At 40.4% G+C, this 72,089-nt stretch overlaps 2 protein-coding genes across 2 annotated transcripts; one reads left to right on the top strand and one right to left on the bottom strand.

The window, feature by feature from the left end:
- The first annotated feature begins 1,942 nt into the window (after nucleotides 1-1,942).
- On the top strand, nucleotides 1,943-5,567 carry slitrk2 (SLIT and NTRK-like family, member 2). Its single transcript, XM_055034653.1, has one exon. It carries the CDS (start codon nucleotides 2,680-2,682, stop codon nucleotides 5,356-5,358), a length of 2,679 nt encoding a protein of 892 aa, XP_054890628.1. The 5' UTR covers nucleotides 1,943-2,679; the 3' UTR covers nucleotides 5,359-5,567.
- A 41,705-nt stretch (nucleotides 5,568-47,272) lies between these two features.
- On the bottom strand, nucleotides 47,273-48,666 carry LOC129362960 (E3 ubiquitin/ISG15 ligase TRIM25-like). Its single transcript, XM_055034800.1, has one exon. It carries the CDS (start codon nucleotides 48,636-48,638, stop codon nucleotides 47,499-47,501), a length of 1,140 nt encoding a protein of 379 aa, XP_054890775.1. The 5' UTR covers nucleotides 48,639-48,666; the 3' UTR covers nucleotides 47,273-47,498.
- Between the last annotated feature and the right edge of the window lie 23,423 nt (nucleotides 48,667-72,089).

Raw genomic sequence — 72,089 nt, 5'->3', positions numbered from 1 at the left:
AGACTAGCCAGCAGCAATCAGCGAACACCTGCTGGGTCTGCACCTCTATGGAGCTCATGACTTCTCAGTGCAAAGCTTGTAAAAATGTTGCTAAATGATTGATAGAAAGTTAATAGTTGTGACGACTTCCTGAAGGCAGAGTTTCAGAAAGAGCAGGATTCTTTAAAGAGACAGAGAGACAATTTCAAATTGACACTCAAATTTCTTATAAGACATGTTTGACATGTGATTTGCGTAGCCGAATGGTTGCCAAGAGAGTTTAAATGATTTCTTAAATGATGCATGAAAGAATCAGGGCAACACTGCCCGTATGTTTTGATGAGGTAATAACATGATGTAAATATCAAAAAGGTTGATTTTAGAAAATCCTGCCCCTTTAAACAAAGCAAGACTGCTGTGGCTTGGTTCCACCTGGTGAAAAGCAGTCGTCCAGCAGGTGATTGGATTATTGCAGCCAGCTGTGAAGACTGCAGCAGGTTGGCCACGCCCACACAGACCAGGAGCCAGAGCAGGTCTGGAGTCTTACCTCCATGAACAGAGGTCTGGGAGATGGTTTAGAACCGGACCAGCTGTAGAAACAGTTCACTTTGCAGGTTATCCACATGAACTCACATGATCTCAATCACTGCAACTATCAAAGCGGACTGCTGCACAAAGGCACATTTTTAAGGTGGCGTCGCACAGTAAACTGCTCCGGGAAACAAGGACTTGTTCTGTGTGCAGCACCAAATTCATAATGTTTAGAGTCAGTGCAACCACTCTGCATGCAGCACCGGCGAATCAGGGCTAGACGCCCAATTCGTGTCTAACCTGATTAATTGTGTTAATTAATTGTGTTAATCTGTGATGTGCAGTCCTAATAACCCTAGCCCTCAGATGTGTGGCTGTCACATGATTTTGCTTTTTTTGTCAAATTTTTGACAGTAGAAAAATTAAAAAATCCTAAGGTTGTGTAGCTTATTTGAGACACCAATAACACACAGCAACAGAACATACTATCAAACATTTCATTCATCCAGCAAAGAGGGAAAATCCTGAATGGTTGATAAGATGAACAAAACCTGACAGAGGTTTAGAGGCTTGAAAAAAAGAGTCATAATAGTTTATTGTAGATATTATAATATTCCGTTCCGTCTGACTGATCCTCATGAAACGCTTGCTGGGTACGTGTGCAGAAACAAAGGAACATGTATCACAAACAATCTGCCTTTCTTCTCGTTTAATTAGAGCCGCGCTGGATCTGCTCGCCTCTGGCGGAGGCCTTGAGCAGGACAGAAGCAGGACAGAAGTGCTCTTTTCCCAGCTCGATGTATGACTCTCATTCTTCTGATGATAATGGCATGTCAATATGCTGACACGACGAGGGGCTGCGAATATGAGAGGGAGAGATAACGACTGGAAACAAAAAAAACTGGAGAAACAGGCAGGGAGGCAAAATATGAGACGTCGAGCCTTTTCTGCCGCCTAGTGGCGACATATGGAAAATAATAACAGTAATAGAAGCTGTGTGTATCTGAGATAGAAGATGAGTTCAACTCTTCATCACTTTAACCTACTGCTGAAACTTTAAAAGTTTCATTTTCAACCTGAGAACAATCTTTTTTTCTCTTCGTTCAAAATAAAAAATAAAAAAATAAATAAAATAGTATTTTCGGAAACTTATGAAGCCCGGCAGAACAGAACAGGGTCCCGACCGTCCGCGCGCCGTTTGTCAGGGTGAGATTTCTCCCCAGAGAGTCTACGTACACGTGTGTTGGCGCGTGCGTGTTCCTGTTGACAGTGTCGGTGACGTAAGGGGCCCCTGAGCTCCCCTTACTCTCTCTCTCTCTCTTTCTCTTTCTCTCTGTTTCTCTCGCGCGCTCGCTCCTCTTCACGCGCGCGCACACACTCGGACTCTCGCGCCGCGGCAGCAGCGGCAGCAGCAGCAGACGCTCGGTGCTCCTCTCACTGAACGGAGCGGAGCGGAGGAGGAGGAAGGACTGGCGGAGGGGGGCACGCGCTGTAGTTTCTCTGCTTCCTCGCGGTGTTTCCGGTGTTTTTTCCTCTCCTCTCTCTGTGACTTTTTCTTCACTTGGCCCCGGAGCTCTGGGAGAAGCAGAAGGAGAAACAGCCCCGTAGCTCGCGCGCTTTTGCGCATTCCATTGGAATCTCTCTTTTTTTTTAAGTGATTTTTTTTCTTCTTCTAAATTTGTTTATGTCTGGACTGAAATGAGACACCGGGCTTGTGTTGGTGGAGCGGCAGAGTGGGAGGCTCTCCAGAATGAGACGGAGGAAGGAGAGCTGCAGTGAGCTGCTGAAAATGTGCCAGCTCCACCAGCTATGAAGGATTGTCTTCATTTTCGCCTTTTCCTTCTTTTCACCCCCCATGACTGATTCCCCCTTTTATTTCTGTTTGCCCCCCTCTCTCCTACATGCACTGTTTTATTTGGAGTTCTACCTGAAGGTTTGCGCCATACCAGTGCGTCATGGTCCCCGTTTTGACACCAAATATCGCCGGTGCGCCTTTTTTCCCGTGTGCGTGAACGTGTGTGCGTGTGTCCGTGTGTGTGTGTATGAGAGCTCCTGCCTCCTTTTTGCTCCCCTCTCCCGCCTTGTGGGAATCCGCTCCCTCCCCCCGTTTTTGCGCCCGATGCTCAGGCTGCGAAGTTCAACACTGGATCCATATTTTTGGCTGTAAACATGCTGAGCGGCGTCCTGTTCCTGAGCGTCCTCACCGTCACCAGCCTGACACCGTCCGAAACGCAAAGCCGCAAAACTTCAGCCCTCAAAGACATCTGCAAGACGCGCTGCGACTGCGAGGAGCGGGAGAACGTTCTGAACATCAACTGTGAGAATAAGGGATTTACCACGGTCAGCCAGTTGCAGGCGCCCCCGAATAAAGTCTCGCAGCTTTTTCTGAACACAAACTTCCTGTCGAGGCTCAGTGCCAATGAGTTTGTCAGTTATGGCAATGTCACCTCTCTACATCTGGGAAATAATGGCTTACAGGAGATTCAAACAGGGGCTTTCAACGGTCTCCGATTCCTCAAGCGCCTCCACCTGAACAACAACAACCTGGAGGTGATTAAAGAGGACACGTTTGCAGGACTGGAGAGTTTGGAATATTTACAGGCAGACTACAATTATATCAGCACTATAGAGCCTGGTGCATTCAGCAAGCTGAACAAGCTCAAAGTGTTGATCCTCAACGACAACTTGCTGTTGGCTCTGCCTCCCAACATCTTCCGTTTTGTGCTGCTCACCCATCTGGATTTGCGTGGCAATCGGCTGAAAATGCTGCCTTTTGCTGGGGTGCTGGAGCACATCGGTGGCATCATGGAGATCCAGCTGGAGGAGAACCCGTGGAACTGCACCTGCGACCTGATCCCCCTCAAGTCCTGGCTGGATACCATCTCCGTCTTCGTGGGGGACATTGTGTGCGAGACGCCGTTCAGGCTGCATGGGAAGGACATCACTCAGCTCATAAAGCAGGACTTGTGTCCGCGCAGGAATGCTGGGGAACGGGCTCAGTCTGCCTCGGACTCTCATTTCCAAGGGGCCCCACACCCGACCTACCATGCAGGTGTTGTCACCCCCACTCGCTCCCCGAAAGCCTCCCGGCCCCCAAAGATGCGGTACAGGCCCACTCCTCGCCTCTCCAAAGACAAACATGTCTTTGGACCCATAATGGTGTACCAGACTCGCTCTCCTGTCCCCATGCTCTGTCCCAGTGTGTGTGTTTGCACGTCGCAAAACCCTGACAGCGGCCTGAACATCAACTGTCAAGAACGAAAGCTGCAGAATATCAGTGAACTGAACCCCAAACCCACATACCCCAGGAAGCTCCACCTCACAGGGAATTACCTGCAAATGATCTATAGAACGGATCTGACGGAGTACAGCTCCCTGGAGCTGCTCCATCTAGGGAATAACAGGATTGCAGTGATTCAGGAAGGTGCGTTTGAGAACCTCACAAACCTTAGGCGCCTCTACCTTAATGGGAATTACATTGAGTCACTCTCTCAGTCCCTGTTTGCTGGTCTGCAGTCTCTGCAGTACCTGTATCTGGAATACAACATCATAAAAGAGATTCTACCACAGACATTCAACTCTCTGCACAACCTCCAGCTGCTTTTCCTCAACAACAATCTGCTGAGATCGCTCCCTGATAATGTTTTTGGGGGCACCATGCTGACCCGACTCAACCTGAGGAACAATCATTTCTCCTATCTCCCGGTTCAAGGAGTTCTGGACCAGCTGTCGGCGTTCATCCAGATCGATCTGCAGGAGAACCCCTGGGACTGCACCTGTAACATTGTAGCGTTGAAGAACTGGATGGAGCTGTCCAGTACCAGTGTGGTGGTCAACGAAATCACCTGTGATTCGCCCTCGAAACACGCCGGTCGGCTACTTCGCTCGCTCCGCAACGAGGCTATCTGCCCCGAGCCCAGTGAACCCCCTCCGCCACAACTGCCCTCTCCTACAAAAGCTCCGACACTAATTAGTCCTAGCACCGAAGCCACCACCTCTCCATCTCCCTCCCCTTCCCCTTCGTTCAGCTCGGTGAGCCCAACAGATTCCCACCTCCAGACACCAGAGCTGCACCCCGAGGTGCCCCTCTCAGTCCTGATCCTAGGCCTCCTCGTGGTCTTCATCTTGTCCGTCTGCTTCGGTGCAGGCCTTTTTGTTTTTGTCCTGAAGCGACGCAAAGGGGTGGAGCACGTCCCCACGGGCGCTAACAATCTAGACCTTAACTCTTTCCAAGTGCAGTACGGCTCCTACACCCCGGAGCCGACACATGACAAGAGCTCCGAGAGCCATGTTTACAACTACATCCCCCCGGCTGTGGGCTCCATGTGCCAAAACCCCATTTACATGCAGAAGGACGGAGAGCACGTGGCTTACTATCGAAACCTGAAGGAGCTCAGCTTCGGGCCGCTGGATGTAAAAAAAGATGACATCTTAACCCGCAGCCCAGGGACCTACACCATCAGCACGGGGGATTTTATGGATAAATCACCAACATGTGGTCTGGGCAGCCCGGAGCCTCCAGAGATGCTCTACCAGAACATCGGGGAGAGGCCCAACAAGGAGCTCCCGACAGCAGCAGGCGCCCCTCCCTTCACCTACAACTTTTGCACGTTGCCTAAAAGACCCTGCATCGTGCCACCCTATGAGGCGGCGGCAGCCCGACGCCACCTGACCAACCCGGACAGGTTGAACAAAGCCGTGCTGTATGGCACTCCAAGGAAATACTTTGGGCCGGAGCATGCCTCCAAAAACAATGAGCACCCTTCGCTGCTGCTCCCTGGGAAGCTAAAAACGGAACCGGACTACCTGGAGGTTCTGGAGAAACAGACCGCCATGAGCCAACTGTAAGATAGCGACGGCGTTCTCCTCCAGCACCTATAATTATTACACGGTTACTGTCATTAATAGCCCTCTCTATATATCTACCTTATCTATTGGTGTTCAATCCCAACGTGAAGGACGAGAGGTGAACTGGCGCTCTTCGTCGTCTTTTCTCTTTTGCTTTTCTTCGCCTTTTTTTTTCCTTTTCAAAATGTATAAAAGGAATATAAGAAGTATATTATTATGCAGTTCTATTTTTCCTTCTGAAAAGGTATAAATTATTTCATTTTATTTCTTAAAAAAGAGAGAAATATTCCAAAAGACTTGGATAACGGCAGGTATGGAAAGGACAGAACTGTGTACAATTACAGCCTTTTGCTTTTGGTGATTTGCTAGAGAGAGAAAGAGATAGAGGACAGAGCCAAGTCCTTAACGTTTGCAGTATTGACGCTACAGATTGACATTCCTGTACATATGTAGCCTACGCAGACGAATGGTGAGCGTTCAGACTACAAGGAAAAAGCTTTCTCAAAAACCCAACAAGCGGCAAATATTACTAATATCCAGAAAGTGCCTTTGCACTCATCGATTTTATCAACAATGCTCTCTGCAAAATGAAAATGTTTCTCTTTTGTTTTTTTTTTTTTTTTTTTTTGAAAGTGGTGTATTTTAATGAATCAAACCTTTATGTATAATAGCAGATTTATTTGTCCGCTCAAAACAAAAATGAAAGAAATGAGGGAAAAAAGACTTCCAAAGGACCTGAGGGGTCTGAGAGGAGCTCTGATTGGTTCTTGCTGAGAGGGGAAGGTGGAGGGAGGGGGTTATTTTTGCTTTGGTTATGAAGTGTCTTTGGAAATGTACCGCGGCAGAGAACATTGTATGCTGTAGAGGAGCAATACAGTGCGGCAAGATTGCGCCATTAAATTTTCACTGAAGCACTTTGTCAAGACCCTGAGCTTCCAGGTCTTGTTTTTTTTTCCTGAATGTGCTCGGTTGATTGTGGATGTCGCGCTCTGTGTGTGTGTGTGTGTGTGTGTGTGTGTGTGTGTGTTATTGTTCCTGCTCCTTTCATCTCTAATGAAAGATGATGTCTTCTAATTGATGCTTTTTCCTCCTTTCATTAAAGGACCAGGAATGGGATGCTATTATAACCTCACATCTTTTATGGTATTCATAAGGATTATGAGGAATATGAGAATATTTCAAACAGAGAGGTAGCTAATAATCTTGTCAATGCAAAAAAAAAAAAAAAATGAAAACAACCTGATGTTGTTTATAGCAGTTATAATAATGTTAGTGTGAAAGAAACATGCTGGTTATTCAGTAGGTTTGAGTGTTGAGCAGGATGCTGTGCTTTATTTATCCCAAAGGGAAACTGATTGTTGTCATATCTAATATCTTCAGAGTCGTCGTGGGCGGGAAGGATCTTTGGTTTCACAGTAGACATTGTTGTTCTTTGACAATCTGATGACATGCTAACAGCTCAGAGATGATATTCCACAGTAACATCTGGATGACACCATCAGTTGTCGGCTAGCTGTGCTAATCCACCTCATTTGCTTTTGCTGTTTTCAGATCTTCCCGAGGTTGAATCGAAAGTTGTTAATGCCTGACAAACAGTGCCAACTGCAGGAACAGTGTGAAGAAAGCCTTTTTTCCCCCTTTTCTTGAATCACAACTGCTTCAAAACTGATATTTGCAAAAAGTTACTTCCAGCTGTTCTTCTCCAATTGAACAGTTGGTGAAAAAGGTTTTCCAGGCTCTTTCTGTGCGATACCTGTCACATTTCTGGCTATGTTAGGATGAGTTCACACCGGTTTAGACAAACTCCAGTCTGTTTGCTTGGAAAGTCCGGTTCTTTTGTGGAGGTGTGAATGAGTAATCTGATCCACCTACAAACCTTGGTCTTGGTTTGGATGAAGTGAATTCTGGTGCAGTTCTGATCCATATGAGGATGCAAGCAGACCAGAGACTGCACCAGAAACTGGGAGGGGACTATAGAGCAGGGCATTCTGGGTAAAATAAAAGAGCGACACTAGCGCTAGCGAGAGAAATGGCTCATGGTTGTTAATCAGAAATGAAAGTCGAATCCAACCATGAAAATCTGATGCCACTTCAGCTTTGTTTACATTTCATGAAGAAGGAATTTGTGCTTTGTCTTTTTCAGAGGTGGTTTCTTTTTGGGGCAGCACCCCCACAGGCAAGGAGGAAAAACGGGTTTTTCAAGGTGTAAAAAAAAAAAAAAAGTAAAACCTCAGTGTGTCTTAAATGAAAGGAAACTCTGGCCACTTTGTTATTTTGTTTGGCATCTTTCTAAAAAGGTTTTAAAAGCCAAAAGGTAATGCAAAACGTTTGAACCTGCAGCTATTTAAATCTATTTAATACTCAGCATCTGTAGCAATCCTAACGCTGAATGTTTCCTGGTCCTCACCTCTCATCTACAATCTGCCCCCCTTCCTCCCTCAGCCTACACTCAACCAATGTCAGCGCTTTGTTTAACTCAAGTGGCTGTACTGCCAGAACGGCAGCCGATTGGCCCCAGGAGCAACGTGAACGTGGAGGAATGTGTTTTCTGTCTAAGCTGTAGTGCTGAGGAAGTGTCATTAGCAGAGCAGTAAACATTAGCGCGCTGCACCCTGGTGGATAAGCCGAGTCTGTGAGGTCTGCAGCGGAGGCCGTCAGAGGAACGTCCCCTCCACACCAGAAGGAGACGTGGATCAGAAAACAGAGTTTCAGGGAGCCGCCTTGACGCTGCAGTGAGGACACTGGACACGTTTAGGTTTATGAGGACGGCCCTGGTTTCTGTCCTTCAGCCCCGGCTCACATTGGCTTGTTTTCCCTGTGAATGGCCCCAACAGCAGCCAAATTCCTCTCTGACTCTCCTCCTCTCTTATTCCTCTTCCTTCCTCCTTTTTTCTCCGGCTTCACGTTCTTTCTTTTTTCTATCCGCTCATTGTGTTGCTGTCCGTGGTGCTGAATCGGCGCCGGCAGCACCTTGCAATGTGATGTGGCGGGAGGTTTCACTTCTTCCCTATGGAACCATCAAACTATTGGGCTTTTCTTTGATTATTTTCTCCCCCTCTTCTCTTTCTCTTTCTGTTTCTCTCTCTCCTTCCTCTCTGCTTCTTAGACATTTTTGCTGGAGATCTTTTCAGGAATAATACTGGAGCCTGAGCCTGGGGGCTTCGGGAGAGTCGTGTTTATTGCAGCCAGGCTGGTTCTGTTTGCTGCTTTCAGCCTATTTTCTCTCTCCTCCTAATCATTGCTCGATTTGTTTGCTCTGAAGGGCAATATCAGCAGTTTGAAATTTTGCTTGCTTTTTCTTCAACTTTCAAACAGATTTCACAGCTCCCTGGAGACCGGCAAAAAGATAAATAAATAAAAAATAAAATCCTGGGAGAGTAAATGCATTTTAGATTTCTGAAAGGCTACAAAGTGGTCCTTGAACTAAAAATGTGCTGTAGAGGCCAGGATGTGGGATCAAAAATGAGTCTTTTGTGGAGCCTTATTGGCTCCATCACACTTCTTTCAATGCAAAATAGTGCCGTTTAAGAAACTTGTGGATTTGTGTGTGTGTGTGTGTGTGTGTGTGTGTGGGTGTGTGTGTGTGTGTGTGTGTGTATGTGTGTGTTTTTTTCAATGTTGTTCATTATGAAAGCACCTGGAGATTTTCCATTTATTATCACTTTGTTTATTTGGTTATTTTCAGACTTTCTCTGCTATGTTGTGAAAGGGAGGCTCTTAAAGGGCTGGTTCAGATTGTTTCACAGTGGGGTTCTGCTGAGAGGTTACACACAGCTAGTGTCTTACTGCTTCTTTAAGGCTAAACTTAACCTTAAACCATCGTAGGGCCAAATCAAAACAGAATATTGTGCTACTTTTATGAAGCTCCAGGCTTTTGTATATATAAAGATAATGATAAATGTTAATGAAAATGCACCAAAATTTAGTTCAATCCATAAAAAAGACCAGATTGCTTATTATTTAAAAAGAAAGGCAACAAATATTCTGATCATTGATCAAATAATGCAATTGATACTTTGATAATAATGCTATTTTAAGCAGACAGATTAACCTGAATTATGACAAGATGCAAGGCAAATGTCTATCTTTGTGTATTTCCAAAAGGTTTAAATTGTTTCTTTTTTCATGTATACCTATTGTTGTCAAAAATATTTACATGTAGTTTCGTAATTTTTTTACATACAGTTCTCTCAGGATTCACCAAATTAAATGTAAGTCATTTTAAGGCCATTACCAGTGGAATTTCAATCATGACAAAAAACACTAAAGAAAATCATAAATCCTTAAATCTTATGGGCTGGAAACAGAAGTGAGCCAACGGCTAAAATGTGAGCCAACTGCTGATAAACTTGCACTTAACCATGAAGGAGGTAAAAAGAGTTATCTACTTTTATCCTTGCTAACTAGCTAGCTCGGAGCTAGTTAAAGGTGTTGTGCAAAACTCAATTTTTTTGTAATAGTAAAAACAAGAAAAAAAAACAAAACTACAAAGAACATGAAATCAAACAGTCCTGCCACAATTTAAGACTTGTGATTAATGTACTTAATAAGGCAAACTTGTTTTTTAATGACTAAAGATGTTTAAGACCTCCATTATAGATCCATACATTTCATACTTTAAGGATGTGTGGCCCTCTATACTTAGTAAACTAACAAGAAGTGAAACTTGATTAGCTGGTTATTTAGTCGCTCTAATTTCTCAGCTAATTTCTCTGAACTGACTTTCAACTCCCCGCTTACCACCTGCAGTTTTAAAGAGTAACAGTTTCCATGACAGCACTATTTCTCTTTTCAATAGAAATATTTCAAACAGCTGAATTAAAACTTTGTTTACATAAAGTTTACATAAAATCATAATGACATGCTGGGACCAGAAACATCAGCGTGACCAACATCTGCCTACAGTTTACGGCAGACTGGTTTCTGTGCATTAATACATCGTTAGATGTTTATTCCTCTGTAACGTTCCCACATTCCCATTAGCACGGCTTCCATCAGTCAAACAGGGAGCATCCTTTCTCCAAGTTTCGGCTCCTCCCCTGACCCGGTCGCAGAGCCGCGCTCGTTTTCATCCATCAGGCCGGGAATCGGGGACACTTCCATCAGGCGATCCCCAACAGAATCACAAAATCCCTACGTGATAGATCGTTTCAATAACCTGCGATTACCGGCCAGGAACCGCAGAGTTTTGGGATAATGTTGTTTGCAGCTGAATTGTGTTCTGTGAGCTCTGAGGCCTGAAAAAAAAAACTAAAAATACTGCTTTTATGCTGTTTTGCTGTTCCAGCTGCATGAAACATCTCATTTTCTCCACATCCTGATCCCCCCCCCCATGTTTTCTCCCTAGTTGTTTTGCCCCCTTTCCGCTGTTCCTCTGGGGGCTCGTCCGGTTTGTTGTTTCTCTCCCTCTACTTCTCAGAAGCCGAATCGAGCCGCTTTCATCCGCGGGTCGGCGTGGAGAGACGCGCTGCTGCGGTAAGCAAAACTGCGAACGCTGTCATGCGGCCTTCTCGCTTAACAAGCTTCGCCGTTGTGAATGAAGAGAGAGAGAGAAGTCTGAAGAGCTGTTCATTCCTCCCTCTTTCTCAGAATGGAGTGATTTTCCTTCCTTAGGCACAATAGGTCCTCTGTGTCTTTTTAGTGCCTCTGAAGGAAAGGGAGCTCGCGCACACACACACATGCACACACGCACCCACACAAAGAGGATATAAGGGAGGGTTGGAACATGTGCAGTCTTGCACACCAATGAGGAAGCTTTTCCCCCCACAGAACACTCTCCTCTCTTATCTTCCAGCCCTGGGACTCTTGTGTATGCGTGTGTGTGTGTGTGTGTGTGTGTGTGTGTGTGTGTGTGTGTGTGTGTGTGTGTGTGTGTGTGTGTGTGTGTGTGTGTTGTTAAGTGAGTGCTCGCATTCGTATATGCACAAACAGAGAGGCCGTCAATACCTCTGCAGAGGTGTCGTCGTTTTTCCCCCTCCTTGGATGAGATTTAGATGTATAACAGGTGTGTTGTCAGAAACACAGTTTCCCCTCCATCCCCCACAATCCCCCCCGTCTCCTGCACCCTCCCCTCCACTCCGTCTGATATGATAGAGGAACATAAATTGGTATTCCCGTACTGTGGCTCAACGTGTGGATAAGCGATTCAGAGATGACTTTGAAGCATAAGGGCTGTTGCGTTCAGGTGATTTATAACAGGCGTTTCAGGGCCTTTCCTGGATATATACGTGCGCTTTTCTGACTTTTCTGCTTCACTGTATGCTCTGCCCAAGTGTGTGTGTGTGTGAGAATGTGAGTCAGCTTCACGCACACATTCGCTTTTAATCATTTCGCGGCAGACTGCTGCCATCCATTCTCCTTTCCCCTTGGCTTGTGTTTGCATCGCTGTTCCCCTTCGCTCATTCTCCATTATGTCGGCGGCGTCCCGGAGCCGTCACTTCTCACTCTGAGATATGCCTTTTCCTCTGTATGTTTGTGACTCCATCTGGGTGCCGTCCTCCAAGCTCCTTGAACTTGGATCTGGATCGGTTGTCGTATTCCGTTGGGAACGGCAGGTTTGGTGTTTTTGGAAGCGTTTTTTTCAGGCTCTCCAGAGAGGGTTTGAGCTGTGTGGTAATCACAGCCTATAAAGTGTTGCACACCTGCAAGTAAAAGCAGACTGACAGATGGCTACTATGTCACCGTTATTAGTTTTCTGTTCTTTCTAATACACTCTGTGGATTGTCTGGATCTATTTTTAAATGTCAGAAATGTGTAGTTTTTAGCACATTTTGTAGCGATGCTCTTACTTTGTGTCACACACATTATAAAATGTCTTCATTCCTGCCCTGCTGTGGCTTTGGAGAAAAATGAGGAATTCTGTGTAACACTTCAGGAACCTCAAAGAGACACACTGCTATGGTTAATGTAAAGACAAACAGTGTAGCAGGATGACTCTTTAATAACTCAGGTTTTAACTCAGGTATACGCTAACTACAGTTATCTGATCCGCACAAGCTTACTTCAGTTTTGCAAAAAATAAACAACCACAGTGGTTCTAGATAATAGTGAGTATGGTTCGCCTTTTCCTTGTAAATGTTCCAAGGTCATCTTTAACAATCTGGGAATTTACTTAGAGGCTCTACAACTGGCTCCAGTTTTGTTGTGCTTGTTCTGTGTAAAGATGTACAATGACAATACTGCCTGTATGTTCTTACTTCAGTTAAAAGAAAACAGTTTATGCAATACATATCAGGAAACCCAACAAATTCACATGCGCTGCGTTTCCATGAAAGATCTGAACAAATCTGTTCGTATTTTGCTTCTGGTTTCTTGTGTTCAGTATTCTTTTGTAATGCTGATGATTTGATTTTCTTCATGTGTTGCTGAGTTCATGGCAGCAGCCCAGGCTGGAGCAAGAGACATCGAGATCCGTCCCCCATGTCTCTCACCCGGTTCACTCCAACCCCTCTTTCTCTTTCTTTTCTTGACTCAAGTGACTGCATTAATGCGCAGCCCAGTGGTCTGTGACTAGAAACATTTCAAATGACAGAACCTTTTATTAACACTCAAGTGACACTAAATGAACCCGACCGGCCTTAAGCGGTTTTCCATCCAGCGGCGGGGTCGAGGGGAATCCTGCGACGCTTTCAAAGTGTTTCCATCAGGTGTTTGAACCGGTCCGTCACGGCGGTGTGATCTGATCAGTCATTTGTCCCGCATCGTCTGTGGGTTTGAGTTCCAGTTTTCTAGGGGAAGCAGCTGTGACCGTGTGCAGCAGAAGCTAACACCCTCTGATGGCTACCACGGTAGCTAAGCTGCTCCACGCCGGTGATGATAGTGGAGTTATTCAGAGATCTGCTCGGGAAGCCAGGCACGCTCCACTCCGGTGGTCACATGTAATCCAAATGTAATTACCTCGCTCCCCTTCTAATCACCAGGCCTGCTTAAATATTAATGTAGCTATGATTGCTCTTGATTGGATTATTGATTAGGGGGTCTTTACAAGTACAGCCAGTACACAGCTGTGCTAACGGCTGCCGGGTTTGTCGATCTCATGCTTCAGATGTTATGCAGATCAATTAAAGCGGCACCATGAGTGTTTTTTTTGTTTTTTTTTTGTGGTAATAATTCATCGCATGATTATCTGTTGTGTCAAATGAGTCGGTTACAGAGACACAGACACTCTGACGCCGAATAATTACCCAACTGTGCTGCCTGCTTTATCTCTGCAGAGCCGTTCGGCTCCGTTCTGCTGGTTCTGCTCTGAAGCAGGACTGGCTTGGTTCAAAGCTCACACTAGATGTAGCCCATACATGCTAGTAACTGGTAGATATTAGCTCTGTGTTCAGCTAACTGACTACAAAAAGTTAAAGGTTGAGAATTAGAAAAGTTTTTTCCAGCAAAAGACAAAAAAAAAAAAAAGAAAGAAATATGGTGAATTGACGGATACTTAGAAAGTTACAGACATTTTGTGGCTTTTATATTTAAAATATATTTTTTTCATTTCTTAAATAATTTTTTTTTGTGGAGGTACATCGTAGTTCACACAGTATATGAGGCATATTAGCATCTTTTGATTTTAGGTGTAAAACAGGCTACAAATGTGTGAATTTTTATTTGCCTCATTGATGACAGAGCACAACAATCTCACTGGACCATAATTCATAAATTCAGGTACTTAATGGAGAATTTCTCAAAAGATAAACTGAAACACTGATCTTTAAGGAACTCAACTATATATTGCTTTAGTAACTGGTTTCTTTCAGACAATATAGAAATACATCTCATAGGTCTTATTTTAAAAATTAACAATTAACAATTAAATTTGAAAAATAAAATTTAGTTGTAAATTCAGATCCAATATGGCTGCTATGTGAGTAAAAAGCATCAAGTATAAAGTATTTATCAGCATTTCTGATCTTATTAAATCACAGACACAGATCATACCAAAAATAAGAAGTTATTGAATTGTACCCACATGGGAAGAGCAGAAAGATTCAATACTGACTCTGCTCAGTGTAAATGATTTATGAAGGTAACTGTTTTTGTAATAGATTTGAATGTTCTCTTGTATTTGTAACCCTTAGCCCTGCTGCAGGGAAGACCGCACTCCTACATGATGTCAGGCGGATATTAGAGTTGTTCTGGCGCTGCTCCTCTGTGTACCTGCTATCATCAGAGAGCAACAGCGTACATATGACACTGAGTGGAGCGGCTGATTTCCAGAGTGATAGGAAGGTTTATCATGTCTGGTAAAAGGTTTTAAATGTCAGAGGTGCCTGAAGCAGTCAGCCAGATCCTGTTCCTCTGCAGGCTCAGGTCTCCGTTCACCTGTTAGCTAATTGCATTCCAGCAGGAACTGGCCCGCGATACTGAACCAAAGCAAACTGTATTGATCAGATTTTTCTGCATAACACAGTTCAAAGTTCTAGTATACAAAATTAGCTGGTAAAATTACTCTGATTTTGGGAGTTGGCTTTCTTTCTGGTTGTGGTTAGAAGGTTTCGTGAGGAGATAGGCAAAGCAATCCATTTGGGTTTAGGTCATTCTTGGTCAGTGAAGCTTTACTCTGATTAAGGTTCCTGTACTTTCCCCTATCGGGATACAGGCTCGGATATCCGAGACGTTGGAGCAGAATGTATCCGTTTCATTCCGGTGTAGTGATGTGAAACAGCTGTTGGTTTTGGGGTGTAAGCGGTTGTCTAGCCTGTTGTCTGACTACGTCTGCAGTGTCAGGGCATGTGTTATGGCCACAAACCACCGGAGTGGGTTCCATGTTCACTACATATATTATGTATTTACCTTGTGTTTCAATGAACTGACATCACCCAAGTCCTCCCATTTAACGCTATACCATCCATACAAAATTCAGTGGCTAGCGCCGGGTTTTAAAATTACCGTCCTATTTTCAAAACACATGGCGGTTAAAAAAAAAAAGACTCAGGTAAAACATGTTTGGTCATACAGTGTGTGTGGTGTCCAACAATAGGGCATGACAGATGAGTAATCTCACCAAACCAAACGTGAGTTCAAACAAACACGGTCGACTGGGAAGAAGTCGTGGCTCGATGTCTTTTACCAAGACAAAAGGGAAAAAGTCCAGCCGGTAAAATCTGATGCCAAACAGTTGGATATATTTGCAACTGTTTTACCTTAACTCTAGTGATCTGTTTCAGTCTTTAGTCTTTAACATACATAAAATAAAATAAAAAGGATAGAGTGTAAATACTTTTTTGTGGCAAATGTGCTGCATTTTTTAAAATATACCATCTTCTACCGATTTTTTTCACCTGCAGCTCTATTTGGATTGAATGTTCTTTAGCATGTACAGGCTAACGCTAACGATCAAACTGAGTTTCTGTTTTACAGTCAGAACTGGAGTCAGTCAGCATTACATGAAGTGCTGAATGGTTCCTTTAACCTGACGGATGTGCTAAGCTGCGGTGGGTTAGGCTTTCTCTATCTCCCATCTCCAGTTTGTGAAGAGGTCAAAGGAGCTCTGGCTGCAGAAATTCCTGCTGCAAGAGGAAGTAGAGAGGAGAATCAATTACACGGAGGAAGAACTGAGGGTGGAGGGAGGGAGGACAGATTGGTTAAGATGTAGAAAGCTGCGAAAACACAGACCCAGCAGGATGGTGGAGGCCAGTACTGAGGAGGAGGGAGAGAAAAGGCATGAAGGAGGATCAATAGTCGGAGCTCAATAGGCCGATCGGACTCGGTTTTGCTGAGCAGGAATTCTCTTCACGTCTCCATCCAGAATGAGGCTGCGCTGTGTGTGGGTTAAAGTTTCTCCCTCTGGTTGCTGACAGAGTTTCTCCTCTTCAGAGCGCCCGCTCAGTCATGAGAAACGACATTAGCGTAGCGGCCACGCTAATCCTCGGATCACAGCAGAACTGCTGAGTAGAACCGGGTTTACACAGGAAGCTAAATGTTTGATTAGAAGTGATTATGATTTGCAATTGACCTTCTCTGTTTTGTTTTTTGTCTTGATTGAAACTAAGCTCGGTTCATTAACGGTGTGAGTATTCGGTAGTAGCCATTAGCCCCGGTGACTCGGATCGCTCCACGCCCCGCCGGGTCGGCCTCTAACCATTACAGTCAACTGGTGTCTGTCTGTGGGAAAATTCGTTGTGTGAGCTGAGTATCAAAAACATGAAGCTTTAACAGAAAGAGACAAAGGTTTCCCCCTCTGGCATTGAGATTAAAAGGAAAACTGTGCGTTCCTTAAGCCCCTTATCGTTTATATTCCCCAGTGTAAATTCATTAAATTATTATCAACTACTCACCACCAGTGAGCTAAATGGCTTTGGGGGAGGAAAGAGATGCTCAGCATCTCTCGGCCCAGAGGTGATCACTGATCATCCTGTTGGTGAATCAGTGTGACTGTTCAGAACGGACAACATCACACATGGAGACTGTGTGGATATCATGGTAGGTAGAATTATCATGCAATTCCCTTAATGTGGTTGGTTTTCACAGATGATGTTTTGTCTGAGTAGTTTTTGTCTGGGCTCAGGATAATAAGTAATTCTTACATTTACTTTACAAAACTTCTTCTGAAAAATGGAAAACCAGCAAAGCCCTGTTAAATCTAGCAGGAGTCCCCAAAGTGGGCCCTGGAGGGCCGGCATCCTGCATGTGTTAGTACTGTTCTTGGTGGCAGTGACAACCTTTTCAGAATGTCAGTGTTCTTCTTAGGCCTCTGACGAGCGTCATTTGATCCAGCTGCGTTAATTCAGAGACAGAACTAAAACATGCAGGATGCCGGCCCTCCAGGGCCTCTTTGGGGACCCCTGTAAGGCCACATGTAACTGTCTTAATATCTGGGAAACCTGCTGACAGATTTTTATGTGATTTGACCTTCACCCACTGTTGAGCTTTGCTTAAGATCACTAAACATGATTCATAATAAAAACTCCCAGCAAAGTGGAGATTTGCAAATTCTTTTTATTAGCGTTAGCATGTGGATCAGGGTTTAATAGTTTAGTTCTTTTTTATTATAGATTAGTTTTATTTAGTTGTGACTCTTGTCTAATTCAGTTCGTTCTTACAGTGTGTTTGCTAGTTTTTAATGGTTTAGTTCATTAAATATTGTTCAGTTTTAGTTGTTTTTATTTACGGCCTTTCTGTGTCTGAGCCTGCTGATGAATAGCAGGGGCAAGTTTGTTTTCAGAGACTTTATTTGATTTGTTTTCAGGTCATTTAGTCATTTGGATATTTAAAATGTCTTTCAGTTTCAGAGATACATGTTCCAGAAATTGCTTTAATGATTATTTTACGATTTTTGTGTTATTAGTTAACGGCAGTCTAAAGTCAACATTATCATTTATCGTAAACATTTTCGTAGATATAAAATGTAACCAAACTATTCAAAGTGTTGTCAGATGCAAGATGTGCCACTATAACCGCATTTCCATTGACCATATAATTGCACAATTTAACATTTCAAAAATAAGTTTGCTTGATGGAAACCTGCCAATTTGGAAAAAACCTCTGGTTTGTTGAGAAAAAGGTTTGGCGCAAGGATGAGTTGTGTTTTTTGAACATAACGGGAAAAAAAATTTTCTAAGCTTCAACAGAAACGTTCTTTTCATCACACGAGTCACATGATCAACAACTGGATGTTCAACGTTTCTTCAGGAGGCTGATTATAAGAAACTAAGGAAGTGAGCTTATCTGAAATGACACAGGGCTTTAGTTCACAAAATATAACAACACACTGAAAAAGACACGAGGTCGACACTGTCAGAAAAAACTTCTGTAACAGAACAAAAAATGTCATGGAAGAAAATAATAAACATTTTCCATTTATTGTTTCCATCAACCGAAATTGATTTTTTCTGCAGTTTATCATGTTCAGTTTATTGACATTTTTGTTAATTCAAGACTGACATTTTTCATGGTTTTACAGTACATCTCACAAGCATTGATTGATTTTTATATAAACGGGACAGTCCAAATTAACAAACGTACAATGTTGTCATAAATTTACTCGATTTAACAAAAAGCTTTTTTTTTTCCATCTGGAGTCCCATAAAACAAACAACAGGAAATAAAGATATTCACACAAGTTTATTCCTAAAAATAAGAAATACAGCAAAAATAGATTCAAACTTTACACATAAACTGAAAACATATTTTAAGAAGCTCTGATATGAAGCAGAAAATACAGAAAAAAACACTTGTTGAAAAGTCTTAATGGAAAGTTGCTTCACATTTCTACAGTACACTTTGCCCCTCCACCCCTATTCATTTTGTACAGTGTAAACTGATTAGTTCATGTTTTGTCTAAGTAGGAAGGTTCTTGTTGAAAAGTTCAGGATGTAAACCAAACCTTAGAGGAAAAGTTCAGATGCTTCAAATCCAGAAAGCAAAGGTTCCTTCATGTTATCTTGCAAGTAACCAAATAAAACTACATGCCAAAAATTAACTTCAAAAAATAACATCTGAAAAAAAACATTTTACAAAATAAAATCAAAAATACAGCAGACTGTATTAATGTAGGTTTAACTATTGCATAGAGATTGTAATCTCTCAAAATGTTTTTATTTTTAATTTTTTTTATTATTAATAGGTTCAATTATTGAAATGTTTTTTTTTTTTTTTTCAAATTTCAATTTTTGAGATGTGTTCATTGCTTGCAATCATACTGGGGCCCATTTCTCCTCATACCCTCCGTGTCTCACTGTTTTCTCCTCCTGCAGTAACACAGCAGCTCCTGTTCTGCTGTTAGCTGCTGTCTGACAGAGTCATTAATATACTTCATTGATTAATTTGAGGAAAACAGCTTTTTCTTGCTTTTACACTAATTTCCATTTCTTTCTTCATCCTTGGACCTTCTTCTCTTTTTCATCCTTTTAGCTGAGCTTTCAGAATATCCCAAAGGTCACAGAGTGGAAGAGATGAGATAATGATGCGGCGCCTGCTACACCTAATTAATAAGCTATGATGGCCTCAACATGAAAGGAAACATCTTTTATTCCTTTTGGCCAGACATGCTGTGCTATTTATAATTGAGGTCTTTTAATTTGATGTGGAAGCAATGAGCTTTAATACACAAACATGAATATATATACAGTTGTATCCTCACTTCTTTTTCTCTCTCTCTCTCTCTCTCTCTCTCTCTCTCTCTCTCTCTCTCTCTCTCTCTCTCTATATATATATATATATATATATATATATATATATATATATATATATATATATTAGCATTCTAAAGGACAGTTGGCCCAGGTGAGTTTTAATGTACTAGAGGTAAATGGAAGACTCATAATGTGAGAACCACATTGACAGAATCATGCTGTTTACACCCACTTCTAATAGTGGAACAAATGTTCTCCTTTAGCGCCTGAGCTGACTCTGAACAATGTTTAGCGCACTGAGGTCGCCTCGATTAATTCTTCCAGGCAAATTCTACAGCTTTAATTTACTTGTTTGCTTATTCAACTTTTAGTTGAATAAAGTTTCACAGAAGTTGAATCGGTGCTGATTAAACTAAATAAAATTAAAGCACTAACTTCAATTGGAGTTGAAGTTAGTGCTTTAGCACCAGCTTCCACTAAATACCATGGAAGAATTCAGTGGCGTGTTGGTGCAGCGATTTAATATGAGCGTCTGCCAAACACCATGTTGGTGTAGCACTTAGCATTAGCAGAGCTAAAGTTAATTCTTAGAGGATTAGAGGAATTAATGTTTTACTTAGCGGTGCCCACTACTGTTCAGCTAACCAGCCCAGGTGTGATTTTAGACATCCTTCTGGCCCACAACCAAGATACTATTAGGAGACAAAGATAAAATATTCAAAATGTTTATTTTAGCAAAGAATGTGCAAATGGGAGTTCTCTTGATCCAAGTGGGCTCAAGGATTCGAGAACAAACTCTGTGTGTTTGTGTGTGTGACTGTTTGTCATGTGTCCCTGTGTTGCCCTCTGATGACCTGGTGACCCCTCCTTGGTGGTCCCGCCCCTCTGGAGAGAGACGTTTCATCTTCCCCACAACCCTGCAGGAATAAAGGGGTACTGACAATAAGTGGATGATTTTGGCTTTGAGTCAACAGAAGTTTGTGAATGCACCAGTGATATTTGGAGCACTAAGTGATTCTAAACTTACCCATTTGTGTCCCAGTGTAGCTGTGAACAGGCTGTGATCAGAAGAAAGCCAATTTAAACAGATTCAATCCAAATATCACACTTGTTAATTCAGGCAGGAGGAGTGTGTAAAAACACTTATCAATGATTAGCGGAGATAAGCAGTCTGAGCATGGCACAGCATGATTACCTCCCTATGCTGAGTTCCTGTTGCTTATATAGCTGAGTGAGGATACAACTGTATCTTTAAAGAGTCCTGATTACTCCATACAAGGAGAGACTGCAGTCTGATGAGGATGATTCAAGACCCTCGTTTCCTACCAAGTAAGGGTCCATAAGCAAAAGCACGGCATATAGTAAGTAGCGACTGAAGTCTTACATGACCTCATATCATCAGACCTAAGCTCTGGAATGGGCTAACAGTGAAGAGAAAATAGAAAAAGAAGGAAGAATAAAAAGTGGTCTGATGACAATGAGTAACGGGAGGAAATGTTGGCAACAAGAGACAGTGAGCCGCACCTCACCAATCCTGGGTCCCCTTCGGTTGTAGGTCCAAAAGGCAATGGTGCGGTACGGTTAGGATGGAGCCACTGGTGTCACACAACACAATCTATTGATGGGCATCTGTTTGACATTTTGGTTTCACACGGTCTGCCCAGTGGGAGTCCAACTGGCGGTGGAAACGCTTTCCTGAGTATGCCGGACCATCAGAAAACATATCAAACTGTACAGTAAAAGGCATGAACGTCTAAAATGTAAACTTCCATCAACCTGCAAGTTGACAAGGTTCTCAGCATGTGTGTCTGAGGCTACAAGCCTGTGTTGTGTTAGCCACTGAGGAGGCAGTGAACAGAGGTGTGTCCTATTCCTTTCTTGCCAGGAATATCCTTTTTATGACATTTCTAAATGCATCTCAGTGTCGAGTTGGCAGAAAAGTTCCTTTGCAGAGAGATGATCCTGAGTTTGAATCCTGGCTTGGGATCTTATGTTCTCCCAGATCATGTGTGAATTTTCACTGGCTACTCCAGCTTTCTCCCACTATCCAAAAACAGAACTGCTGATTGGTCTCTCCAAACAGTACTGTCCTATGTGTCTCCATGATGGACATTCTGTCTATTGTTCAGATTTTCGCACCATACAGAACAAAATGTGTTGTAGTGGATCGTTTACAACCCATCAAATATGAAGCAGCTGCATCATTTATTTGGGATCGTTCTTTATTCTTTATTTATGCTAACGTGTGAAATCATTAAACCAAAATTATTTCTTTGTTGCTCTTCTCCAAGCAGGTAATATTTCTTGTTAAATTTTACAGCAGCAGCAGCAAATGTCAGTAAGTTACATTTATTTTTGCTTTTAAGATATTAAGTTAAATTCAAAATTTTAAGACTTGATAGAATGATGGGAAACTCTACTTAAATGAATGGTTTTAATATACCATTGTCAATCCAAACTTAATATTTAACAATTAAAATCCCTGTTTTAATCATTGGCCTTCAGAAATACACACTTCTGTTGTCCGACTTTATTAATTATTCGCCTTGAATGATTAAGTGAGACAATGGTAAAGGGTCATGCAGAACTGAACTGACCGTTTCCATAGCAACGATCCAAAGCAACACAATCCCTCAGAACTACAATGAGCTCAGAGGAGCTATGACCTCATCAATGACATAGATCTATGACATAGATCAAAGAACATCTGAGGTTATAAATGCTTCCATCTCCAAACATCAGGTATTAGAAAAAGAGCTCTTAGTAATCAGCGCGCTGTTCTCCAGGATGGAGCAAATTTTGACAACGTTTTTTTTCCCGCTGTCTTTTGCCGCCGGATACGCAGTTACTACCGGGGTAAGAAAGGTTGTAACAACGCTTTTCCCTGGTGTAACGTTCGAGGGGAGCGATGACACCGACGACACCGAGTACGACGAGTTCGACTCGTACCTTTATAAACCTTCCCCGGCTGGGGAAGTTTACACCGAAACGCAAGATGAGACCAGCGAGTACGACGAGTTTGACGAGTACCTTTTTAAATTACCGAAGAGAGAATATGCGCCGTCGTCAAAACCAACAGCTCCGAAGGCTGTTTACTGGCAGGATTCAGATGACGATTCAGACGAATCGTCATCTGAAACTTCTTATAACACATTGTCGGACAGCGAACACACGGAAAGGCGGCTTTATTTAAGAACGAGCACGGACAGCTCAGACCTGTATCCAATGTCTGAGCTGTACCAAGGCAGACGCACGTCTGAACAGAGGGCCGAAGAGGTTAGACCCTCAACCTCTGTTCAGACCGATAAGAACAGAGAGAGTCGGCCAAAACGCTCAAAGACGTCGTGTTGCACGATATGTTAGTCATTATTTTCCATCTATTGTTCCATCCGTCGTGCAACTTAGCCTTGTGCTGAATCAGATGTTAAAATCTGGTGGATTGTTGAATTTAATACGGATAAACAGGTTTAACTTTTTATGGCTCTTCTCCATGTGGAGGAGCTGCAGCTCGACTCTGAGTCCCTCTCAGATGATTGAGCTTCTCACCCTGTTTCTCCAAAGGTGTCAATCAAAAATATCATATTTTCCGCACTTTAAGACGCACCACGTTATAAAGGCGCATAGAGTAGACGCTACAAGTAGCTCAGACTTGTATCCAATCTGAGCTATATCAGGGCAGACTAACGTCTGAACAGAAGATAGATGAGGTTAAAGACTCAACTTCTGTTCAGAATAGATCAGCAGTAGAAAACCAGGCCGATAAGAGAAGCAAATGTCTGCCCAGACGTTCTAAGAGCTCTTGTTGCCGATATTTTGAATGATGATGGTACATGTGTCATGCTCCTAGTTGCTGAACCGGATGTTAAAATCTGGTGGATTGTATTGAATTTAACACGGATTAACAGGTTTAACTTTTTATGGCTCTTCTCCATGTGGAGGAGCTGCAGCTCGACTCTGAGTCGCTCCCAGATGACCGAGCTTCTCACCCTGTTTCTCCTTAGGTGTTAATCAAAAATACATTTAATGAATAAAATATCAAAACTAAAACATCAGGACTACACTGTTGCAGCAACAAAGTCTTGGGTTTGAATCCCGGCCTGGGTTCTTTATGCATGGGGTTTGCATGTTCTCCATGTGCATGAGTGGGTTCTCTCCGGGTGCTCCGGCTTCCTCCCACAGAACAGAAAGATTTTGTGCACATTAGATAATAGACGAATGACGGAAAAACGTATTATTAGTATTCGTAGTAATAATAGCAATAAAACCGTATTTTCCGCACTTTAAGACGCACCACGTTATAAAGGTGAATAGAGTAGACGCTACAAGTAGCTCAGATTTGTATCCAAGCTGAGCTATATCAGGGCAGACTAACGTCTGAACAGAAGATAGATGAGGTTAAAGACTCAACTTCTGTTCAGAATAGATCAGCAGTAGAAAACCAGGCCGATAAGAGAAGCAAATGTCTGCCCAGACGTTCTAAGAGCTCTTGTTGCCCGATATTTTGAATGATGATGGTCCATGTGTCATGGTCCTTGTAGCTGAACCGGATGTTAAAATCTGGTGTATTGTATTGAATTTAACACGGATTAACAGGTTTAACTTTTTATGGCTCTTCTCCATGTGGAGGAGCTGCAGCTCGACTCTGAGTCGCTCCCAGATGACCGAGCTTCTCACCCGTTTCTCCTTCGCTGTTGTTGAGGCGTTTACCAAGGTCAAGTACACACATATGCTTCTACACACATTACATTCCCATACTTTCATACAAAGGCCTTTGTATTTATAACAGATACAGAAACTGAATCATCTCCTCACTCTCGTCTCCAAGCAAATAGAGTTTTAGGTGACGCAGGACATCAGATGACCACTGGGCATGTTCTTAGATCATACACAACAAATCTTCCCCTTTTTAATCATATGCTGTATAGACTCAGAGCCCCTGCTTTTCACTTCTAGTCTGTGACGCTAAAAAAGAGACGCTTACCATCACAGACTAGAAGTGAAAAGCAGGGGCTCTGAGTCTATACAGCATATGATTAAAAACGAGAAGATTTGTTGTATATGATCTAAGAACACCCCCAGAGATCATCTGATGTCCTGCGTCACCTAAAATTCTATTTGCTTGGAGACGAGAGTGAGGAAATGATTCAGTTTCTGAATATGTTACAAATACAAAGGCCTTTGTCTGAAAGTATGAGAATGTAATGTGTGTAGAAGCATATGTGTACTTGACCTTTGTAAGCACCTCAACAGTATCCAATCTGAGCTATATCAGGGCAGACTAACGTCTGAACAGAAGATAGATGAGGTTAAAGACTCAACTTCTGTTCAGAATAGATCAGTAGTAGAAAACCAGGCCGATAAGAGAAGCAAATGTCTGCCCAGACGTTCTAAGAGCTCTTGTTGCCCGATATTTTGAATGATGATGGTACATGTGTCATGCTCCTTGTTGCTGAACCGGATGTTAAAATCTGGTGGATTGTATTGAATTTAACACGGATTAACAGGTTTAACTTTTTATGGCTCTTCTCCATGTGGAGGAGCTGCAGCTCGACTCTGAGTCGCTCCCAGATGACCGAGCTTCTCACCTGTTTCTCCTTAGGTGTTAATCAAAAATACATTTAATGAATAAAATATCAAAACTAAAACATCAGGACTACACTGTTGCAGCAACAAAGTCTTGGGTTTGAACTGAACTGACCGTTTCCATAGCAACGATCCGAAGCAACACAATCCCTCAGAACTACAATGAGCTCAGAGGAGCTATGACCTCATCAATGACATAGATCTATGACATAGATCAAAGAACATCTGAGGTTATAAATGCTTCCATCTCCAAACATCAGGTATTAGAAAAAGAGCTCTTAGTAATCAGCGCGCTGTTCTCCAGGATGGAGCAAATTTTGACAACGTTTTTTTTTCCCGCTGTCTTTTGCCGCCGGATACGCAGTTACTACCGGGGTAAGAAAGGTTGTAACAACGCTTTTCCCTGGTGTAACGTTCGAGGGGAGCGATGACACCGACGACACCGAGTACGACGAGTTCGACTCGTACCTTTATAAACCTTCCCCGGCTGGGAAGTTTACACCGAAACGCAAGATGAGACCAGCGAGTACGACGAGTTTGACGAGTACCTTTTTAAATTACCGAAGAGAGAATATGCGCCGTCGTCAAAACCAACAGCTCCGAAGGCTGTTTACTGGCAGGATTCAGATGACGATTCGGACGAATCGTCATCTGAAACGTCTTATTACACGCTGTCAGACAGCGAAAACACAGAAAGGCGGCTTTATTTAAGAACCAGCACGGACAGCTCAGACCTGTATCCAATGTCTGAGCTGTACCAAGGCAGACGGACGTCTGAACAGAGGGCCGAAGAGGTTAGACCCTCAACCTCTGTTCAGACCGATAAGAACAGAGAGAGTCGGCCAAAACGCTCAAAGACGTGTTGCGTGATATGTTAGTCATTATTTTCCATCTATTGTTCCATCCGTCGTGCAACTTAGCCTTGTGCTGAATCAGATGTTAAAATCTGGTGGATTGTTGAATTTAATACGGATAAACAGGTTTAATATTTTATGGCTCTTCTCCACGTGGAGGAGCTGCAGCTCGACTCTGAGTCCCTCTCAGATGATCGAGCTTCTCACCCTGTTTCTCCAAAGGTGTCAATCAAAAATTGCGTATTTTCCGCACTTTAAGACGCACCACGTTATAAAGGCGCATAGAGTAGACGCTACAAGTAGCTCAGACTTGTATCCAAGCTGAGCTATATCAGGGCAGACTAACGTCTGAACAGAAGATAGATGAGGTTAAAGACTCAACTTCTGTTCAGAATAGATCAGCAGTAGAAAACCAGGCCGATAAGAGAAGCAAATGTCTGCCCAGACGTTCTAAGAGCTCTTGTTGCCCGATATTTTGAATGATGATGGTACATGTGTCATGCTCCTTGTTGCTGAACCGGATGTTAAAATCTGGTGGATTGTATTGAATTTAACACGGATTAACAGGTTTAACTTTTTATGGCTCTTCTCCATGTGGAGGAGCTGCAGCTCGACTCTGAGTCGCTCCCAGATGACCGAGCTTCTCACCTGTTTCTCCTTAGGTGTTAATCAAAAATACATTTAATAAAATATCAAAACTAAAACATCAGGACTACACTGTTGCAGCAACAAAGTCTTGGGTTTGAATCCCGGCCTGGGTTCTTTATGCATGGGGTTTGCATGTTCTCCATGTGCATGAGTGGGTTCTCTCCGGGTGCTCCGGCTTCCTCCCACAGAACAGAAAGATTTTGTGCACATTAGATAATAGACGAATGACGGAAAAATGTATTATTATTAGTATTCGTAGTAATATTAATAGCAATAAAACAGTATTTTCCGTTCTATAAAGTCGCATTTTGGAGGGAAATTTATTTGATAAAATCCAACACCAAGACCAGACATGTCATCTTGAAAGCCATTAAAAATAGAATAGAGGCAACAACAGGCTGAATAATTGTACAGCATGCTAACGTTACATGACACATAAACAACAAACTGAGAACTGGCTGGTAAGTTAGCATAACATATAAAGAGTTATTCAGATAACTCTTTATATGTTATAAAACTATATAACTATAGCATAAATAACATGCTAACAAGTTTCGTCCTTAATGTCGCTTTTAAACATTCTGTTAACTCAGAATGTAGAATAACACAGGCCTAGAGCGCCCTCTTGTGGTTTAATGTGAAAATAATGATAATAAAAAATAATTAATATGATATAATAATGTGTTAATAATTTCACACATAAGTCACTCCAGAGTATAAGTGGCAGCCCCAGCCAAACTATTAAAAAAAAACTGTGACTTATAGTCCAGAAAATACGGTAATATGAATACTAGTATATTAGTATATATACTAATATTTTAGTATAAATAATAAAATATTAGTAAACTATATGTATAGTTTACTAATATTTTAGTAAACTATATATATATTATATATAGCATATATAGTATACTACGTATATTAGTATATATCCTAATATTTTAGTATTTATGCTAAAATATTAGGATATATACTAATATATTAGTATATATTGAGTCATGCAGACTCAGTATATATTATATTGAGTCTGCATATATTAATATATTAATTAATATTAATAAATTAATTTAATTAATATGTCATTAATTATATATTAATTATATAATTAATATGCAATTTTTATTAATACATAATATGATAATACTTTTCAATATAGTAATTATTATATTGCTAATTACTATACTAAAGTGATTATCACGAATCATAATTATTGTTAATAACAGTAATAATAAATAATTGTTACTAGCATAAAGAATAATTATAATAATTTGTGATTATTAATAAGTGATTGCTTTGGTAGATTAGCTACAGCTGCTATTAGCTAATTGAACACCAGCTCTACTGATGATCTGTCAGAATTGGTGTTAAAGTCGCTGTTTATTTTCTGACTGAACTGAAACACAGAATTCCACAACACATCTACATGTTCAGTTTGTCAAAGTCAAGCTAGCATAACTGAACTACTTCCCTCTCCCTCCAGATCAGATTTTCTTCTTGATGAACTTTTTCCTACCTGTTTATGTGGTGATGGTGTTGCAAAGCACTGCATCCATTTGTCTTTTATCAGGCAAACATGTCAGATTTAGTGCCTTATATTGTAATTACTTCATTAAAGCTTTGCATTTGACATATTTTAGAAAATGTTTGGTAAAATACAGAGTAATTTTTTCCTCTGATTTTAAATAAGCATTTTGATGAATGAATTACATGATTATAATAGTTGTCAGGCCATAAACACAATTAATCCTGTTATAGATCCAGATACCCACTTCACATTAAGAATAATAGATTCATTATTCTTCAACAAAATTTAATCATTAATTCCTGTGACCGCTGGACAGAAGCTCCAACACCCTTGAGACCCCACAAGGACAAGCAGGTGTAGCCCTTGGTTGGATAGATTTTAAATGGTCTTTAGTTTTTTCTGGTGTATCTTACATACAGGCTGAATTTCTCTGATATTGACTATCCAGACATTAAAACAATTTCTCGCACAGCCATAAATTTTGCTCCATTTTATCAGCCTACAGCCTCGTTCCTCGCTTCATTTGCTTCAGCTGCGCTGTGGAACGGCTACATTACAAAAGGTCCGTGTGACTGAATACATCTCCTCAGATGGTTTTCATGCAGACCTCCAGTTTGTTTTCCTCCCATTTACACACAGATTGGGAGGCTTTGGCTCTGAAGACAATTCCATCGCCCACAGAGCGCACGGATGGGGAAGGAGCTTGAGAAAGGGGAGAGTTTGTTGACGACAAGAACAAGGACGGGGGATGTCTCTCAGTCCGTCTTTGCCACACACATCACAACTGAACTCCATTTACAGTGCATCAAAGCATCTCTCCATCTCATTTCCCCCTAATAACCTTCCATCTTTCAGGGCTTTTCATTTAGCCTCAAGTACTTCAAATGATTCCGCAGAAATTAAACACGCGCTGCCGAAGGAGGGAAGATGAGATTACCAGCGCAAACTTTTGTACAATTTTCATTTTCCTTCGCGTGCCTCTCTGCTGAACTCTATTCGGATTCCATCATGGAATCTCGCCGTTTAATTTCCTTCCTAATTAGCCGCCTTTCATTCAGAGGGAGCGTGCTGTCTGCTGCCCGGTCCTGCTGCTGCAGCCTGTTGACATGGCACGGCTCAGCGTGAGAGTGTGTGTGAGTAGCTGTGGGTGGTCAGTCACTTGTGTTTCCAGGAGACTAAATCAATAGGCGGTTAGCCGATAAAGCCGGGTGTATGAGTTCATTGCTTGCTCCAAAAAAGGGAAAGACTGAAGGCTCTGGAAAAATGCTCCTGGCAAAGCTCATGTTTATTCGTGAGCTTTTACACATTCCAGCAATAGCATAAGTGAATATAAACACACACACACACACACACACCTCCACACACACACCCCCACACACACGCAGAGGCAGATTGTGTACAGTTTGGTGATTCTGAACTGTGGCAAAGATCCCCAAGAGGCTTCGGCTGGTCACACTGTTTGTCATTTGCATTAATGAGGGCACGTTCATGGCTGTGTGTGTGTTTGGCTAAGTGAGTGCACCTGTGTGCGCTTCTGTTCCCGTACGTGTGTCTGACTGCAGTGAACAGCGAGGATCTCTGTGTCTCTGCTCTCCTTGTGTGCACGTGTGTGTGTGTTAGTGAACTGCTCAAGTGTGTGACATTTAATGCTTTTGACAAGTAGCCGGTACAGGCTGAACCTGTGGGAATATCACAAGTCAATATTTCAATACAACACCCACAATGCCCTGCAGCGAGAGGCAGGAAGTGCACACAGGAGGGTTAATAAGCCTGGGATTTTGTCAGAGCGTTGCACGATGTGGTAGATAACAAGGTGTGTGTCTGTGCACCGTGTTGTGTCTGGTTTTCTGCATGCATGCCCTTCATTTCTTAGTTGAGCTGTAGCCTCGCCGCACGCTAACCGTGCAACTGCTTCCACATAAAGCGGCAGGTCAACTGAGGTGTTTGCAGTGATGTTTATTAGGCTTCTTTTCTCTCAGGGTGTCTGCCAGTTTCAAGGTCTGTACTTTCTCTCTCTTGCAAGAACAGAATGACATCATTCTGTTCTTACGTCAAATCTGGCAGTTCTTGCAGTTTTCATCAACACATCATCTGGGCAGAACTTCATCCTCATGTGGTGTCCAATAAGTACTGGTGTGTGTGTATGGTTACTGATCTGATGGTCAGATGCCTTGGGATATGAGAAACTCCTAGGACTACAACACTTTAGAAACTTTGCTTAGTTTCTTCTGAAACTAAGCAAAGTTTAGGATATGGAATATCCTGACCAGAACAAACTTTGGTCGTGTTCTTTTCACTCTTGAGTGTAAGAACATGAATTTCTGTTTCAGCAGGAAATGTCTTAGACCAAATCCAGTCCTCAAGAGTTACCATCCTCCAACCTTTAGATATATCCCTTCTCCAACACAAATCAAATTATTTATTTATTAATTGATTATTTGATTGGTAAGGAGTCAATCAATCAATCAATCAATCAATCAATCAATCAGTCAATCAACCAAAGTCTATTTGTATATCATTTTTCAACAAGAAGGCTTCAAAGTGCTTTACACCATAAAATACAAAAAAACATCAGTTCTCTACAGAGCTGAATGAGTTGAATTGGTCTGTTTAATTCATGAGCGTTGTACGATGTGGTAGATAACAAGGTGTGTGTCTGTGCACTGTGTTGTGTCTGATATTGAGAAGAAATATCTGCTAAAGTTGCTTATTTGTACCTCTTGAGGACTGGACTCAGTCCAGTGGTTGATTAGCAAACTGGCATCATGGATGTTGAGCTGACAAATATGAAGCAACGTCCTGACAAATATGAAGCAACGTCCTGACAGTATTGTATCAATTTGAACATGAATCTCTGATCTAACATCTTGTTGAATCTATTGAATCTATGCCATTAAGAAGTTCTCAGTTGAAAGGGTGATCCAACCAAGTACTAGCAATGTGAACCTTTATATTTTCATAAAAGACCCCTAATCTTGTGCTCCGAGCCCACAGTGGGGTCTGAATCTGAACTTTGGGAGCAGCTGATGTAAAATTCTCCTGAAAATGATTTTTTCATCTGGGAAAAATAAGACACAGATTATTTTTCAGAAAATATGTCTGAAAATATATGTTCCTTCTTTTACATAGAGTGAAAATGTTGGGCTGGTTGCAGTAAGCTCCAACATGTTCTAACGGTTTTGAGAATAGAAGTGGAACTGACAAGCCACATGAAGTGTGGTATTAGTTTTGGACCCATGAACCATGTAAATATGCAATTGGAGCTCAAATGCTAACTCCCTCCATACAATCCACTGGAGGCACTTTCACTGGTAAGATGCGCTTTGAACTTAGCCCGGCTTTTTGAGGCGCAAACATGCAGTAAGCAACATTTGAAGGTCTAAAGCAGCTCGTGTCGTCGTCTGCTTGTTTAATTTTCCACCTTCAGACGTGACCTAAACAGATTACGGAACAACATTAATCACACAGGTTTGCAGGCTTCTCCCTGGGGCTACTCTCCTGAACTGAACCCCAGATGGCTACAGCAACAAATCACTTTGTTTTTGCTCTGGACTTTCTAGATAATGCAGCATGCAGCAGAAGGTGAGCGGTAAGGTTAGCCAGAGGGGAAAACCAGCCGGCGCAAGGCTCTCACAATTACAGCAAAGACGTACGTGCGTGTCCGTAACCGAGCGGCGCATTTCATCCCCCGGCTTCAGCCGTCACGTCACAGGCTCATGCACTATTGGATGCTGTGGACTACAGCTGTGGAAGGCTGTGTAATGTGATGCAATTGAAGAAGACAGGAAGGTCAGTCAGAAGGGGCTGTAAAAGGAGAAAAAAGAGGATGTCTGTGCCTGTAGAGGTCATGTTTAGGACCTTGGCCAGGCGCAGTGAGAGATGTTTCTGATGGGCAGCGGTGTGTCAGCCTCACGGCATTTCTTTATGTATTCAGTGACCAAGCACCAGTTATAGCGTAGCTTAATCTTGTCACATGCCCTGCAGGTGGAGCATCTGCCACTGACATCAGTTAATTATCTCGAACCAAAGATTCGTTTCTGAGCTGCTGCTCTTATATAAGGCCACTGCTCTTTAAATTTAAACTGTCCACAGAGACACTCATTCAGGATCAGTGCGTATGGAAGCAGTCATGGCTGATGCACGAATAAGAATCCTGATGGCGTAGCCAAAAGAAATGCTTTTTGAGACATGTTCATATTTAAAAACTACCGTATTTTCTGGACTATAAGTCACAGTTTTTTTCATAATTTGGCTGGGGGTGCCACTTATACTCCGAAGTGACTTATGTGTGAAATTATTATCACATTATTATATCATATCACATATTATTTTCACACTAAATGACAAGAGGGTGCTCTAGAACTATCAAACATAGTTCTGAGTTAACAAAAAGTTTAAAAGCGACATTAAGGACGAAGATTTCATTGCGTTCAGTGATTTGGAGACGGATGGTTTGATAAACTTGTTAGCATGTTATTTATGCTATAGTTATACAGTTTTATAACATATAAAGAGTTATCTGAATAACTCTTTATATGTTATGCTAACTTACCAGCCAGTTCTCAGTTTGTTGTTTATGTGTCATGTAACGTTAGCATGCTGTACAATTATTCAGCCTGTTGTTGCCTCTATTCTATTTTTAATGGCTTTCAAGATGACATGTCTGGTCTTGGTGTTGGATTTTATCAAATAAATTTCCCTCCAAAATGTGACTAATAGAACGGAAAATACAGTATATAACATTTTCGCATAATAAGCCAAAACATTCTGAAGTAGATTAAAAAAAGGGCAACTGAAAATGATTTTTCATGAGATGAAAGAAAGTCATAAATTGTGCTTGTTGTAAAGTAGAAAAAAAAATTGTGTAAACAAAATACTGGAAAAACTTCTCGGGTGTTTTTGGCATTTGGAGAGGAAGACATCAACAGACAACAAGAGGAAACAATTAGCAGCTGATCTCATGTCATACAGGTATGTGCTGTACATAATTACCAGAACAGAAATTCATATTAATGTTTGATTTCCTATACATTTCCACTTGATTCTCATCTCCTTTCAGTTCTCCATATGGGATTCCTCCTCTTAAGTTTGATATCCTCTGTAGAGCTTCAGTCGAGCCAGTACAAAGACGTTTCTGGACATGACTGCCTGATGGTACATTTCTGCGCTGGCTTAGGATTGTAATCTGTAGTTCGGCAGTAGGAAAGGAAGTGAACAAAACCATCCAGTCCATGTTTGTCACACTTCCAGATGTTGGGCAGTTAAAGTTCCTTTAAGAAGAATATTTGACATTTCAGAACTGGCAAAGATGTTTTTCACTTGGCACTTCCCTCTGAACCATGGGGGCCGGTTCTGTACAGCACAGAGTATTTCTGGTGAGCTTCATAGCGTAGCTTCCTTCATGGTTTAGCTGAGTCATTGCACACATCACAGCCAAACATTGGCGGAAAACCCATTCGTTTAAATCTTCAACAGATTCCAAGCCTCAGGGAAGCAATCATTTTTCAGTAGCCGAAGGTCCAGAGTCGTAGCTGTAATCTGTTTCCACCATGAAACATTTCCAGCTCTGTCAGACAATTATGAACTTTGACAAAAGATGATTTGACAGTATTTTCTTTTGACTTTAAATTATAACATTTTGGTAAACATACCCATGAAGAGTCAACACATGACATTTATTGTTCTATTATTTCAGTTCTTTGAACACATTTCAGGTAATTGACTTCTAACGCACCTTGTTCTTTTGTTCCTGTGAAGCATTTATATTAATTTTGATTTATAGTTGTGATGGGAATTTAATCAGTTAATTTCAAATACTTAAACAAATAACCATTTGCATTATAAAGAATGCATGATTTCCTGGTGTAATGATTATACTGAGGCACACGTCTCAGTTTAATTGCTTAAACTAAACTTTCCCAAATAAATGCAAAGCACATGAGGGACATCCTGTGTAACATTTAGTGAGACAAACAGGCTGCTGCAGGCGAGCAGGGACCCACCCACTGCTGTTTGACCCGTAAGTATCCGATCAGCCCTGCCACTTCTGTCCCATGTGAGGGACTGTTCTCACTAGCAGGGCACATTGTAAATAATAGCAGAGCTGCCTTGAGCTCTGAAAATGTGAATAGACGAGTTTGTCTCAGCAACTGGCTGGAAGAGAGGGAGAAGAAATAATCTTGCACTGATGGTGAGTCCAGTGGGTTTGCTGGGTTTTATCTAGAATGTTCAACCAATTTTAGTTCAATGTACAAAATAACTATTGCTAGCTAGCATATGACAGGTTTCAAGGAGAAACCTGTCATATGTCAATTTATGCATCTGCTTCATTTTCCTGTGGGAAAAGTATATATATCTATCTATATCTATATATATATAGATATATATATATGGTTAGATCTATATATATATATATATATATATATATATATATATATATATATATATATATATATATATATATATATATAGAGAGAGAGAGAGAGAGAGAGAGAGAGAGAGAGAGAGAGACATAGTTTTTGTTTTTCACTGACAGCACCTTTGTTGTAGACACACAGTACATTACAAGAGTGAAAAAGGATTACAAAAATATACACTTTCATTTCAGGGCTTAGAGAAAAAAAATAAATTTTTTGCTGTGTATGGGATGAAAAAGAAAGAGAAATCTCTGAAAAATATATTTTTTGATTTTTCATTTTCTAAGAAAAAGAATAGAAAGTTTTCCCCTTCAAGAAAAAACATGTTCCACACACAGCAGGAATATCTCTTAAGGTTATTTGAAGAACCATCTCAATAAGCAGGATGTCCTTAAGATTGTCCTAGAGAGAAAAAATGCAACAACATTATTATAAAGTTCTTAGTCATGTAAAAAACATAGCATTATTGTTCATTTTCTGTTCCACTCTCCCTATACATTCCCTCCATCCCTATGTGCTGTTGTTCTAGTAAACAGCATATAGAAGCATTTCTGAAGTATAGGAAAGAAACCTCTGTTCTCTGTTTATCAGTCACGAGTTCTCACACCAAAGCAAGATCCACATTGGTAGATCAACACTTGTTGGGAAGTGTTTATTTAATCAGTGAAAGTGCCAACGTGTCCTGGGCTCAGCAACTAATCTTGTTTTCACTCGTCTTTGCTCAGTTGCGCTGCAGCAATCTTCTGCATTCTGTCCATGCTCTCATTTCCTTCCACCTCAACAGAAGAGTCTGCTCTCCTAATTTGTAACTCTTTTGTCCCTCTGTGCGCCTTGTGTGCACCTAAGCTGGCTGTGTGTGGGTGGCTCTTCTTTATGCTGTCTCTCAGCACTGCTGGACCGTCCATGTCTTCCCTGAAGGCTTTATGGAGAGATCAAGACAGAAAGTTTTATTGTTTTAGGAGTTTGTTTTGTCTTGGGACCAGCTGAAACTCTACATGCATCTAAACCTGAGTCCCCAAGGTGTAGAACATTGTTCTTGTTCACCGGCCCACACAGAGGAATGGTGCAAAAGTGAAGGCTGGATATATTGAACTCATTTCTGGACTGTAACCTTGTTTCTGTTTCCTGGACATGGTATATTCAACCTCTTTTCTCTATTAGAAGCCTAAGATCAGTCAGTTTAACACATGACTCAAAAAGATTGGTAAGTATGAATAAGGAGGGTTCTTACAGGTTGGGTAGATCTTCATAATCTTCCGTAAGTATTTGAAAAGCTGGAAATACACAATGAGAGTCCTGTTAGTTTGCTGTAAGGACACAATAATATATTGGATTTAACTGTGAAACCATCCATACCACATACTGATATCATGTAAGTGTTATTAAGAAACCAAAGGAGCGATCAGCCCCAACATATCATCTAACCATCAAACAGTATTATTTATTAGGGTTGAGAAACACCTAACACAGTGCTTCTCAAATAGTGGGGCGGGCCCCCTTTGGGGGGCGCGATGCGATACCTGGGGGAGCATGTGATCCTGGGGAACAGGCTTTTTTTTGGCCGTACTAGTATAAAGTGTAATTGCGCACAGTAGGCGGCAGTGGCGCTCTCATTGTTACTTCTGTCACGTTTGCGACAGTGCAACATTTTATGACTTACAAGACAACAGGTTTGCCTTGGTTAGCAGTGTTAAGTCAACAAAAACCTCCGACTGCGTTCTGTCTATGGCCTCCGTTATTCAACAACCCCCAACATGAAAAAGTTTTTCACAGGGATGAAAAGAAAAGCGGAGAGAGACAAAGATAATGAGACAACAGAAAGTCAACCGAAAGCTAAGAAGAGGAAATACGACGAAGCGTATTTAGCGCTTGGCTTCACTGTGACTACAGTTGGAGAAGAGGAAAGACCGCTGTGTTTGCTGTGTCTAAAAATGCTCGCAGCGGACAGCATGAAGCCAAATAAATTAGCGCGTCACTTAAATACGTTACATCCCAATCACGCCGATAAGCCGCGAGTTTTTTCAGCGAAAAAAATGTTAATAAGGAAAAAATGTATGCAGAGATGGATAGTCACGGTGGGGAATGGGGGGCGCGAATAGTTTTCTTCTTGCTAGGGGGGGCGTAACGGAAAATAATTGAGAAGCACTGACCTAACATATGATGGGTTGTCATAGCATTGGCTACGAATGTGCATGTAATATGAAATGAGGAATAAATTCAAAGGCAACAAAGGTTTTTTTTCCAGAAAATTCCAGACAGGCAGTCAGAGAAATTCACACCAACGTTATCAAACTATTGCTGTAAAAGTCAATGGGAGCCTATAAATCAACGTTTAACCTCCTCTTTATTCAACTTGGCAGGACTTTAAATGGCACGCCTCGTGTGCCTCCTTAAATGCCAGGCCGGAACGAACACCTTAAAATAAAAAGATTTTTAAAAAATCGTCCAATTCAGCCGGAAAGCAATCTACACTCGGATCACGTTCCATAGCTGAGAATCTCATCACACGGCCCCGTCTGCCTCAGACTCAGCGGCCCGCTCCAATAGTCCTAGCTTATTATTGGAGGAACTTCAGTGGTGTCACACAAGATGTGATGACTATCTTAGCGGCTTTTTTGTTTTTTTTCAACCTTGTTTGTGTTTGTGCACACTCTGGGCAGCCGTTTGCTGCATGCTAAGTCATTTGGATCTCCCTCCACATCCGTGCAGATCAGAATTCCTGAACTTCGCCTGCTGCGGTTACTGCATGGTTAGCAGCGAAAACAAGCCACTGCAGGGTACAGCTGGCAGCCACCGTGTGTATGGCAGTCTTATAGACATGATTTATGGCAAATATTACCAGGGCCCTGAGAGGAGAAGAAGAAGGAGGGGAAAGATGAAGGAGGAGAAGATGAAAGCGAGTGAATGCGAGGGGTGAGAACGGAGGAAGAGTGGAAGGTGACACCAGGTTCTGAGAGAGACAGAGTGAGGGATGAGGGCCTCTGCAATCTCACCCATGACTAAGATCAGTGTAGCGTCTGGACTCTGTGTGTTGGAGTGTGTGTTGCGTGATTAAATCTTTAAGCGCACACAGTGTCAAACATAGCCTGGTGTGTGTGTGAATGTGTGTGTTTTTCAGGAGGTTTGTGAGCAAACGGGATACGACAGGCGACTGGGGAAGGTTAAGCGGAACGGCTGGCTGCCCCACCCGGCGGGCGCCGCCTCTCAACCGCCACGCATTGATCTTAATACGGAGAGCGATGGCAGAGAGCAGGGAGAGGTCAGCGGGATGAAAGACGGCGTGAACACTGCGGAGAAATGGAGGGGAACGGCGGGGGACATTAGCGGCGCGTGGGAAGAAGAAGCAGCAGTTCAGGATGGATTAACATAGAAGGGGGGCGTGTCAGGGTGACTTCTGGAAGGATCCGCGCTCCGTCAGTCACCGCTCCACCGCTGCTGTTTTCACGTCATGTCCCGCAGTCGTAGTACTGTGAATTAACGTTGATATGCTTGTTTTCAGCATCGTCATGCATGGGGTTGGAAATTTATAATCTGTTTTAAAATCATTTGCAGTATTTGCATAAACTTTATTACATTTGCTCTGCTTTGCAAGTGGAAAATTCAATCTCATTTGCTTCTTTTAAATCTTATTCTATCTTAATAACTGCAAATGCCATCAGGGAGACATGTACAGTGGACCCCTGGTGTTTGATGTGTTTAGAGACCACTGCTGCCCTCAAATTACTGAAATCGAAGAGTGTTTGAGACCTCCTCTATAAACACTTATGTCAAAAGTTCAAACACCAAATATTTTACTATCCATCTATCCATTTTCTGATCACCCTCCTCCCTAACGGGGTTGGGAGGTGCTGGTGCCTATCTCCAGCTGCGTTCCGGGCGAGAGGCGGGGTCACCCTGGACAGGTCGCCAGTCTGTCGCAGGGCAACACAGAAAGACAAACAGGACAAACAAACATGCACACACACCTAAGGAGATTTCAGACCAAGACCAAAGACCAATTAACCTGACAGTCATGTTTTTGGACTGTGGGAGGAAGCCGGAGAACCCGGAGAGAACATGCAAACTCAGTGCAGAAAGACCCCGGGCCGGGAATCGAACCCAGGACCTTCTTGCTGCAAGGCAACAGCGCCACTGTGCAGCCCATATTGTATTATCATTGTAGAAATATTTGCCCTGCCATAGAGGCTAACATTCATGGCATTTCTTATCTCAACTATTGAGTGTGCAACCAATCGATATCAAGGTAGAATATCCGGATTGACAGCTTTTCAAATGTCAGTGTCAAGTAGCATTGCACCTATTTGTATTTGTATAATACTTAAACTTCCCCAGCTCTGTTTCTTTCAAATATTTTATAGAAAAGTGTTTAAATGAGCAGATTTTATGTGAATATTTTAATTCACCCCAGGGAAAAATTTGCAATAAGGTGGGGATCCTCTGTATTTTACACATATTTGTAAAGAAATAATTCAACAGTTTGATGTGTTCTTTGCATATTGCATAATGAATTGTGGTGAAATACAAATTCTTCACTATGTTTCCCCACACAAACTTAAATAAAATGACTTTAATATTTCTGAAATATGCTTGCATACCAGCAATAGCAGTAGGACAAATATGGGGGTCAACTGGAGACCTGAGGTTAAATTCCAACTGCCTGGAAGAAATATGTAGTTTCATTACATTTTTGAACCTGTAAGAGTTAACTCCTCACTATCTGACTTTAGACAGGACATACAAGAAATTATGTTTTTGCAGTCATTAAGAAGATATTCATTTGAATATGACCCATGGAATGAATATAAATCCAAGTGTGTAAACTTCAAATGAGGAAATTTAGATATAGTTTTCTAAATATCCGTTGACAACGTGCTTTCAAAATGATCCTTGGTATGTGTGAAATATACATCAACCAGCAGCAGTAGGTACTTAACTAAGGTAGGAACTTTGTATTATGACTGGTTTAAGGTGAATTTGCTTTGACAGCCAACAAAAAGCTAATATGCTACTTTTCTATCTTCCTGCTGTGAGTAGCCACGCCACTGTGCTAACATTAGCTTGGAAGTGAACAGGAAGTAAAGATAGAGTTTCAGGAGATTTCATTGGATCTCTAGGGAATAGTTTTGTCTTGCCTCTTGACTAAATACACAGACAAATCTGAAATAAAAACTGTAACTGTGGCATTACACTAAGGGTGTCCAAACATTTGATCATGTGAGCCAAAAGAACCAGAATCAAGCATATAAAGTAATACAAAAAATATTTGTAGTTAAGGAATGTTGTTTGTTGTAGACCCAAAACAAGAAAGGATTTTGCATGTTTGCATTATTAAAAGAAAGCAACCAAATTCTAATTTTCAACTCAACAAATTTATTCTCAGCTATAAAAATAGAGTTTGGTTTCAAAACACTTATGTGTGGCCAAGTTAAATAAATTAAATGAAAGATGATTGAATGCAGCAGTGCCCACACTGCTTTCAGTGACTGTCAGAAACCAGTAGAACCAAAGACATGGTTCTATTTATAACAAAAGCTTTGCTACAAAAAGACGAATACTTTTTTTTCCATTGTAAGAGAATTGATTCAGTAATAAAAAGACTCTGGCCAGTTAAAATACAGTAGAAACTGTTCATTTTTAATCAGAGTTCCATCATTCTGAAACTGGAGGTCAGTTTCTGTGCTAGGACTACAAATGGGCAGCGGAATCTCCTGACCTACATAATCATCGGTACTGTTGTTTCTTACATTTCATTTCAGTACATCCAATACATTTTCATCCATTGGTCAATTATTATTGTCAATTGTAAAGTAAATATATAAAGTGTAATTGATAACACTTTATTTGACGGGGTGTGAATAAGACTGACATGACAATGTCATAAACATGACACAACACCTGTCATGAACATGAATAAGTCTTTATGAATATTTATGACTGTTGTCATAAAATGTCATTCAGTAAATCATAACACTTTTAAGTTGAAATTATTCAACATGTTTTTATTGTGACAACTTGACATAAACCAAGAAGTCGTGATCTGACACAAATTTATTAATATTATTTTTTACCTACATATTTTTTAAAGCTTAATCAGTAATACTTTTATAAGTATTTCATAAGCGTAATGACACTTCATGACATCATCATAATTGTTGCTACTTGACTTGAAGCAAGAGTTAATATTAATGATTCTGTTAATGTAGCATTTGACACTGTAATAACACTTAATCACATCATCATACCTGGTGCTACTTGTTCCACTTGATGTAAAAGAAAGCAACCAATGATGTAAGAGGAATTTTTAATGACTGTTTTCAAGCTTAATTGTTGGTCTAACTTGTTCATGACAGGTGTTATGTCATGTTTATGACGGTGTCATATTATTGTTATTCACACCCCATCAAATAAAGTGTTACCGTATAATTTATAAAGTAAATGATACTTTATTAAATTATTATAAAATATGATTTATAATTTACAAAGTCAGAAAATCATAATTTTCTGACTTTTCAAATTGATGCACCAAACGCAGAGAATCTACATTTGGTGCATCAGAAGTTGGATTTTAACAGAGATAAATTGTTCGGCTGCCTGTCAGCAAAAAAGTGTTTGGCTGACTCATTTTGTGCTGAGCGACTGAAAAGCTGTTTAAGTTACAATAACTGGAATGACTCAGCCTTCAGTGCGCCAGCAGAACACGACTCTTCAGAACAAATTAAACCATAACCTGCACCACAAGTTCTCAGAGAAACGTCAGATAGGGACGTAGAAAAAATGTCAAGGATTTAATTTGGCTAAATTAAGTGTTGTAAAAAAGCAACATGATTGTGCTACACTGGTAATCACCATCTTCAAAGAGATGTGGTCAGAATGGAGGCGGTTGGGGTTTTTTAGGCTGTATAGAAAGAAGTGCGTCTGAGAAACAATAATGTGTAGTTTGGTTTGTAAGCCTGACATGGGCTACATTTGGACGTGTTGAAGAATGTGAGTCACACAAAATGCACTTCTGATAATTACTCGGGCGTTATCCAGGAAGCAGAAAAAAAATCTCATGACTTTTTGGGATTTTATTTCTAGTGGGTAGTAATTTGAGTTCATTTAGGGTGCAGCTATGTTCAAAATAATAGCTTTTATATTTCCAAAATGCATTTGGAAATCTGCGTCGTTCAGATAAATTCATAACATGTATAATTATTTACCAGATTTGTTCTCACTTCATAAAACAGTAAGAGGAAGGAAAGACTTTGAAACGTGAAGTGGACCACAGACTTCTCCAAAAGCAGGAAATGGAATACAGCGCAGGGCATTCTGGGTAAATACAACCAAAACAAACAGGCATGTCAAGCGTTAGCTGTCGATATACTCCCCAAAGAGAACATCAGTGCTTTCATCAGTTGCTAAAATGTTGCTCTGCTTTTTCCTTAAGCTCCCTGTGTGTCCTATAGTGAATTGTAGTTTCCCAGCTTTGTGACAGAAGGGAACATCTATGGTGAAACTCAGCTCCTCCTCCCATGCTGAGCATGTCTCACCACAACAAGCAATAAAATGAAACAACACAACATTTTACAAACCTCTTTGGTTACTTGGCATGTAGCAAAATACAGATAAGACCCAAATTATCCATACTCCAGCCATAATAATAAATTAACCTTTACATTTTCCAACATGCTTTGAGAGATGCCTCATTTCTTATCGGAATCAATTCTCTTGGCAGAAAGAAATTAAAGTAAAAGGTAAATTTTCACAGTATATGAACAATTTTTGGTTTAATTGCATTTTCTCCCAAACAACTGAATCATAAAACTATCAAACTGCCAGTATAATGAACTCTAGATTGTGAGAAATATTTTTTTATACAGTCAGCTATTAAACATCTCAAAGAATACCCAGCTTCCAATCGCATGTATATCTTCAGTGGCAACGGCCAATTAAAGGTTTGTTCTCAAACAGATTTCTTCAGTTCCCACAGCACTAAATCAGTGGAGCTGCTGTCTGGATCCTTTATGGACCTTCAGAACACCTTGATGTCTTTTGTTATTTTTTAGTTATCTTTACTGCTGTCCTTGGACTGATTGTTCCCTCAGAGCAGATGCTTTTCCATGGCAGTACTCCCAGATGTCTGGCTCAGTGATTTACTAACTGTTCTGTTGTAAAGTCAACACTGTAACTTTAAAGAAGCAGAAATATGTAAAATTGACCTTTTTGAGCGTTACACAATGTTATACTGGTATTTCCTCATCAAAAACAAACCTGGAGTGTAGCCTTGATTTATTCTCCCAGGGCAACCATTCAGCTGTGCAAAACACCTGGGTGGACCATCCATTTTCTTACACCCTTGTCCCTAATGGGGACAAGTGGGGCACCTGGAGACAGGCACCAAGGGTACAAATAAAAACTTGATTTGTCCTTCTGAAACTCTCAGAATAAACCAAACACACATTCAAAGAGATGCTGTGGTCTTCCTTCCTTTCTCCCAGATTGGTGGAGCAGTGGACGGATGACGGTTCTCTGTTGTCCCCAGAACAACAGGCTCCTCTGGCACCAGACTCCATCCTGACTCCATCCTACAGACACAAAGAGACAACTTCAGGGCAAACACTGTCATACGAGACCGACCCAAACTAATAAAAAATGAATTTCAACAACATCAAATGAAATATTAAAATGCTATGCTCTTTTAGAGAAGCAGCCAACGACACACATTCAGTGGGAGTAAACCAGGCTTTTTAACTGTCGAAGTAGAGGCATGAATTATAGAAGAAGAAACATTTCTTCTGCTTTTACTTTAAGCAACTGCTACGCATAGATAAAGTAGTAGTTTTATGTGTTGATACAGTTAAACAAGTGGAATATTGCCATGTTGATTTCAATTTTCAGTGTTTCTTTCAGAAGAAAACAATTCTGTGATATATTGGTTCAGTGAAGTGACTCGGTATTCTTTGTTCCTGGGTTTGCAAAGTATTCAGTAAAACCACGCGAAGCTGGGCTAAATTTAGTCATTAAGGCACTGAACCACTCTCTTCATACAGAAAACACAAGGTACCTACTGAACACCTGGGAACAGGAAGTTCAGATGTTCAATCCAACAGCAGCAATCAGCAAAAACCTGGTGGAACTGAAGACCTGCGTAGCTCACTGTGTAGCTCACTGTGTAGCTCACTGTAGCTCACTGTGTAGCTCACTGTAGCTCACTGTGTAGCTCACTGTGTAGCTCACTGTAGCTCTCTGTAGCTCACTGTGTAGCTCACTGTAGCTCACTGTGTAGCTCACTGTGTAGCTCACTGTGTAGCTCACTGTAGCTCACTGTGTAGCTCACTATAGCTCACTGTAGCTCACTGTAGTTCACTGTAGCTCACTGTAGCTCACTGTAGCTCACTTTGTAGCTCACTGTGTAGCTCACTGTGTAGCTCACTGTAGCTCACTGTAGCTCACTGTGTAGCTCACTGTGTAGTTCACTGTAGCTCACTGTAGCTCACTGTGTAGCTCACTGTGTAGCTCACTGTAGCTCACTGTGTAGCTCACTGTGTAGCTCACTGTAGCTCACTGTGTAGCTCACTGTGTAGCTCACTGTAGCTCACTGTAGCTCACTGTGTAGCTCACTGTGTAGCTCACTGTGTAGCTCACTGTGTAGCTCACTGTAGCTCACTGTGTAGCTCACTGTGTAGCTCACTATAGCTCACTGTGTAGCTCACTATAGCTCACTGTGTAGCTCACTATAGCTCACTATAGCTCACTGTAGCTCACTGTAGCTCACTGTAGCTCACTGTAGCTCACTGTGTAGCTCACTGTGTAGCTCACTGTAGCTCACTGTGTAGCTCACTGTGTAGCTCACTATAGCTCACTGTGTAGCTCACTGTGTAGCTCACAAAAGCTCACTGTGTAGCTCACTGTGTAGCTCACTGTAGCTCACTGTGTAGCTCACTGTGTAGCTCACTATAGCTCACTATGTAGCTCACTGTGTAGCTCACTATAGCTCACTGTGTAGCTCACTGTGTAGCTCACAAAAGCTCACTGTGTAGCTCACTGTGTAGCTCACTGTGTAGCTCACTATAGCTCACTGTGTAGCTCACTGTGTAGCTCACTGTAGCTCACTGTGTAGCTCACTATAGCTCACTGTGTAGCTCACTGTAGCTCACTGTGTAGCTCACTGTGTAGCTCACTGTGTAGCTCACTGTGTAGCTCACTGTGTAGCTCACTGTGTAGCTCACTATGTAGCTCACTGTAGCTCATTGTAGCTCAGCAAGTGCTATAATGAATGAAACACTTGTAAAAAAATTAAAAGTTTCTAAAGGGTTGATAGAGGAGCCATGATGTGATGACTTCCTGGAGGCGAAGTTTCAGAAAGAGCAGGAGTTTTTAAAGAGACAAAGGCCTAATTCCAATGTGTTCATTTACACAGTCAAAATTCTTTTAAGCTATGTATTCTACAGTATTTGTATTAACAACTGGAGCTACCATTAATCACTTTGTTGTGCTATAACACTACTTGTTGTGTTATAACATACATAACACTGCCTCTATAAATGTCAAAATGGACGCTTTCCAAATTAAATATCATTTTGTGCAGATTGAACAGCAAGCAGTATTAAGGACTTTACATAGAAATCAAGCACTTTCAAAGCCTTTAAGAAATAGAAGAAGTGGTAATTTGTTTGAAGGATTTCAAGTACAAGTTTATACAAGGAGAATGTATAAACTTGTACAAAACTCAGGACTCATTGATTTCTTCAAGAAGAAAAAGGACAAGTGAACTCAAGAACCTTTGACCTTCTAATTCATATCCAACCAAAGCAGCCTGTGATTCATAGCATCATCGTCTACACTACAGTTACCATGGCTCTCCTCTCATGATGGCAGGCACAACAGCTTGTGAGTCTGTCAGAAGAAAAACATGGAGTCAAGCTATTTCTCATTGTGAAAAAGATCATTAAAGAAGGAAGAGTGTTGGAGTACAGAAGAGGAACAGGAAGGCTGCTTTCTCCAGAGATCAGAACTAGAAATAACTTTCTGTTTCTCTGCAGAATAAGAGAACAAGTTTTTTATTTTGCTCCTGGAAGTCTGAGGAGGGAGGGAAACATTGTGTCGATGTCCTGAGGGCACAGACCAGCAGGTTATTCTCAGATGCTGTGGGTGCGGTCAGCATGTGTGATTAAAAGTATTAAAACATTTCCACCAGGACTCACTGCCGTGCTCAGATTACGAGCCACCGCCGCCTCCCTCCTGCATATCTCATCTTCTAATGACAAAGAGAGAGACAGCCTGGTCCTTACAGGATTGGTGCAGAGCTCATTGGAAGCTCATGTGGAAGAGCACAATATGTGTGGATGACTGAAGCGAAAGGGCACAGTCTGGACTCATTGTGGAACCTGTTGTGTTCCTCAGCAGAAGCCTTCTCTCTCCATGGAATCAAAGGTCATCGGTCTGTCAGTGGGAGTGACTTCATGTGGTGATTTATTTCTCACTGTACAGTAAACAGGATGCACTGCTGATGGCAGCATTTACCATTGGTTGTTGGCGTCAGAGAGCAAAGGTCCCTGCCTGTTATCACCGTACAGAGGATCACCATTAACCATTTAACTCCTCACATCAAACACCAGTGTCTCACCAGAATGAGGCCATTGGCTTAAAAAGCATTACTTTAGTATGTAATAATATAAATCTAAATAAAAGTTTTATGAGCATTAAAACCTCATAAACGGTTCCGATGGGACCTCATATATAAATGTACTTTAGCTGGCAGTACATTTATTTGTTTCTTGATATTATTTTATCTCAAAGTGACATTATGGTGAAGAACTTTTTTGTACACTCAGTCTAGGTCAAAATCTAGTCTGTTCTGACCTTTAAGGTTTGTGCCAAAAGAAAATGAAAATATTATGTAGAGAGACTTAAGACACAAATCATCATTTTAATCATGAAGAAAACATTTACATGTTAGCATACTAAAAAACATTTGCTAAATCAAACATGCAAGATTAGTACATCAAACTTTTCGATTGCTTTTCAGAAAGCAATTATAGTATTTTTTGTCAAACTGATTCATATTCAGGCACATGTTCAATTTGAAAATATTAAAATGTATTTTACCCACAAGGAGAATATATAAAAATAAAAAGAAGTTATTTCTCATTTTCAAAGAAGTAAAAAAAATAGGTAAACTAAAAGTAAAGCTTAAAAAATCATCTTTGCATGAGTTTTCACACAACATATATAGAAATTCAATAAATTCACAAAATTGATTTTTTTAATTACCAATTAGTTACAGCAGGATTTTTCTTCTAACAAATAATGAATTGCAAACATTATCAGTTGAGATGAATAAACCCCATCTTAAGAAGTGACAGTCTCCATGGTTGGGACAGCACCCAGACAAACTGCACTATTAACAAAACAACAAACCAGATGACAAAGTATCAGCATAGAGACAAATGATCTCTGATCAGTGAACAAATAACCCAATAGTGAAGTCAAACTGCAATGATGGACCAGATAGACTGAAACTGAAACACATTTTAACCACTGGACTTCAATTTACTTCTGTCTATCTCAGGTTGATGAACTCAGCTGAGTCTCCATCATTATATAACCCAACTCCAGCATGTAGCGGCTGGGTGAAGGTGGTCTGGACTCTGTGGAGGAGAGTCATGGTTTCAGAGACACTGTAGAAAGAGAGAATACCTGCTGTGTGATCCAGGTACACTCCTATTATGGAGGAATCTGGACCTGACACACAGATTTTATCACCATTATGATAAAATATGTACATTTGATCATGACAAAATAAAGACCAGGATTTGTCATTGTTTCCAAAATCACTTTCATCTCCTGATCTGCTGATGTTCTTGTATGAAACTGCTAAATCAACTTGTCCTTCCCACTCCACCTCCCAGTAACAACGTCCAGTCAGACGCTGTTTACTGAGGACCTGCTGATCACTGGCAAATCTTGAATGATCAAAATAAAACTGTTCACTTTCCATTAAAGTTGCTTTTCTTTTCCCGTCAGATAAAAACAGATAACTGTGTGCTGTCTTTGAATCCAGAGTGATTTTTTAAAAATATTTTAAAAAGTCATTTCTGGTCTTTGGTTTTGGTTCTGACAGTAGAACATCCACCTGATAGATCGGCAGTGAAATGTTTATCCACGTGTTTCTCTGGACGTCCTGTAGTTTCTCTCTGAGCTCTGATACAGCTGCTGTCACGTCCTCAAAGTGTCTCAGAGGACGGACATTGATGTTAGACCTACTGAGTTCTGGCAGTGAGGGGTAGTTGAGGAGAAACTGGTTGTGATCCTCTGTGTGTGAGAGCTGCTCCAGCTCAGCGTCTTTCCTCTTCAGCTCACTGATCTCCTTCTCCAGCTTCTCCTGAAGATCTTTGACTCGACTCACTTCAGTTTCCTGCTGGGATCTGATCTGCTGCTTCACTTCAGAGCTTCTTTTCTGGAGGAGACGGATCAGCTCAGTAAAGATCTTCTCAGTGTCCTCCACTGTTTTATCAGCAGATACATTGATGGCCTTCAACTCCTGTTGAAGCAGCTTCACATCTTTGTCTCTGTCCTGGATTGTCTGCTGAATTTCTTGTCGACTCACCTGAAGCTTCTTCTGCTTCTCAGCTCTTTCTGCTGCAGCTGGGACTGTTTCATGGCCTTTATGTTCCTCCATAGTGCAGAGATAACAGATACACTGCTGATCAGTACGACAGAAGATCTTCATCACCTCATGATGACGAGAGCAGATGTTCTGCTGAAGATTCTCAGACGGATCCACCAGATTGTGTTTCTTTAAAACAGGAACATCGTAGTGAGGTTGGAGATGATTCTCACAGTAAGAAACCAGACAAACCAGACAGGACTTTGTAGCTTTCATCTTCCTCCCAGTGCAGAAATCACAGGCCACATCTCCAGGTCCAGCATAGCAATGGTCAGCTGGAGAATCTTGGAGTCTGCTTTTCTTCAGGTCCTCCACTAACTCTGCTAACAGGGTGTTTTTCTTCAAGACAGGCCTCTGACTGAAGGTCTCTCTACATTGAGGGCAGCTGTAGGTTCCTTTCTGGTTCTCTCCATCCCAAAAGTCTTTAATACAGTTCATACAGTAGCTGTGTCCACAGGCTGTAGTCACTGGATCCTTCAGTAGATCCAAACAGATGGAACAAGAGAATCTTTCTCGGTCCATCTGAACTCCTGCTTGCGCCATTTGTCCTCTCAGTGAGAATGAGTGTGAGTTTCACTTCCTCATAAATGAAACTGAACTCTGCTCTAAATGCAGGGAGGGAGGCCTGCAGCAACAGGCCTCCCTCCACTGATCTGAAGGGAGGGAACAAAGAACTGTGACGACGAGGAGCCACAGCAGTAGGTGGAGTTACCAGACTGGTGATTTCAGGAAGAGCTTTGACGTGTGTGTGTGTGTGTGTGTGTGTGTGTGTGTGTTTGTGTGTGCATTTGTGTGTGTTTTCTGTTTTCACAATGCAATAATTTCATAAAATAATTGTAATTCTGGATTAGATAAGGATGCCTCTTTAAACAACACTTTTATTCAGGTTGGCTGTAATAAAAATCAAACTTAAAATTAAATTGGGCACTTTTGATTTTATCTAAAATAATTAAATAAAAAAATCTAGAATTTTGTGGAGCTGAGTTTGTATTCAAAACTCCACCCCAGTGCAATTCTGGAAGCTGGTTCCCATTGCAGACTGGATTCCACCAGAATGTAGGAAAGATATTTCACATAGTAAAAATCTGAAAAATTATTTTGTTTTGGTCATAAAGACACCATGGATTTTACGGCAAGGCTTGTGTTTTCTCAGTATTGGCCATTAGTAGTTTATCTACAAATATAAACTACTAATGGCCAAACTAAACTACAAATAACTTTCTGAAGAAAGTTATTTGGACTCCCTGCAGTCCTGGCAGTGGAATGGTCCAACTGAGGTATGAGAAATGTTTGGATGAGCGTTTGAGCATTGCTTCAAGACGGGAGCTTTTTCCTGAAAGAGAGCTGCTCTATGGAGCTGTCTAAAACACCAAAATATGACACCAAGTTTGCTTACATAAGAAGATTGTAAAATTGTGAATCTCATTCAAATGGTTGGATTTTAAAGTGAGCTCCACAGCTCTTTACTGGTGTAGGTAGTTTGATTTGATTTAATCTATAAAACCTCATATGAAATTTATGTGGGTTTATTTCAAATGCAATGAGCTCAAGAGATGAAACAGAAAGGAGAAAAGAAAGGTAGAAAGCTGGAGGAAAGATTTGAAAAGAAATGAGAGGAAGAAAGGAGAGGAAGAAGCAAAGAGAGAAACAAGTCAACGACGTTCAAGTCTGCACATTTAAACCTGTGTGTATCATGTAGCACATCTAGTTTGATATTTATCTATACATCAAGTGAAACATCATGGAGAAAGGAAATCTGTTGGGTTTCACCTTTGCACTCAGACAACAATTCTGAGTTACACACTGCTGGACACGACTGTCATGTAGTGGTGAAGTAGAGATGGTGAGGCAGACGCTGGAGACCCAGGTAGGTGAATGGTGAGTAATTTAATGAAAATAATCCACAAAAACACAGTCAACAGAGTCCGCGGCCAGGCAGCACGGCTGAGCGGAAGCCAGGGCTCAACGCCGGTAGCAACTGGTCATACAGGCGGCTAAACACACAACGGCAGACAGAGGCAAAAGTACGACAACGACAAACTGACAAGGACCCGACGAGGAACAAAGGACACAGGAGGGACTAAATACACTGAGGGTAATCAAGGGAATAAGACACACCTGTGAACAATCAAGGGGAGGACAGGACAACGAGGAGAACTCAGGACACAGAAACAGAATAAAACACAGAAAAACACTGAACCTGACAACGACAGGTTTAAAACAAATTGTAATACATAGTAAATCAGCCAATCACATTGGAGCATCACAATTCACTATAATCTTCTAGTAAATATGTATTGAATGACAAACTCCAAAGTGTTTTATCATTTATTTAATTTGACTTTAAAGTCATTCAGTTTGTGACTCTTTCTCTTTCTTTGAAGGTCAATTGACTTGAATGTTCCATAGTTAAATACTTTTTCCTCACATGTTTCAATATTATTGAGAACTAGTGAAACTTCTGATAGTGGCTCGAGATAGTTCAAATTATGCTGACCTTCCTTGATTTGGCTTCAAGTTTACAGGTTTTTATAGAAAACAACTCCAAACTGAAAATATGTGCAGAGCTCCATATTTCTGCCGCACCGCCATAAATATTTAAGACCCTGCTTCTTGTAAATAAGCACGCAAACCCCCAATCAAAGGTGGGGATGTGCTGATCTTAGTTTCACTGCTTGTTTTTTTTTTTGCTTATAGAAATTGCCCAGTTCTTGCAAAGCCACAGCCCAGTTTCAGTTTCTAAGAGTGTAATTTCTGCTCAGTCCAATACATTTGTAACTGTTAGCTTAATTTGTAGTAGAATACAATTTTGAAATATATTTATGTTTCTCCTTAAGTTTCATGTAATCAGAAGTCTTCCTTTTAGTGATGATTATGTGGAATGCGACGTTAAAATGAGAGAACAATTGTTTTAATGGCCAGTATATTGAGAACCATTTTGCATTTATTGATTATATTATATTATATTATATTATATTATATTATATTATATTATATTATATTATATTATATTATATTATATTATATTATATTATATTATATTATGTCCTTATTGATGTGAAACTTGCCCGTTGCAGCATTTGTCGTATGTTGACTAAGTTCATAAGTTAACTTCCTGTTTGAGACCAGGACCATTTGTAACAATAAGAAATTAACATTTTGAAGTGTTTATCCTGAATTTAAAAGGACTTGCAACTCTAATTGAGATCAAACAGTTTGAGACACAACTAGAATCGAGAGTTAATAACATCTTTATGGTCTCCAACAAGTTTAACTACACAATCATATCAAATCTTTAAACAGACATAAAGTCAGTTCTTGCAATTTTATTTATTTACTTTATCACCAACTAAATGCATTTCTTATATAAAACAAGTTTTTTACCCCAATAAGCTTCAAAGGTGCCAGTAAACATGTCTACATCTCTGCATAACCAATTACTTATTAATGATCTCCGCAAACAACAACTAAAAACATAAATGAACTAGGAAAGTAAAACAGCCTTAGCTTTAGATATAACTGGCTCAAGACTTATTAACCAATCAGAGGAGCAACATCTGTTGGAGGGGTTTAAGTTAACTACATAATCATGTGTGATTATGGCCCCCTTTCCACCTGGCACCTCTGAAGAGAAAAAGATATTTGAACTTTCCATGACACATTCCCCAAGCCAATTTCATAAGGAAACCAATTACTTTTTAACACCCAAACCTTCTTAAAATAATTTCAGTGCTGGATCAGACATCAGTTGAAGGCAGTAGGATGGGAGAAATGTGCTGGATGAACAAACCCTTTACATTTCCAAAGCCTTTAAATCTGTGGGGAAAACAATCTGAATGTGATGAAGCTGAACTTAATGTGAAAAAAGAAAAAAACACACAGCATTGATTTAATGTCACAGGTTGTTGCTAACCTACTGTAAAAATGACAGAACTGTACATTTAAATCATTTTTTACACTTACAGCTAAAAAACAGCGGGTGTTTCCAGAGAGCGACCAAAGTCCTGCTCTTACTGCTGAGAATGGACAAAAAAATTACAATATATTTCAAAATGTATGTGCTTTTCTTAAGAAAATTTCTGGGTTTGAACAGTTGAACATTTCACAGAAAAATACACCTCAGAAATTTCTGTTTCAAAAGATTCAAGTTGAAAATTTTAGACTTCTGAAACAAAGTTCCATATAGATTATGTTTCAGATTTTTTTTAATGTGTGAAAAATTTAGAAAATTGTGTCATTTTTGAGGTATTTGAGAGATTGTCAGAGATTTTCTAGAAAGAAACGAATAAATCTCTGAGTTTCAAATCTCTAAAATGTTCAAATTCTAAGTTTATTTCTGAAAAATCTTTGTATTTAACAACTCATATTATTATTTTTTTGGTCTGGCAAAATGTTTGCTCAAAACTCAGAAATGCAAAAAATTTTTCTTGCATATTTTCAACTTATCAAAGTCAGAAATTTCTGAGTTTGACCAAAACTTTCTGAGATTAATTTCAAAATTATTGAGGTGTTTGGCCCACATTTGGTCTTTTTTCTATCTACAGTGTCCCTAGAACTCTGTAGAGTACAGATCTGAACCAGTGGACAGCACCGTGGTGAAAGTCCGTCTCATCTGATCCGAACGCGTCGCAGTAGTCGGCCCTGAAAGCCCCCCTATAGGGAACCGGTACAACACGCTGATGGATTGATGAAACTCCCCAGATATTATCTGAATCCCCCCTGCTTTATTGGTCTTCCTGAGCCGGTATCAGGTAGAGAATGGGGACGTTTCTGTTAGCTTATCCTCAGAGCTGCTTTGCATTGCAGTCCTATCTGTCAAAGCGCGCCTCGTTTCCTGGGCTTTCAGAAAATCGGCCAGGTGCTCCTGAGGGAGCCTGCTTCCACAAATCTTTGAATTAATAACTTCACCCTGAGCACAATGTGTCCATTTCCCCCCCACCACTATTCTTTTGGTGTGCGATTTATGGCTCTGATAGAGAAGGCGCTGCCCCAGAGGAGAGGAAATGGAGGCAGGGATTTGATAATCTCGCCTCTGGTGCCGCTCGTGTGGGAGGCAGCCTGCTTGATTATGCCTGAGATGCACCTGCTCTTAACCTCATTTCCCTCAACATCTGTTGGAGGGGTTTAAGTTAACTACATAATCATGTGTGATTATGGCCCCCTTTCCACCTGGCACCTCTGAAGAGAAAAAGATATAGTTCACGTGTGAATGATGTCGGCTTCTGAAACAAGGATTCCTACAGTCACTGCAGACAATCTTTTGAGAGCTGGAACCTTCTCGTTGGGTTAAATAAAGCTCCATGTTGTTGCAGATGAAGTTCTCATGCATCAGTTTGTAAGTGAGATTCGAGTGGGTACTTCAAGTCTGCATCTGGTTGGTCCTTTGACCAGGGTCACCAGATCTGACTGACAGTTTCAGGCCAGAAGCAAAATAAAACCTTCCCAAGTCCACCTCATATCTTGGGACACACGGGACACATTTTGTGACCCACTCATCATCCACTGCATTCACAGACTTGTAAGAATTCACAACATTTTTAACGACTTCACTCTTTGAACTCAATGTGACGCTTTGTGGCGCTACTTCGTTTCAAATCATCAAGTTGCCCTTTGATTTCTTTTTTCTAATACTACTACATAGTGACAATTGATTAACCAATAATTAATCATTGATTATGTCACTTTTGACCAATTCCAGACATTTCAACATAAATTAACTCATAAGATAATACAGCATTGTATAACGTATTGTGCTTTTCTGCCACACGACAGCAATTTCAAAAGAATTTTCCTCTGAAACCTTAAAAACTCACCAAATGTTGCAAAAAGCCTTAACTGACCAATCAGCAGCTGTGATTTGCCTCAAAACAGAGAAACTGAACCTGTTTCCCTCCAACGTTTATCGTTATGAACTGGGAAAATAATTCATCGTTGTCAGCGTGTCACATGTAATTCTGAGACGCTCTGCCAGCATTTAGCATTCAAAGGGCAGAATAAAGTTTACTGCATTTCCAAAACATAAATAGAGCCTGGGAAATGTGAAAGATGACAGCTAGCACCACTTACTGGCCGGGGGGAGTAGAGACAGGGACTTGAGATGTTTTCTGTATTTCATTATGGATGAAAATATTTCTGGAAACATTCCAGTGTGGACGTAGGAGTCTTTATGATTGACAACTTGTTTTTCTTGTTTTAGAAAAAAAATAAATAAACACATTTGATGAGGGCGGGGCCTAAGTTTAAGTCACAGAGTTAAAGCAGTGAGAAATGTTGCAGTGAAGTATTAACTAGCAAGACCAGAACTGAACACTAAGAGCATCTACAATGTGTGTGGATGAGGAAGTGGCTGAAGAGAGGCTCATGTGAAAGTTTAATGTCTCTGATTTTATATATTTAGTGTTGTGTTTGAAAAAAAGGGAAATATTCATCAAGATGAAAGCAAAATGACCCCGATGTGAAAGAACAATAGAAAGAATAGATCTACAAGGTATCATACAGCTTGATGAACAATGAGAAGATTTACCAAAGCAATACTGAAACAGTCCATTTTAAACAGGAATGAATATTTTAATACAGTTCATTAGAAAATGACAGTAGACCTGAGGATTGAGAGACTTGAATGCCCTGAGACCTGTGTGGAAATCAAAGAGTGAGTCATAAAAGGCTCCTCTGATTATTTTTTCCCCCTTTGTAGCTCTGCCAAACTGCTATGAATTAATTATTAGTAGAACCAGAATCCATGACTGAAAATCCACTTTTAATTGCAGCCAGAGGCAAAATTAGCTTTTTGATTGGTTTGGTTTAACAAATATATGCTCATCTGACACACACCGCTAAAGTTAAATAATGCTGCATTACTGTCATCTATACTGGAATATTTAAGAAATACATATAAACTACAATAAGTTTGAATTTCAATATAAAATGTGAATAGATGATCGGTTGTACTTTGAATATTCTAAGTTCAAGGATATTATCTAAATCGGCATGTAACAATACACATGGAATAGTGGGAGAAAATTGATAATAACACAGAACAAACCAAACATGTTGTTTATAGCACTGTAGCACAGCTAATCACTTCAGGACAATAAAGTAAGTTTAAGTTTTAACTAATATCTCCTAGTGTCTGAACATTTGGATTGTTGTAAACTGCAGGTAAGACATTTACTACTGATGACTACCAAAGGTAAACCCACTTTAACACATTAAAACCGATCGATGAAGCAGATTAAACTTCTTTATTCTTCTCATGCTCCTACTTATGTGTTATTTAATTTCCTACATTAAGGCGATTCAAAATGTCTTTATTCAGCCTCATTTATCATTCTACCGAGTTAGGGTATAGATGATAAAATTCTACATTATTTAAAGGGACAGGCATTTACCCTTTAAGGAATATCAGTCTTCCTCCGTTCTGAAAAGTGTGTGACATTTCTAACACCATGAATCTGTTAACGACTTTTAGTCATTTGGGCATTTGCACATTAATGTAAGACACCTAACAGCTTCTGCCAGACGTGACTGCACATTCAGAGTCGTTTAAAAAAGGTCTTGAAGGAAAAATAGCCTTAAAGAAAAGTTCTCTATTTTTCCCAAGCTGCTGAGCTGATGGATTTTCAGACTCACACTGAGGTTAACCCTCTGAGTAATCCCCTATGGAAACCTATCTGAGGGTCTAACATCACTGCACTCCGTTTTTGCATCAGATTTATCATTTAACGTTTCTCAGGGAGGGATTTTCTTGCCTGCTGGTGTTTTTCCACGGTGACTGAACACTGAACGACACGTAGTTAAATATTTTCAAACTGGATTCTGGTTTATTGCTTACTGCTGTGCATGCTACACAACCACTGGGAAAAAAAAAGAATTATATTTATGAGTTTATGATGTTCATCTTGAGGGTTTATTTTTATTTATGCATTTCTGTGCATAATTAAATAATAATAGCCTAATAAAAAAAACTTTATTGATCCGACAGGAAAATTAAATGATGTCATTCTCAACAACAAACTTATAGAAACTTATTTACATAAAAGTTCCAAACAACAGGATTTTATTTTGATACTCTTCCGCTTATTGGCAAGTGAATTTGCATGTTAGCTAAAGATTTAGCTCTGAAACTGAAACATTTTTACTTTGTAAACTAAACAATTAGCTAGCCACATGTTTATAGCTCAGAACTAACTCTTATTGTCATTTAGTTAGTTCAGAGCTAAACATAGCTTGGAGCTAAGTGGATGGACAGTAAATATTTCTGTAGTTAAATATTTAGCTAGCTCAGAGCAAAACAGTTCAGACTGGCTAGCTAAACTTTTAGCTTTTAGCTAATTATTTAAATTGGAACTACATACATTTGGTGAACTACATATTTAGCTCTTTAAATTACTAAGATTGAAATTGTGAGATTCAAGACGGACAAAATATGACTGAAAAACGAACCCTATTTGTTGATGTTTGACAGTGTAACTCTGTAGTTTGAAGTTTGTGGCTGTAATGTTGCCAAAAAAGATTTGTTTATGAACGTGTTTTCAAGACTCTCCACACAGACGGTTACCAACCGACATATTCAGGACATTTGGGAAACATTTGTCTCTGAGCCACAGTGGAACCGTGAGAGTGCAAAAGACTGCGGCTAACGCTGCGCTAACAGCCCTAGCCTTCTCTCAGTCCTCTGCTCAGGGGACGTTTGTGAGCCAACTCTTCTGAACACAACATGAGTCACATGGTGCCTGGCCTCCCAGAGCCGCCGTCGTTTTGTGTTAAAGCTGTTCTCTGTGTTTCCGCCACAACGAAAAGCAACCGGTTGACAAACCCGTGGAGCAGACCTGCTGTTAACTGTTTAACAATTATGTCTGCGTGTCATTTGCTGGCACACGACAGGAAGTTGACAGGTGTGCTGTCTGTTTGACAGTAATATATTACATTACCTCAAACTCTGCAGGACTTTGCTCTTCGTCAAGGTGGCAGTTTTAATAATTGGTCCTCCTTCATTTGTTCTCATAAACATGAGCCTAAAAAAACGGGAGTCGTGTTGAAAAGAAGACCCTCAGAAACAAAGCAATGAATTGATAATGTTGCCCTGAGCTGAGTTTCTGTAGCACCATATGTGCTCTAACAGCCTGTGGGATGAGACATAGGGGCTCTGAAGCCTAAAATAGGGTAGCGCTGGTCTGACAGTACGAGCCAGGAACCGGAGGGGATGACAGAGAAAAATGGGAACCCTGCTCAGATTTACACCAGCGGCTCGAATCGGATATTTTTGCATGTATTGTCAGCGTACAGGTGCCTCTGTTTACAAGATGTGCTTAGCCGCCCTGTCACAGGCAGGGAGTGCAGAGAGAACACAAACTGGAGTTTTAGGCTTCAGTGGAACACCACAGCTGAGTTTGACTTCTCTTGCTGAGACTCCATTACTTTGAAACATATCCAGATGTGCATGTGTGAATCTGTTTGTGTGCATAACTGGTACGTAACTCGCACTTTATAACACTTTTAGATTCACATGTGTGGTACATCTGGTCCTACAGACTAGAAGAAATACCTTGAAGTACTTTAGTTCAAAATTTTCTCTGTGGAAATACTTTGACTAGCCAGTTTGTTCAAACAATGAGATTCGGAACGAGACTGTTCCCACAGTGAAACACGGCAGTGGCAGCATCAGTATGTGGTTAATTTCCTGACATTTTTTAAAATTTTTTATTACAGGTGCAACTTATGAAGAACTCCAAGTATCACTCCTTTTAGAAATATGTTGACTTTCACCAGAAAGTAGAGGTTGAACGGGAATTTCGATGTTGGTTTAAGAGTGTGCATACTTGGAACAAAGGAGATATTTTTTATTTAAAATTCTATTCTTCTCAGAGGTACATGCTAAATTACAATTTGAATCAGATTAAGAAGTCTGTTAACATTTTGTTCCTCAATTTAGTTTGTTTGCCAAAAGCAAACACTGAACAAAAAAACAATAGTAAGGATAATTTTCTGACTCAACTGAGAGTGAAAATCATCAGTGGATTCAATAATGAAAATATTCATAATTTACAGTCACAGAAACATCAATTACAGCCAATATGTTGTCTTTCACTACTGTTCCAGTTGTTCATTTGTGCATAAAGAAAGATGAAGTGCTTCACAGGACAACACTTTTCGCCTAATGGTTTTTTGGTACTTTTGCTTTTCTGTAACCGCTGGCAAAGGATAGGATTTATATTTAAACAGTGATCCTTAGTGAAGAAGAATATTGTTATATGTAAGAATCCACAAAGGGATGAAGTAGCAAAGGACTAAATGTAACAATTCGATCTGTAAGATTTTAAATAATTTTTATTAACAAGGAAAGTTAATAGTTTTTCATCCAATGATTAATTACAATCTGTAATTAATAAGTTCACAAGCAAAAAAATGCACTAGTATGAATGAAATTGATTTCCTACACAGTGAAATGTGTCTACACCTCTTAAATGACTTGAGATTCACACTTGGCCTTAATTTCCGACTCATTTTATATTTTGACTGGACAACAGAGCTTCTAAAATCACATTCAGGACTTTGTTTTTACCCTGCGCAAGGATGACTTGCAAATTTGTGAAGCTTTCCTCCTTTAAGTAAATAAATAAATCTCAGTTGCCTTGACAATCTTTATGACGCATTATTTAGTAAAAGAGTGCATTTCATGGAATGAGTAGGTGTTAATTAAAACCAGAAGTTTAAATACAGAGAAAAGATTCATACACATTTTCTTTTCACTGTCTAAAGTTAAATCAGAACAAACTTCTTTTGTTTTAGGTCTATTGGAGTTATTAACATTTTTCTAGTTGCTAAATGCCAGAAATCTTAGCATGAACATTTTTGAGGAGTTCATTTTTGTAACTTTCTTATGTATAATTGAAACCTTGGGGAGGAAACAAGTAATTCAGTTCAGCAGCAATTCCACCAGATATTAATATAATGACAAAGCATTTATAAAAATCATTACCATAATTTGTCAAGCGTTTCCTGAGGACACCAAGGATTTATTATTACACTACTTTAGATTAAATCTATGCAATGTTTCTGATCTGGCAACCATTTTTCATCCATATTGCAGTTGGCCTGTTATACTGACCTCACTTCTTTTCTTGTTTTTGTCGCTCCTTTCTCTCCTGCATGAAGGAATCCTGACGACCTCATCAAACTGCCCTCTGAAACAGATCTGAAGGTGGAACATTGAAGAAGGTAAATTAGGCCATTGAACCGGAAGGAATCGACTCTTCCAATCTTTGAACATTTGGCTGCTGGGAGCCACTCTTTGAACAAATCAGTGTTCAGGCACAGCCGGTAAATGAATGCCATGCTCTGTTGGAATCCAAATACAGGTATACATCAAGACTTTGCTGATATTTACTCTGCAATTGCTTGTTATTTACCAATGGAACCGGACCGGACCAGAAGAGAACAGACCAGAACACGGCCTGAGAGATAAAGATAGGTGAGAAACGATTGGCTCTCTGTCTCCATCGACTGATGTTGCAATATAAAACACACCAGATGTTTTGGAATGATTCTGTCTGAATCGATGGCTGACTTACCGCCTCGGTGCAGTCAGGGTTTCAGGTTTCTGCTGTTGGTCTGGTTGTTTGACTCAGATGTGTTGACCTCCAGCTATGGAGGTCAACACGGAGCAGAGCAGACTGAATGGTTTCATTTAATAACTGCTGGTGCTCATGCTTTGGACTGGAGAATGTATTACTATTATTATTGTTTCTCTTTGTCGTTTCATCAACTTATTCTATGGTGTAGTCATTTTTGTACAGCACTTTGTTGCAGTTTTAAACTCAATTGAAAAAGGGCTTTATAAATAGATTTGACGATGATGCTCTTCAGAACAACAGGAAACGAGAGAAATAGATCTGTAAAAGGCCAAAAAAACAACAATAAAAGCAGTATCACAAAAATAAAATGTCACAACCGAAGAATATAAAGCTACAAAACGACATCAAGTCACAACACAACTGTAAAAAAATGACAATGTAACAAAAGTCCCCTCACTATTTACACTGAAGCAAAATGTGTGTTGAAATGAAAGGTATGCATGTCAAAACAGAAGCTATTATTAACTTCTGTTTTAGCATAACGTGTTGTTGCTTTTGGTTTTTTGACTCACTGTTTTTACAGAAGAAAACCGGAAGCTGCAGTCAGACCAGGAACCCAGAAACACGTTTTTTTCCTCCAACTCCATCCTGGTAGATGTCAGCAGTAGACATGCTTCTGTATGTGCAGAGTCTGGAGCCGCAGCTATTTATAGGACATCATCAGAAGCAACCAACTGTTGTGTTGATTTGTATTCAGTTCAACATCTGACAAAACAGCAGCAGCAGCAGCAGCATGGATTTGTTTGGTTCTGTGTCGTCTGGTTCATGAAGATGCTCTGGGCTCAGTGTGACGTGATGTAAGCTTTAGGTTGAACCGATAACGCGTCCTTCTGCTTGAAACTCCTCCGTAGATTTCTCAATGATTCAGTTGAAGATGGTTGAAAGTTGCCGTGACTCCGATTCCTCATCAGAAGATTCAAACTCTCAGCTTCCTTCGATGTAAACATTTGAAACTCACACAAATTTCCCGGTTCCTACAAAACCTGGACATGGATTTCAGAGTATTGCAGGTCTGGATGAGTGTAGAAAAACAAACACAGTTTTTTCCCCTCCGATCCAGTCACTACATCGCCCCAATTCTTTGTTCCCATTATTCTTTTCATTCCTCTTTGTGTCCATTTCTTGTGTATCTTTGCTCTTTTGTCCTACATCCATTCTTTCTTTTCTCCCTTCCTTCCCTTCTTTCATGATTTCTAATTCTTCTTCTTCTGCGTTTCTTTAATTTCTTATGACGGGAAGCAGAGGAACATATCATCTTTAATGTCGTTGCATGTCTGATGCAGAGCCGCAGCTCATCTGTGAGTTTCTGTTAACCTGATGGGTTGACAGCCGGCAGGTTTAACCAGCAGAACTCAAAACATGGATATTGATCGGCTGGATCAATATCCAAACATAAAAAATGAAAATTATGAAAATTTTGTCTGTAGTATTCTTTAATATAGCCTAAAAGTATGAAAAAATGATTAAAGTACAACTGAAACAGGAAGTAAATCTTTGACCAGCTATCTTCCACCATTCTGAGGATTTCACCTTTTCTACAATCTCACATTGATTTGACATTAAGCACATCTAAATATACTCTAGACCAGCCCTAATGGGACAAAATGGAGCAGGAATACCAAGGTTTCTAACATGTACAATTTCCCATCATGCATTTTGTGTGGTTTAAACTCCTCACAATAAGATGACAGAACAAACAGAATCAAGACTGGACTTTTCTCTAACTCTATCAGCTCTTACTCACTGTTTCCTCAACTACCAGAATATTCCCATGTTTGTCTGTCATTCAGAAAGTCTGAACTCCTCACTCTTTATAAGGCACTGCTGACTAAAAACACTGTTTTAGTGATCTACAGCCTGCATTTCAATGCTAACCTTGTAACGTTAACATTGAACTCAAACTACAATTTGGCATACGCTCATTTTTAAATGTTTCCTTTGCTGCTAATTTTGACTCTTTTTTTAGCATTTGCATCCAAATGTAGAAAATAATATCTTGCCTTCACTGACAATGCCACGTATTTAATCACAAAAGGTGAAATAAATTGATTCATACAACAGACTAAGAGTCACTTCCTCCGGGTTGATAACAGGAAGTGTGCTGAACCATTTGAATTCAAGCTGAGTACGTTCCGCCTGCAGCGCCGTCTCTCAGCGCCAATCTCTGCATCTGAATAAATCATAGAAAAGGAACACATCTGGCTCCTTAGCGAGAGCGCCGCCGACACAGCCAATCAGAGAGGACGGTGACAATACTACGGGGTAAAAGGTGGAGATAAAAAGAAAAAGAGAATGACAAAGTGATGTCAGAGCAGTAGGTTGAGAGAAAAAGCAATAAGAGGAGTGGGAGGAAATAAGCAGCGGTGAAGCTGAGCTTTTCAATATCGCTCACAGAGCGAGATTAACTCGTTTGTTGTTTAAATGGGGGAAATAAACACTCTATTTCAAAACTATCTGACATAATAAAAAAAAAGATCTGAAACTCCCTCATTTCCAAAAAACAAAAAAACAACAAACACAGAAAAGACTCAATAAAAACCCACTCAGGTCACAAACAGTTATTGTTTTAATATTAGTGAAGTTTTGGCCTTACTAAAAGTAAAAACATTCAGCAGGATGTTCAGTAACTACGTCTGACATGAGGCTTCAGAACTGAACACTTATTACTAACCTTTAATTGTGATAAGACATTGATGCAGTAAAACGAGGCAAAACAGCCTCACAGGATCATTAGATAAAGAAAATCTAATGATAAATATTCTCCAAAGTAAATGAGGCTAATAAAAGACATGCCAATGTTAAAGTGCACATTTACAGCATGAACCGTGTCTGTCTCTTCTGGCAGCGCTGCAATCAGTTCAGAACAAGAGTCGAAGTTTTGGATCGGTTGGAGGAATTTGCAGCTTGTACAGGTGAAACCAGAAGTTCACATACATCAAATGAAAAGGCACTTACACTTTTTTTTTTTTTTTTTTTACTGATTAATAAATATTATTCCTGTTGGCTAATATTGCGATAAAGGGAAAGCTCTTGATGGCATGTTGAGGATGGCAAACACCTCCCTGTGGCTCTCCAGACGCCGGGACTTTTGACAAAGTTTAGCCAAGTTAATTCTGCTGAGGATTAGGAATATGGGACGGAAAACAGGATGAGCATCAGCTCACAAACTGGAAGACCCATGTGCATCAAACTTGGTAGAAAGTTCCCTACATTCCCACCAGTCTTGGCTGGTGTGAGTAATTTTATTGTCTTATCACAAATGAATATGAAGAACAAACAGCTAAGTACTTGATGAATTCATCCCTGATGCCTAAAGATGATTATAGTCATGTTTTATACCAATGGAAAGTCTGAATCTTTGAGAAACAATGGTGGATACAGAATGTTCAGTTTGAAACGTATGATTGATGTGGAAAATTATAAATTCAAAGACAAATGCAATGAACAGTAAAAACCATCAGGTGACTCAAGAATCACAACTTTTCTTGCATCTGAAATTTGTTACAATAGTGGGGTTTAGATTAGATTTTTTAATACGAGGCTGCACCACATCATGTTGGAATGCAGCTGAGACACACTGGAGAGATGTATTGATCAGGACAGGGAGGACTAGTGGAGTTCCTCAGGGCATCAATGTCATTATTGAAGAATTCAAACAATTCTCACAAGTTTAGGACAAATATAGTTGGAGGGCTGACATTATTCAGAACATTGGTAGTTGTGCTGGGATAGGTGTCTTTTGAACCATTAGTCAAGAACAATATATTGGACAAAGGTCTCCATAGGTAGGTGGTATTATGACCAGAGTCAGTTCACTAAACTCATCTCCTTGTGCCAAATTGATAGACTCCCAACATCTCCATATTTCGAGGCTTGACTATTGAGTATACATGGCAACAATTAGAAACTTTTTTTAAGTGTTTTAGTGTGCTGAGTTGGTTTAAACTGGGCATTGATTTCCAGGTCACTGTAAAAAAAAAAAAAAAAAAAAAAAGAGAGAGAGAGAGAAAAACAGTCAGCCACCACCCAAACCAATCTCACCAATCTGTTGTTATTATCAATGCCCTCCTATAGCCATAGCAAAGCACACTGGTTCCAGATATATGAGGCTGTCTGTGTGTTGCAAACACAAGTCCCCCACACACCCCATCTCCTCAGCTCCATAAATCACTGAAACTTTCCATGTGCTGCACAGTTTCTCCACATTCTCCATTCATCAAGGAGATTACAGGAGGACCAACATTCCTCTTATGGGCATCATATTATCAGTTGCTCTACTTAGCTCTGCTATCCTGAGCATGTGTATTTGACTCATGTTAAATTGTCCAGACTGCAGGAGATCAGCATGACTAACAGTATAAAAGCGAGTAAAAGAGTCAGCAAACATTTGGTGGAAGCAAAAAAAAGAAGGACAAGACTGCAACCAGACTGAGATGGAAGCAGCTAATTCAGAGGCCGCGATCTATTTATATCTCTGCTAAATAAAGAGGAGGTCTGCTCCTCACTGGGTATGCTCCAAAAACCTTTCATTGAAAACTGTAACGCACAATCGCTCTCGTTTTGTAGAAGGCTCCACGGAGCCTTTAAGCTAATTTAGGGCTGAGCTAAGAGGGCGAGAGAAAAAAACTGAGTAATGTGACCTCAAACTGGCATTTCTGCCCAGTCAGATTAATGCGCCAGCACATTCGAGTCGCAGGGAATCGGTCTGCTATTAACCATGAAAACGGACCTGAGATTAAGGTCAGGGTCAAAGGGCCGGCGGAATAAATCGGCGATGTTTCTTCTAATTAGGCAGATGAAAGGCCAAGTCCAAGGCAACACAAAATACTTCAACATTATTATATAATATAAACCTGGTCAGAAATTTACATACAGCCCTCATCATCATCAAAAATATATGAAGAATTATTTTCCAAGGTGGAATAATAATGAAACCACATTGATTTCTAACAAAAACTTGAGGAAAAACTAACATTTTTGTTGATTAATATTCATATATATACATGCGCTGTAACTGACATTTGGATAAATATCTCTTATCAGGTCACATCGGTTTTTTTCTTCAGCTTCAACACGGTTCTCACGCTGCCCATTTGTCCACTGTGTTTTGGCAGAATGAGTCCATTTCCTTTAAAATGAATGGTTTCCATCTCCAGTCACAGAGGAGGGTCAGCCGGTGCTGAGGCGTACAGAACAGAGGTCACCCGCTTTCCACACAGCCAATAGCTGCAGACTATTGGCTGTAACATCCAGGTGACCTTCAGGTCAATCCAAGGACAGAGGGCGGAAAACTGAGCCAATGTAACACAAAGTGTTGAATTTACGATTTAAAGCCACTGGACAGTAGAACAGTGGAGAGACATTGTCTGAACAGATCGACTGATCGATCAATCAATCAAGTTTATTTGAGTAGCACACTTAGGCTTTAAAACATAAAAACAACAATATAAATACATAACATAAAAGTGTTTTTGACTATAGTTCACTTCATGGACATCTTTACATGAATCTCACTTAATTCATTTGGTTTAGTGATGACTCCTTACTTTTTATGTTCAAACAAACAAAATTTTGTGTTGAAACAATTAAGTTTCTATCCTACATCTGATGTCATGACCAGGACAGATCCTGCATCAACCAGTGTGTTGTAGTGGAAAAACATAATTTTTATTTTATTATTTTAGAAAAGTTACATACTGCAACTTTCAGATTCACTGACACTGTTTGCTGCAGAATCGTGCAGCTGTTAAAAAATGTGAGTGAAATGCATAATTAAAATAAAGGATCACCATGGCCAGCCTGGGCGTCTGGGAGCTTCTCTCCTCTGTGTGTTGCTAGCTGCTGTTAGCTGGTGACAGGCAGCTCAGCCTCAGTCTGGAGTGACGGCTTCACTTCAAACAGACGCTCTCACAGCGTCACCTGTATGTTACAAATCTCATTTTTCTAGCTTGCTGGGGAGATTAGTCCTGCTCCGCATCACAAATGTGGAGTTAGCATGAAAGAAGCCTTCCGCTTAAATAAATTATGTGTAAAATTGTGCTCTGGATAATATGGCGGTTGGGGAGAAAATGCAATTTCTGTACACCTGCTTGGATGGTAATCTCAGTTCTCTGTCTGGAAAGTCTCACAATTTTCCATGACAGTTTTTTTTTCTTTCTTTCTTTTAATTAGTTCCTATATTTAGATTTTCAGCAAACATTTTTTTCTTTCCATCTGCAGTTTGGGGATCCAGTGGGTACACACAGACAAGCTTTCCAATACATGGATAATTAAATGAATGAGAACACGGAGAGCGGTTTCAGTCGTCCCGCTAAATGACTGGAGTCACGCAGCAGTTTATTGCTTCTTGTATTCTTCTCCGCCCCCTTGGAGCCTCATAGAAAAACAAGTGATTATTATTCAAAACTGTGACTGGCCGTCCTACCTCATTAACGGCGGCCCGACAGATGAAAGACCCGAAAGAGTCAGGAGATTATGTGTTAGTGCTTCAAACAAATTTTCACCCACGTTTTGATGAATAGCTGCTAAAAGGCAAAGCACAGATCAATAGCAGAATGCTGATGCGAAAAACACTTTAAACCACATCAATCCGTCTGTCCATTAGCGGAGGGCTGCGGCCCGGCATAGAGAAAGGTAACACACGGGTCAGCGGTGAATCATGAGGTGGTGAACACATGAGCAGCAACACACAGTCAAATGAGAGGAAACAGCCTCTATGGATGCAGACCGGCCACATCAACTCAGGGATAAAATTCAAACGAACTGGAAGACATTCTAAATATCCAAAATAAAAATAAAATAAAATAAAAAAACAACCAAGGAAAACAACAAATAAAATGAATTATGAAGGCTCTCTAAACAAAATTTTCTGAGTTGAGCTCTAGACTGAAGACTGTAGCCATCCAGTTACTGGTAGAGAGAAAAGATAACGATAAATCAGGGAAATTATTGAGCTTGTTTTCATTCATTATGATCATTATCATAATTGATATATTGGCTATTGTGACAGAGAAAACATAAAACTTCCCCACTGACCTTAGCTCACTCCACTTTGATCGCAACAAAATGATAAACACAGTTTTGATGTTTCTGTTCAAATGTTGGAGTGCTTCTCTGGTCAGCCCCCTTGCATTGTGGGTAAAGTATATTAGGAGGCTAAGAACCAGACCAACACTACTGCCTAGTAGTGGTGAAGGACAGATCTCCACTCTACAAGGTTTGTGTGATTGTTGTGAACATATGAGACAAAATCTGAAAGAAAAAAAGAAAAGTGACTTAACTGCCATTTGTCTGCAGTTTTGGCAGTTGAGAGCATTGCATTATGGGTTGTTTTTACGCTCAGTGTTGCTATCAGTCATTTTTACAGAGTGAGGCTTTCAGGTTCTGTCAGCAGCCGTTTAACTTAGGAGACAAGAGTTTCTTAAGGCTCCTGGAACATGTTTTGTTACAATGGAGGAAATAAATTCTGAAAAAAAAAAAAAAGACCAGGGGTGCTTCTGACGTCTTTACTACAGGAGAGAAGCGATGAAAATGTCAAGATCCAAGAGTTATTGCCATCACACATGATGAACACGAAAACACAGCCTGACAAATGATTTCACACTTTAGCATTAAAGGAGAGATTTTTGGAGGATCAAAATGTTTTCAGATGGCCCTGAATGATAGAAATCTCAGGAATCATTTCTAACTGTGGCAAAATGTGTGGAGGGAATAACATATTTGGTGCTGGAACACGCTGCTGTAGTTAAACCTAACTCACAACCCACACTTCACTTACTGCTGTTCAGGAGAATCTCTTTAGTTTTCATACCGCAGCTCTTCCTACAACCAGTGATATCTTCTAGATGTTTGAATGACTTAAAATTCATAATAAATTCAGGCTTTGAATTACACCTTTAAGTTATGCAAAATCCAGAATTAGGTCCAGAGGTTTGTCTTGCGGACTTTCTTTAATCCACACCAAATCAATGCAATATGCACAAATTCCAGTCTATCACTGTCAGCGTTTGCTTAAGTTTCCTTCAATGAAGAAGCTACACACTTCAAATTGATTCCATTTATTTTGATTGGTTGTTTGAAAATAAAATAAAAAAAAGACCAAACATTCATTTTTGAATCAGACTTTTGCATTAAATTGAATATTTCAATAAATTTTAGGTTGCTTTCATGTAGGAATCTGAGAGATTATCAGAGGAAGAAACAAATTCCAGATTAATCCTGTCATCAGATGAAACTCTCTTGTTCCCTTGTGAGCATTTTCCAACTCTTCACTCCTGTCTTTACGTCTCATTTTCATTGGACGGCTGAAAAATACTGGGTTTGTTTTCTCTTGGGACAGCCGTCCAACTTTGGGTAAAATTGGTTTTGACAGAGGAGCTATAGGCCCTGTATTGTAGCTTAGCAACCATCTGCTGCACACGCGAATGCCCACCTAAAGCCATGTTCACACACACACACACACTCACACACACACACAGCAAGAGGATCTACCTGAGCCTTCACACACTGCTCTATTCAGGGACGGCCTGATCCGTGGAAACCGAGAATTATAAGTGTCATATGCGATGATGTTGAGGGGGGGAAAGATTGAAATATTTGTGTTTCATATCAAGATGTGGAAGCAAAATATGGATGCTGCTCTCCTCTCTCATTACTGCACAGACCCAGGATGACAGCCTACATATCCACAATGTTTCAGCTTCACTTTAGCAAATCTTTATGAAATGTGTACAATTTATTCTGTGACGTGGCTGTGGTCCATAACTTTCATTTATTTATTTATTTATTTATTCCCGTTCTGATAGAATATCTCTTGCTGATATGTGGTGTAAAATTGTGAAACTTATTCCACTGATGAATAGCCAAAGTTATTTACAGCTTGAAGATTTCTTGTTTGCACACAGAAGCAGAAACACTGAGAGTCGAGATCCCATCCTACATTCCTTAAAGCATGAAGCAAATAAACAAAGTTACTCCTTGTGCTGTTAAAACAGATGCTGGATATTAATTAGATGAAACTATTAAAATCTAGAAACCACAGCACAAAGTAACATTTTAAAAGCATTTTTTTTATTGTTTGCCTCTGATAATTTTGGATGAATTGTTAAATTCTAAGCAGATTGAAAGTTGAATAACAATATCTGCAGAAGCCCTTTAGATATTTCAGACTGGCAGCGGTCATGTAGGCTTCCTGTTATTTTCGCTGTATTATTATATTCTGTATGTCTCATTGCGACAAGGGAAATGCCACAGTTATGAAAAACAAAGAAATCAGAGCTAGAATGTAAATATTATTCTATGATGTGTGGAAAAATAGAGCAGCCCTGAGTGGAAGTGGTCAGTGACAGATCCAGTAGGAATAAAAATGCAGATAGTTGTGCCCCTCTCCTTTCAAAGAGTTGCTATTCCTGCAAATACATTGTTGATTCCTTTACTGGTGGCTGAATATTCCAACCAGAAATAAAATGGGAGCCTGGCTCTGACCTAATGTAGACGAGGAATCTAAAGAGTTCTAAGATTTCCCAAAAGAAGTCGTTGTCTTTGTCTCATCTTGTTGACAAAAGTTTTCCCTAACAAAAGAGGAAGTCCATGAACCGCAGCTTTCTGATGATGTGGCAAGCTGCTGGACGAATGGCTCATCCAAAGAGAGCATCCGTTATCATGCCGCAACATGTATAGACGGTAAATTATTTCGCTTGACTTTCTTTTCAACGCCTTCCTTTGTTTTTCTTTTGTCATTTCTTTCTAAAAAGCCTCAAAAAGATTTGCATTGTTCCTGAAAACAGGCTAAATTGTGTCTGTTATCTTTAATGCTGCTAATGCTAGAGGTAGTCATGCTACGGTGTTTAAAACAAAGGTTTTTTTCTATTCAAGTTACTATCAGCAATAGCTCATAAACGATTAATATTAGCATTTACAATCCTGAATTGCTAAAGTAGCACCACATGTGCATGTGTTTTGAGCTGCCACCTGAACACATCACAATGGGTATCATGTTTTGGCATTTCAAATTTCATCTTGTAATACATGCACTTGGAATTTTCTTTATCCATGTGTGACAGTTCAGTGTCAGATGATACGATCTATCAACACCGTTGACCTTTGAAAGCTCAGCGTTTCTTACAGTGGGAGCTTTCACAAACTCTCTGCTGCTGCACCTGATTTTGAAATGAAACAGCTTTGATTCACATAAAGAAGCTTCTCCACTAGAAGTCACACTATCTGCTCTGCTACCAGTCAGTGAAGGTGTTTGTAGTGGAATTATAAGTTGAAGCTCCACATTTAAAAATTCTCTGTGTTTTTTATGGCATCTTAGTAGGTATAATAGGAGAGCCTGGTTTGTACCAGGTACAGTAGTGTTGGTCTACCACATAAATACATGAAGGTTTAGAGTTGCAGTGTGACCAAATGTTATTGATGCCTCTGCATTAGGATTTCCATCCCAGGGTTTAAATCACAAACCTGGGGTCATTTTTAAAACGTTCCAGTTATTAGGGATTTATAGCAAGAAACGTTTTGTCCTCTGTTTCAGGTCAAAGTTGTTCTGTTAACATTTTTTTGTCATCTCCCAAAAACCAGATCACAGCTTGGCAGTAAGCGTTCACAGCATCCATTTGAAATTGCAGAGAAGCTTGCTGACTGGAAGCGTGTACCGTGGGGAACGGTGGCGTTCACGCACTCTGTGCTCTCCATACCCAGGTGAGGAACAAGAAAATAAAGAAGAGCTTCTTTTGACAGACACAACAAACAATTTCACCAAAAAACAGAGACTATGATGAAATGTCACGACTTATTCAAACAGGTTTCTCAGTAAACAACAGCAGACACAGCAGGAGGCGAACACTTTCCTTCCCAACTTCAAGAATCTTTAGGTCACACTAAAACTACAGACTCTCACCGGCCACTTTATTAGGCACACTTCTTTGGAACTTTTTTTTTTTTTTTTTTTTTTACCAAATTCAAAACTACTTCAAAAACTGTTGCCCAGTTTTCATAAAAGCAACAGCTATAAATGGGCTTCCAACAGCAGATGAACTGCATTTTTTTTTTTTTTTGTGAATCCAGTAATGAAGTGGGGAGCTCTGATTCATTATGCTGTGTTGGTGCAATAAAGAGCGAGTGTTTCATCTTAAAGTTAGATGGTTAGAATTGAGTTTTTCTGTCTCGATGGCTGCAGCTCACATTTAATGAGATGTTTGGCTTGGCTTTCCAGAAACAATTGAGATGCACAGCTGGGAACCGGCTGTCCAATCCCGTTCCCATACTGTACCCACCTTGCTTTTCTATTTATTCTGATCCGAAGGCATCAAAGTGGAGTAGCCCATCAATGAATTACTGGAAGTGGAGGAGAGAGACGGTGAAGTGGAAAAGAAAGAGCTCTGTTAGATTCCTCAGTGAGGTCGCCAGCTTAGCCGTTATCCTCTCTCTGCCTTAGGAAAATAATCAATTTGGGCTTTTTTCGGCTGGAAAGCAGCTGTACTTGTTCTCTCCTGCAGATTTATTGGCGCTGCTACCCAAACGTGAAGAAACTCTGCCCGGCCTAAATATAATTCCTCCTGTATGGTTTTATTTCTAACCTGCATAAATCAGTGGAAGGAACTGGAAGCTAACTATGATACACCAAAGGGGCAGAGAAGATAAAAACAATTAAACTTTCCTGTTGACTGCCAGCCATTTCCTGAAGGAACCTGAAGAATCCTCGGCTTCTACAGCAGAATCAGCAGGAATCAAACACATCAAGATTTGTCTCTGCAAATATAAACTAAGCATGGAAAGGAAGAACATTAGTTTGTTTGTTTGATTTTCCTTTTCTTGCAACTATGCTTCTTGCCAGTAAATATGATACTGTTGGAAAGTCTGTTAATTTCCTTTTAAATGATGATATTTTTGTGAAATGGAGATTGTGGGTTGAGTTCGTAAAAAGCTGCCAATACCAAACAGCTTTTGGTGGAGGAAGTGTGATGGTGTGGGAAGCATCTCACTCAGTTTAAAAACAAAGCCTTTCAAGGCAAAGCTAATCGCTAATAACAATCTCAAGGTGAATTTACAACAGCCATGTTTAGACCGCTTCAATCGAACTCCAGCTTGTTTGCTTAGAAAGGCTGGTTCAATTGTGGAGATGTGAATGCTACTAGAACTCTGATGTGAACCAAAACAGTTCACATTGTGTTTGATCTTGGTTTGTATTTGGGTCCAAATACAAGCCTTGATCTTGGTTTGGTTCAAGTGATGCAGTTTCCAGTCCATGTGGACTGGAGTCTTCTCTACAAGCAGGAAGCAGACTGAAGCAGCATTCATCTTCTATGTACCATTAATCTGGAACCAACTGCAAGAAACCCGCAAAACTCCCAAAATACTGAGA

The sequence above is a fragment of the Poeciliopsis prolifica genome, unplaced genomic scaffold, assembly GCF_027474105.1.
Source record: "Poeciliopsis prolifica strain line A6 unplaced genomic scaffold, Auburn_PproV2 SCAFFOLD009, whole genome shotgun sequence".
In the NCBI taxonomy this organism is placed as follows: domain Eukaryota; kingdom Metazoa; phylum Chordata; class Actinopteri; order Cyprinodontiformes; family Poeciliidae; genus Poeciliopsis; species Poeciliopsis prolifica.
This window is presented reverse-complemented; position numbering and strand designations above follow the sequence as displayed.

What these genes read in the sequence shown, in the direction of transcription:
- slitrk2 (XM_055034653.1), top strand. Translation starts at nt 2,680, where the DNA reads ATGCTGAGCGGCGTCCTGTTCCTGAGCGTCCTCACCGTCACCAGCCTG.
- LOC129362960 (XM_055034800.1), bottom strand. Translation starts at nt 48,638, where the DNA reads ATGGCGCAAGCAGGAGTTCAGATGGACCGAGAAAGATTCTCTTGTTCC.